Source organism: Chinchilla lanigera, unplaced genomic scaffold (assembly GCF_000276665.1).
Source record: "Chinchilla lanigera isolate Chin_1 unplaced genomic scaffold, ChiLan1.0 scaffold00031, whole genome shotgun sequence".
In the NCBI taxonomy this organism is placed as follows: Eukaryota; Metazoa; Chordata; class Mammalia; order Rodentia; family Chinchillidae; genus Chinchilla; species Chinchilla lanigera.
The window spans coordinates 1327546-1394158 of record NW_004955432.1 but is presented as its reverse complement, the minus strand read 5'-3'; the positions used below and the strand labels follow the sequence as shown (position 1 = coordinate 1394158).

At 44.4% G+C, this 66613-nt stretch overlaps 3 protein-coding genes and 1 long non-coding RNA gene across 10 annotated transcripts in view; 1 reads left to right on the top strand and 3 right to left on the bottom strand.

Annotated features, from left to right (window-relative positions):
- Positions 1-8040: 8040 nt before the first annotated feature.
- LOC102024494 (chromosome unknown open reading frame, human C9orf153) lies at positions 8041-31932 on the bottom strand. Of its 4 annotated transcripts, none has more exons than XM_005387920.1 (7): positions 31847-31932; positions 30509-30653; positions 24574-24678; positions 18041-18188; positions 15176-15285; positions 13186-13666; positions 8041-9165 (listed from the first exon to the last, which is right to left on the bottom strand). In XM_005387920.1, exons 5-7 carry the CDS (start codon positions 15257-15259, stop codon positions 8927-8929), a joined length of 804 nt encoding a protein of 267 aa, XP_005387977.1. In that variant the 5' UTR covers positions 15260-15285; positions 18041-18188; positions 24574-24678; positions 30509-30653; positions 31847-31932; the 3' UTR covers positions 8041-8926. The 4 variants fall into 4 exon arrangements, with proteins under 4 accessions (XP_005387977.1, XP_005387975.1, XP_013371403.1 ...); XM_005387918.1 differs by lacking the exon at positions 24574-24678 and adding an exon at positions 17327-17463; XM_013515949.1 differs by lacking the exon at positions 24574-24678 and adding an exon at positions 17327-17399.
- A 12374-nt stretch (positions 31933-44306) lies between these two features.
- Positions 44307-58678, bottom strand: Isca1 (iron-sulfur cluster assembly 1). The gene is made up of 4 exons (XM_005387916.2): positions 58502-58678; positions 50952-51005; positions 47521-47626; positions 44307-46053 (listed from the first exon to the last, which is right to left on the bottom strand). The coding sequence occupies exons 1-4, from the start codon at positions 58580-58582 to the stop codon at positions 45905-45907; spliced, it is 390 nt and encodes a 129-aa protein (XP_005387973.1). The 5' UTR covers positions 58583-58678; the 3' UTR covers positions 44307-45904.
- Positions 58679-63773: 5095 nt separating this feature from the next.
- The window catches only part of Zcchc6 (zinc finger, CCHC domain containing 6), a 62169-nt gene continuing 59329 nt past the window's right edge, over positions 63774-66613 (bottom strand). For all 4 annotated transcript variants that reach the window (XM_005387913.2, XM_005387915.2, XM_005387914.2 and 1 more), the window contains one exon: positions 63774-64790. In XM_005387913.2, the coding sequence (XP_005387970.1) occupies positions 64723-64790 (68 nt within the window). In that variant the 3' untranslated portion in view covers positions 63774-64722. The remainder of the gene's footprint in view (positions 64791-66613) is intronic.
- LOC102023063 overlaps positions 66025-66613 on the top strand; it is a 3841-nt gene continuing 3252 nt past the window's right edge. The window contains exon 1 of the long non-coding RNA XR_261499.1: positions 66025-66487. This is a non-coding gene — a long non-coding RNA (uncharacterized LOC102023063). The remainder of the gene's footprint in view (positions 66488-66613) is intronic.

Below are 66613 nucleotides of genomic sequence, written 5' to 3'. Positions count from 1 at the left end.
TGAGGGTCTTCAGCAGAAGGTGGCCTCCCTCACCAGGCTCCAGGTGGCTGGCAAGCACATGGCACCCTGCAATGGCTCTGTCCCTGTCAGGCTACTAATCATTCAGGCGTTCATGGGTGGGAACACTGAGTGTAGACATAGCCTTGATTCTCTCTGCCGCCTAGTGACGCAGATGTGACACAGCAGCCACACCTGCAACGCCTTGAGGGGCAGTACATAAAGTCTTACTATGTACTATGCACCAAAGAATATTCTTGAACAGGAGATTCAATGACAAAAAGAACAAGTAGGTTCCTACTGGGAAGGACAGACTAATAGATTTTAAATAGTGAGCAAGAAAAAATGATATCCCATTTGTATAATCACATAAGGTACTTGTACAGTTATAGGGCCATGTAAGTATGAAACAGAATGGGAACAAGATGATGCATTCAGGGTGATTGGGAAGTACCCTGAGGACAGCTGGCCAGATAGTCCTGAGATGTGAAGAAACCTGAAATGTGAAGGGTAAGAAGCAGCAGTCACATTAGATTTGGGGGACCTAGTCTCTGCAGAGGAGAGCTCAGTGCACAAGTCTTAGTCAATCGATAGAAAGTGGGTGTGGTGGGATAGTATTGGCTGAGGGGCTCTGGGTCTACAATGAAGTCAGTGGGTGTGGAGGCATTAGAAAACTAGGGCTCTGTGAACTTTTACCTACACCCCACATTGTTGAATTTGAGGAAGCCTTAAATATACTCCTGCATGGTAGACTGTGCCAGGTGCCTGCTCTGTAACCATCCTTCCCCATTGCTTCCTTCATCACAGTAGGTCAACTTTGTTTGGGGCTGCATTATGCCAGCTAAAAACCCTTACTGAAGAGTCTGTTGTGGCTAAAGGTGGTCATACTGTAGAGTTCTGGTTAATTATATAAATCTAGAATGACGATGATAAGAGCTTTATCTTTCAAGACAAAAAAGGAAACTTCTAGAAATTGATAGTTATGGTTTAGATCTAGAATGTCTTCCAAAGCCTCCTGTGTTCAGAGGTGGGCTTGCAGAAAATGATTGGATCATGGGGGTGCTATACTCATCAGTGGATTAGTTCACTGATGAGTGCATAGCTGAATGTTCTGGTAGGAGGCAAAACCTGGTCAGAAGAGGCAGATCACCAGGACATGGCCAAAAAGGTATATCTCTCTCCTGGGCTCCTCCCTTTTCTCTCTGACTTCTAGCCACTATCATGTGAGCAATTTTTCTCTGCCAGAGCATTCCACCATGCCATTTCTGCCTTGGAGACAACCAACTATGTATTGAAATTGTGAGAATAACCTCTCCTCCTTTATGTTGTGGGTGTTGAGCACTTGACCAAGACAGATTTTGCTACTGAGAAGTTGGGTCATTGCTGAGACTGTACCTAACAGTGCAGTTTAGAAGCCTTAGGAGTTGGTTTGCAGGAGAAGTTTGGAAAAGTTTGGAGATGCTGGCTAAAGAAGCCCTAGAATGCTGTAAGCACAACTTGATAGGTGATACTGATCAGAGCTGAGAAGATAAGAATGCTGATAGAAATACAGTGAGTAAGGCAAGGCTCAGCATGTTTCAGTTGGGAACAAGAACTCCATTAGTAGTTCTACTAGACACCATGTATGTTATGCTGTGGCAGAAAATTTGTCTTCATTTTGCTCACATCCTGAGACTTTGTGAGAAACTGAGATTAAGGACAGTGGACTAATCTGGTAGAGATCATTTCAAGGCAGCCCAATATTTAGGCTGTGGCATGCATACTGATAGATGCTTTTGCCCAGATCTACAGTGAAAATCAGGAACAAAAAGCAAATGTGAAAAGTTTGCAATTTTCTCAGCAAGGAAGTGCCTGCAAGTTGGAGCCATGGAGAACATAGTTGCTAAAAAGATTAGAATTAAAAAGAAGTGGGCCAGGGAGCTAGCTTAGTGGCATAAGCACCTTCCTGGCAAGCACAAGGTCTTGAGTTCAATTTCCAGCACCAAAACAAAACAAAACAAAAAAAAGAAAAAAAGTACTTTGCATTAGGAAAAATGGCTTGAGGTAAGCACCTTAGCATCAAAGGTGCAAAACTGAAAAGTTTTCATTTGAGGAAAGAACCTCCGGGCCTCCTGCTCTAGAAGGGCCACATAGGACATTGGTTCCCGGGGGTTTGTTTCATAATACCCAGGCATCCAGGCACACAGAGGCCTCAGTAGCCATGGCTCAAATTGGGTTGGCTACTGCTCAGTCTGGTAGCAGAAACTGAAACCATCAATATAGTCTTGGTTTTATAGGCATAGGGAATGTAAGAGTTATGAGGTCAGGAAAGCTTCCACCCAGATTTCATAGGAAGGCTTGTGAGACCAGGCAGTGTGTCCCTAAAGGGTCAGTGTGAGTGAAACCGTGAGTGAAGCTGAAAGTGGAGATACCAGAAAGTTAAAAGATGCTAGGAATGTGGAACATCTGCTAAGGAAAGCTGCAAAGGCGAGTGGAGCCAGTCAGAGAGAGAGGCCAGGTGGTTTGCAATTGGCAAGGTCATAGAATGGGGCTGCCCAACTCCTGTGGAGCTCACATCTTGCCACAACTTGCCCTATGTTTTGGACACAGAACTATAGGACTGTCTGGCCTGCTGGATTTCAGATTGCTTTGATCCAATTTCAATTCCCCATTCTTCCCTTTTAGAAAGGAAATGTTTACCCAATGCCATAGTATATTGGAAATATTTACCCTTCTTTTTGGCTTTTATAGGGGTTCACAGTTAACAGTTTGTTTTGAGTTTTAGAGGAGACTTGAGACTTGGATTTTACAGGAGTCCTGGAACTGTTAAAACTTTGTTGACTCTTAGAAATCAACTGAACGCATTTTGCTGGTACATATCCATAATCTCAGCACTCAGGAAGCTGAGGCAGGAATATTGCCATGAGTTTAAGGCCAGCTTGGGCTACAGAGTGAATTCAAGGCCAGCCTGAACTACATAGCAAGAACCTGTCTCAAAAAATTGCATTTGCCAAGCAGACTACAGAACATTTAACATTTATAAAGTAAGTTTTTTGGTATGTATTTGGTTTTTAGAGACAAGGTCTTGTCATATAGTCCAGGCTGGCCACATACTTGTAGTGGTCCTCCTGCCTCAGCTTCCCAAATTCTGGGATTACAGGCATGTGCATCATGCCTGGTTTATAATTTCATCCTTAGAATAATTCTTATAATTATTATCTGTATTCACAGATGAAGATATTTCAATAAAGAGAGTGTAAATGGCTTGTCTAAGGTCAAAGAGTCAGAATTTCAACTCAGGTTATCTGACTGTAGGGCCTGAAGTGAGAATTAAATTTCTCTAAATTCTCATGTCTGTTGTATTATCTTGTATCTTTGGTAAAGAGGCTGATAAAATCCTATTTTAAAAAATTGGGTTGCTCATATTCTCAATATTGAGTATGTACTGAGTAGTTAAAATAATAATACCAATGGTTGAATACCAAAAAGAAAATGGAAGGAAGTAGCAGAGTGGCATCTTGAGAAAAGCTAGGTATGGTGGCACTTGATTGTAATCCCAGCTATGGGGGGAGGCCAAGACAGGAGGATTACAAGTTTGAGGCCAGCTGAGTGACTCAGCAATTATGGAGGCCTTGTCTCAAGGAGGGAAACGCTGAGAGTGCAGCTCAGGGTGAAGACCCTGAATTCAATTCCTAGTACCAAAAAAAAGTGAAATGTAGACATTTTGGACAAGCAAAAATTTCACTGCCAAATAATCACTCTGAAGGAAATGTTAAAGATTTTCCTTCAGACAGAAGGAAAATTGAGCCAGAGAGAAACTTGGGGATGCACAAAGAAATGAAAAGAACAGAAAAAGTGAATATGTAGATATATCTAAATGAGTATTAACTATATAAATAGTAATGTAAAGACTGTCTTGTGGGGACATATATCATACATATATGTACATGTAGTCACTATTATCCCTTGTGGAAATAACAGCAGTGTATGTTAGGTAATATATAGTACATACAGTCACTATGCAGGAGTCACCCACACCTGCATTCTCCATGCTGGCCACGTATCATCTGTTTTCTACCTGACAGGGAAGGAATCCATCGGTCCAAGGAGACTCACCCTTACCTGGTCTTCTGCTGTATTCTATCATTCTTCTGCGATGAACTGTGAGCTCATAAGTGTGTTAATTTGGGGCCCTATGAATCTCCTCTAGTAATCAAACCCTGTTTAAATGCCCCTGTTACTGCAATAATATTACTTGTAATAACTTCAACTGAAAATATCCCAAATGTTTGTCAACAACAGAAAGGATAGGTAAATCAAGTTATATTCATGCAGTTGAATACCACATAGCAATGAAAATAAATGTTACACACACAAAACATGGATCTTACAGATGTGTTAAGACTGATATGAAATAATTTATACTGTATGATTACATTTCTATAAAGTAGTATAAAACCAGGCAAAACTGACCTATAGCAGTTATTGGCTACCCTTGGAGAAAAGGGATGGAATCATGATTTGGGAGAGGGTAAGAGAAGGGCATCCTGGGAATGTTCTTTCTCATCACTTGGGCAGTGATTTCTTGGGGGTGGTGTTCAGTTTGTTACAATTCATCATGCCTATGATTTTCTGTGGAATACTGTATTAGTCATGTTTCCACTGCTGGGAAAAAGTAAGAGTGCCCACAAATTACAGGAGTGGTTTATCTGGCTAACAGTTTCAGAGGGTTCAGACCATGGTCTGCAGGAACAACATGATGGAAAGGTATGGTGGAGGAAAGCTGCTCAGCCCATAGCAGCCAGGAAGCACAGACAGGAGACAGGAGCCTGGACAAGAATGTACTCTTCCAGATCATGTCCCCAGTGACCCATGTCTACCCAAGTCCCATCTCCTAAAAGCACATTCAGTATGAACTCATCAGTAGACTAACCCACTGATGAGTAGAGCATCCCCGTGATCCATCACCTTCCAAAAACACCCCCCACAACACTTGAGACTTCTGTGGCACATTTTAGATTTAAACCAGAACATTCTACCACTGGTCCCAAGAAGGCCTGTGTCCATCTCGTTAAGCAAAATGCTATCAGGCCACCTTCAGAAGTTGCCAGAGTCTCAACAGTTCTAGCACTGTCAGAGGTCCAAGTCCAAGGTATTTGAGACTCCAGGCAAATGCAGCTGTGAACCCTTGTAAAAATTTTAAAACAAAGTTAAAATACTTCTGACATGCAATGGCACAAGGTAAACACTCCCATTGAAGAAGGGAGGAATACACAGATAGGAAGGAATTGGGTGAAAGCAAGACCAAACTTCAGCAAAGCTAACATCAAATCCTGCACCTCCATAGCTGGGCATGGTGGCACATAGCTGTGATCCCAGAATTCTGAGAGGAAGGAGGACTGCAGGCCTATCCTGGGACACTCAGATACTTAGTGAGATACTGTCTCAAAATCAAAACAAAACAAAACAATACACAAAAAAAGGCTGGAGATGTAGCTCGGTGTAAAGGCCCTGGGTTCTATTACCAATACCACAAAAACAAACAACCCAAAAACCCAAACACAAAACAAAATGCACAGACACAGCAAAAGAAACTGATGAAATACACAGGGTGAGTCTTAGTAACTGTTGAAGTTAGATGGTGGGTATCTGCAGGTTCATTATACACTTGTCTTTATTTTTGTCAGTGTTTGAGTATTTTTATAATAAAAACAGCAAGAAAAGACATGACTGGGTGCTTGTAGTGCTGAGTTCTAGCTACATTTCAAAGAATAAGCATTTCTGATTTAAATACTTGTGGCCTTACAAAGATGAAAACTTCTCCCATTCTATGAAGCTAGCATACCTTAAACACTTTTGGAAACCTTTTTGCAGAGCAGCAGCATGCATGAAGACAAGCCTAGTTCCAAGCGCAGCGCTGGGGGAAGTTCGCGCAGGAACACAGCTGTGCGCGCAAATACCCAGCGCCTGGTGAGCACCCGCACCCTCCGTGCACACTTCAGACAGTGTCTTTTGCTGAAGCAAGCATAACTGCCGTCGTGGGGCAGGGACCAACTCCTCCTGCGGACCGAGCGGCTCCCGGGTCCCTGCGGCGGTAGACGGGACGCGCGGGCGGGGAGACGGTGGACGCGCGGGCGGGGAGACGGCGGCCCCGCGGGTGGGGTCGGGGAGCCGGTCCCCGAGGCCGAGGGAGCTGGAGCAGAGGACTCCATCGGGCCTTCCTGAGGCGGCCCTCGATGGACCCTTCGCTGACCGCGGCGGAGGTCGCAGGGAGCGGAGCTGTCGGAGGTCCGTGCGCGGCCCTCGGGACCCCTAGGACTTCTCCAGGTGACACTGCTGAGGCTGCGCCAACCCCAGCCAGAAGTGCGGGTGCTCCCCGGGGGCTGCGCTGCACAGCAGCCAGGTGTCGAACCGAGTGGCAGGGGCACTGGCTCCCCATCCCGTCCCACCCCTCCTCTCCCCCTCCCGGTCCCACGCCCTTCCCTTCCTCATCCGCTCCGGTACTCTCCCGTCCCTGCAGCCGCAACTGCTCCGCACAGGGTGCGGCCGGGCTCCAGGGTGGCCGCAACCCTTCAACGGGTCTGGTCGGTCTGGGCGACACGGCAGACCCTAGCTCCAAGGAACCTAGGGAGCTAGGTCCTTCGCAAATGGAAAAGGGTCCAAGAGATGGAGGGAGGGAGGGAGGGGAGGAGAAAGGGACAGGAAAAGCAGGAAGAGGTTGTGTGCATGCATGGACCAGCTCCCACGATGAATACAGCCCTCACGTGCTGCAATGAGGTACTCATAATAAATGAAAAATACAGGGGGCTGGAGATTTAGCTCAGCGGCACCGCGCCTGCCTGGCAAGCGCGAGGTGGTGAGTTCGATTCCCGGTACCAGGAAAAAAAAAAAAAATACAAATCCTAGATCCGACAGCAAGGTCTGTTCGGTATAGATATTGATATTCAGGTCTCATTTAGGGTTGATTTCCTAATAAAATTACTTTGAAAGTCTTGCTTTTAGCTAATGTCTTGGCTGGTTAATGCAAGCCCCCAAAACTTGTTTGGCGCTCTTGTGTTTAAAAGACGAAGCTTTAAGTGAAAGTTAGAAGGTGGTGTTTAAGAAAATGCTTAGCTCAGCATTTTTCAGTTTAGCCACAGACAAAGCACCTGGCTCAATGAGAGTCGCATGTATGCTGTTTAAATTTTGGGGCCAGCGACGCTACCAATACATATAAATGACCTGATGAAAATGAGAGGCCTATTTAAAAGACAGTATCAGATTAGCTCTTTCTGAAATGATAATTGTGCAGTTAAAATAATAAAAGATACCTATCTACTAAAAGTTTAGAAAAAGCCCCCTGTCATGGCTTAGATCTAGATGTTCCCCCCAAAGCCTCACGTGGTCATAGTAGGGAGTTTCAGAGGTGGCTGGATTAGGGCATGTAGATGGGGATTATGGGTATGATACTGGGATTAAGGAGGTGGACTGTGGAAGCTCCCCCCTGGGTAGGGGTGGCACCAATCTATAGCTTTACAGCCTGCATGGATATAAAGAGACAGAAGGCAGGCTTGCTGCTGCTGCTGCCTGCTGCTTCCTGCCTGCCACCTTGGACTATGGACTTTGTTTCTCAGGACCCTGGTCGTTTTCACCGGCTTTTGCCCCTGATGTGCACTCCCCTTCCTGCACCTCCCCCCAAATCTGTGAAAACCTAGTAAACAGGGGTGATCGGGAAAACTTGTGGCCTGTACTCTCCGAGAATTCTGACCTTCCTGAATTCCCCAAAACCATACTTGTCTCTTTTTAATGTAGGCCTTTGCTGTAACTTGTTTTAGGAAATTGGGGGCTAGGCCAAGTCCCCGATACTTATATACTATATTTTTTAATGCATTTATTTTATCAGCTCTATTTAGAGAGTTTCGCTGGTTAGAAAACTCTGGGTGACTGTTTTCCCTCAGCATTTTGTGCTGACACCATCACCTTCTGACATCTGTTGCTAATGCAAGTTCCCTTGTTAGTTTGTTGTTTCTTTGCCTGTAGCCTGTCTCCATTAGATTATACTTTCCTTTAATGCTTAATGCTCTATAGTTTTTCCATAGAGTTTCCAGGCATAGATTTATTTTTCATTTCTTGCTTATCAGTGAGATTTTTCAATTCAAGTCTTGCTTCTTCATTTCCAAAGAGTTAGTCATTTACTTTAATTCATATACAACAGGTATGTTCAGATTTAATACAGTTAAACAGCACCTCTTTTCTAGTGTCCCTTTTTCTAGTACAACTCCCATTTGATGTGAACTTCTCATTGCATCTTCCATTACCATAGCCTCCTGTGCTATGATTTGGAAGCTTTTCATTGCTCTCTTCCAAATCATCAGTCCCTTCCTTTCAGATGTGTCTATTATAATAGTCAGATACTTTACTGAGGGTTATTATTATTGTAATGCCTTTCTTTTCACTTCTGAGATTTTCAATTTGTTCCTTTTTCACATCTTTCAGTCCTTGCTTCATGAATGCTACTTCCTTAATGCCTTAAGCAGTTAACATTAAAATTCTCGGACCGACCTCTACATCCATAGGTGTCAATTCTTCCATCTGCTAAATTTATCAGCTGCTTTTATGGTGATGGGCTTCCTTATGTGCTTATATTTTTGTAGGGAGGAGGGCTGCTGTGGATGGATCTTAGGGCCTTGTGCAGGCCAAGTAAAAGAGCTATTCTTGCTTGGGAGCTCTCCCTGTGCAGCCTTTATTTTCATAGGATCAACATCTACCTCAGCCTCAGCCCAAATGGGCTACATGGGTCAAAACCAAATGTTATACTAGCCGATTAGCCTGAGTGTTTTAATCTATATTGACAGCTTTTTTATTTTGTGGCTTTACCTGAATATTGTTCAGATGTTACATTGGGTGCCTCTTCTTCACTTTTTCGGTGCTCTCAATAGCAAAAATCCACATCCAAGATATTTTCAGTAAACTAAATATTCCATTTAAGATCACAAGTTCCTTCCTTCCGGTATTCAATCTCAGGATAAATGACCGAAGACTTACGTACTAGAGGGGGGGAAACAGCACGAGGCATGTTCCAGCTCTCTACAAATCTCTTCTCACTGTTGTATTTTATCTCCATGATTGAAACCACAGTCATGTGCTTCCACTTTGCAAGCCCCTTAAAATATCTCCATTCCAGGTCTCTTAGATCCATGAATTGCTTTTCTGAAAAGAATCATATTTTCAGAGACTCAGTGACGATGTTATTCAACCTTCAGTTACCCAGAGAATAAGCCTTCAGTGAGCTTGAGTCTCCTTACCCTCTGGCACAAAGGTGTTTTTAACTCTCATAAACTAAGTGGGAGCCTGTAGTGTTCACCTCCTCTGAAGGCTGCCCCCCAGTGGGAAAAGGGCGAGTCCAGCTGACTGGAATGGAGGGGAACCCACAGGAGCTTGGCAGGCAGCAGACAGGTCTCTTTGGTGCACGGACACTAGCAGGAGGTGTAAATGGGGAGACCTGCAGGGCTGAGACGATGAGGGAGAAAAGGACCCTCAGGAAACAAGGAGAAGACTGAGTACGGAGAAGAAGTATGGAGCTTAGCTGGTACCAGCAGTCAGCATCCCGTTAGTAAGAGCGTTCATTAGTGTCATTTCTTCCATGATGCTGATGTGGGTCTGGGTATAAAAAGGCCAGTACCTTGTTAGAATTTGGCTGTTATCTCTACTCTTCCAGGATCTACCAGCTTGAAGTCTTACGAGTCAATGCAGTCTTTCCAAGGTGCCAAGAAGGCAAGGAAACCCCCACTAAGACACACTGCATATCTCTTACTCAGCAGTCATTTCATGTCATTTCATCTCTTACTCAGCAGTCATTTCCCCTTCAGCTCCTTTCATGGTGAAATACACTGTAAGCTAAAAAGCAAAATGAGGACAAAACCAGCAAGGGTGGAGGCAAAGGCTTGATTATAAAACTGGGGGCCAAAGAGCCAGGCAGCTGAGTATGAGGAGCCTGAGAAGATGATAGGTATGGCAGCCAACCCTGTTTCTTGAAAGTGACTTTTGAGCAGGTGTCCTTGGCCCAAGGATTAAGCAGACCCTGCTCCCACCTACAGCAGTTGTGGGCTTCTGCACCAGCAATGGCCTCACCTACCCGTCTGCCTGGGCAGCCTTTGTGTATGTTCTGTACATGCAGATGACAGGTTGCAGGAGCTCCTCCTGGGGCTCACTGCAGCTGCCATGCTGTCCAACTATCTGTCCCTAGGCCAAGCCACCAGCTTTCAGGGAGCCAGCAAGATCTTCACCGACCTGGCATAGCAAGAAGTGGCAGGAGGGGCCAGGGAAGGGCTATGTGGCAAGACAATGCCCTGGAGTTGGCGACTGATTACTAAATGCTATATGTCATAGTCTCTGGGAGATAGGACATGCCAGCTTCTTCCACAGCCACCCTCTTCTGCCTCCCTGTACTTTCAGGGTGGAGCTAAGCAGCCTTCGTAAGCCTTCTTTGTAGGAAAGGGTGACTGCTGGGTAGAGTTCTGGCCAAAAAGCTGGAGGGAAGACCTCCAAGGAGGAATGTTTTGGGGAAAATTGACTCTTTATTATTAAAAGAGGACAGAGGGGTAGAGCACTTGGCTAGCAGGTGGGAGGCCCTGGACTCAGTCCCCAACCCCCAGCACCACTCATACCAAAAAAGGACAGAAATGCAAATGCGGCCCTTCATCCCCGCCCACCGCTTCCTGCCTAGAATATGGTCACAGCACAGAGGTGAAGGAGATGTCTTTTGGGCATAAAGACAAAAGCCACATATGAAATGACGGCAGAGCCATCACTGGAAACATCCAAAGACAGGGCTCCAGCCTTCTGCCTCTGGGCTTCTAGTTACATAAGAAAAATAATCCCCATTTGGCTTCTGTGTTATTTTTGTTCAAATTTCTAACCTCCCCTATTCCACAGGACTTGGCCTGAGCAAGACCGGCACACACAGAGAACAGCAAGCTGAGGGCGTCCTCCACTGCAGCCTGTGCCAGTAGAACCAATGCTGTCGTAATCCGTGGCCCACCAGGAGCCACGGAGTTCTTTGGAATGGAGTAGAAAAGTGGAAGGTGACTTGTGGCAATAGCAACTGGACCTAAGGAATTTCTGTCAGCCCCTCTTAGGACACCCACCTGGCTTCCTGCCTGGCCCTTGAACAGATAGGATGTCCTCTACAGGGTCTCAGGAAATGGAGTAATGGGAGCAAAGGACTACTCAGCCCTGACGGTGATGGAAGTCACATATCCAGAGCCCTTCGTCAGTGGACCTGGCTGTTTCCTCCCACGTGTCAGGCCTCTCATGTGCCACTCTCTCTTCTAAGAGGTGACTCTACTTTTGGGGGTGGCCTAGAGCTAGAGCGTTACAGTCATCTCTGCTGTAGGATGGCACTCTCAGACTAAGACCCGAGTCAGGCTCCTTCGGATGCCAGGGTAGCAAGTTACAGCAGAGGCTCTTTTAGTTGTTTGGACCAAGTAAGCTCAGTAGCTCATTTCCCTGTACTAGTGTGTATCAAATGTGTTCCCTCTGTCCTTCCCACTGCTTTAAATAAAGCAGTGGTGGTGTCTGAATATTCACTGTGCAAATGGTCTTATCTAGAACCTACTTACCTTATCAAAAACCTACTTCAGAGGGTCTCAAATATTGATATAATCTTTTTTTCTTTTCTTTTGGTGGTGCAGAGGATCAAACCTAGGGCTTCATGCACTCTAGGCTAGCTCTACCACTGGGCCACACCTTCAGGCCAATTTAATCTATTTTACGTATTTTTTTTTTTTTTTTGAGACAGAGTTTCTCTATGAAGTTCATGCTAGACTTGAGCTCACTTTGTGGCCCAGGCTGGCCTCGAACTCACAATGGTCCTTCTGCATCAGCCTCCCCAAGTGCGGGGATTACAGACGTGCACCACCATGTGCAATTTAATCTATTTTAATAGCTATACAAAATGATAAATTAGCTGGGCGTGGTGGCACATGCCTGTAATCCCAGCACTCGGGAGGCTGAGGCAGGAGGATTGTTTCGAGTTCGAGACCAGCCTGGGCTACAAAGTGAGTCCAAGGCCAGTCTGAACTGCACAGCAAGACCCTGTGTCAAAAAGACAAAACAAAAACAAAAACAAAAAAGCCCAAAATGATAAATTATTACATGTAGTTTTTTGGGGGTGCTAAGGATCAAACTTGGGGCTTTGTGCCTGCTAGGAGGGAGTTCTCCACTGCGCTACGTCCCTAGCTCTCCTCGTATGATAACTTAAGGAAAGTGGAGACCTGAAGTATAACACACTTCTTGTTCATTCAGACTAAACATCCTACATTTTATACATTTTTAATGTTGTCTGTGTGGTCCTTGGCTTTTTATGGGTTGTATAAAAAAGAGTCCCCAAAGACTCCTCTGTTCAGAGGTGGGGCTCTGGAAGGGCGATTAGATCATGGAGTGCCAACCATCACTGATGAGCCGTCAGCTGAAGGTGCTGTTAGAGAGTGGGTCTGCTTACAGGAAGAGGTAACTGGGGGCATAACCTGGAAGGAATGTCTCGTCCTCCCTCTGCTTCCAGGTTGTCCTGAGGTGAGCAGCTTTCCTCTCCCATGATGCACTGCCTTACCTTAGCCCCAGAATAGCTGACTATGGACTGAAACCTTTGACTCCGTGAACCAAAATACATCTTTCCTCTTGTAAGCTATCTCAGATACCTTGTCGCAGAAATGCAAAGCTAACGCTGTCTATTAAAAAGTCAGATACGTTGTTTATGGCCTCTGTTGAAAGTCTTGACAGAGATGTAAAGACCCATGAAAAATACTGCCGCAGAAACCCCGAAGTGGCAGCACAGCTAAGATAGTTTAAAAACAGCACTTCACTGACTTCCTGTAACAAGAATAGTCACAGTCTGCTGTGGCACAGTTTGTAAGGGAGCACTGACACGGTCTGCCTGAAGAACACAATTTTTAGGGTCCAGCTGGGACTTGGCTCTGGTTTTGTTTTGCTTTGTTTTTGTTTGTTTGTTTGTGGTACCGGAGTTGCACTCAGGGCACTCAGGTGCTTGTCAGGCAGGTGCTATGCTACTGAGCTACATCCCCAGCCCTGCTTTGGGGTTCTTGATTCCCTAGTTTGCAGTTCATTGCCCCTGGAGGCAGGGAAAGCTGCAGCCAGGAACCTGGGAACACGCAGTTCTGCAGTGAGATTCCCACCCATCCCCTCCCGCAGGGCCTCCTCTGTGCAGGTTACCTGGGTCCACAAAGAAGTATCTGGGAACTGTGTCTTCGAAGAACAGCTTCAGTAGGCGTGGACTGTCTAACACCTGGGGGATCTGAGTCTTCTCAGTGGTAATCTGTGCCAGAGCTTCCAAGCCTTCCTGGATAACGCTGTAAGGAAAAGAGTGCGCGGGAGGAGAGATCCCTTCCTCAATCAGTCTCTTCTGGGACCTGGGGAGCCCTGCCCCTGGGGAGAGCATGCCCTCTAGCAAGCTGCGGTACAGGCGCACAGCCATGGGCGGCGGCTTCTCGAGTTCCCTTTTAACCACGCTGCACGGCAACACTGGCTGCGGATCTTCTCTTCTCAGGCCGGTTCTGCTGATGAACGCCATGGTGCTTAGGCTTTTAGCAAGTAGTTTCTGTCCTTCTGTAGGTGAAATGCTACGAGTTTTTAGGAGACTTGATTTTTTACTGTCCTTATTAAAATTTTCAACCAATGCATATAATTCTGGCAGCTGTGGGAGAAAAAAATGCAGGGGAGTCATGAGATGAATGCAAATATAATCTGACAGACCCAGGGCTCCAGAAAAATAGGAGAACAAATAGCCAAGAAAATGAAGCACTTATTATTGGAAGATATTTTTGCCTAACTAAACCATGTCAATAGTGGCAATATGGAATAGCTGACAGAAGGCTAAATCTGAGATTCATTCCCCAAGAGATGAATTATTTAGACACACTTTTAACCTCTCCATTAGAAAATAATCCAGTTATATTTGGATTTGAGAGTCTTTGAGATCTTTCCCACTCTAAAATTCTATGAGTGAGTCTGGCCAGAGATAGCCGCAGGGAGCCGGGCAGGGGGAGTGTGCTCTCAGCTTGCTTTGAATCCTGACACATTTCTTCTAAGGATGGAAGGGTAGCTGGCCATCCAGATAGCAAAGCTGTCATGGTTTGTGTCTGGATGTCCCCTCAAAGCCTCATGCAGTTATGGGGTGGGCTTCATAAGATTGGTCCATGGTCAGTGCTGGGATTATGGGTGTGAGAGCTACACCTGCCCTTGGGTTGGTAGTTTGCATACAGTAAAAGGGAGGGAAAGAGGCTGCTTGCTGCTCCTCCCTTTTGCTCTTGTTGCTTTTGCTGTTTTTCTGCCACGTGACCTGTTTCCCTGTGCCATGTGCCACTCTGCCTTGGAGCCAGCTGAGTATGGACTGAAACCTCCGGAACTGTGGGCTAAATAAACCCTTCCTTCCTTAATTTTGGGTGTTGGGTATTTTGTCTCAGCAGTGAGAGAAAAGTGACCAAGACAGCTTCCTCCTCGTTTCAGGAGCTCAGAATGTTCAGCAGTGGAGGGTAAAGAATGCTGGCACAGTTGTGATTTGCGGGAATATTTTACCAAAACAAATGGTTACACCCATGGAGTAGCTGAGAATAGTTATTGGCAAACAATTTTTTTAAGTTGTTATTTCTCAGAACACCCTTCTCCACCTAAAATCCTATGTGAAGAACAGAGTCTTCTCTTTCTCAGAGCATCCTGCCCACCTAGCCCACCCTCCCAAGTGGCTTCTTGGGCTGTTCAGTTGGCAGCCAAAGGGGCCACACTCCAGGCTGGGTCAGCGGGCTGGGGATGTGGGTCGGCAGTGGTGCCTTTGCCCAGCACCCCCAAGACCTGGGCCTGATCTCCAGCACTGCAAAAAATAAAGTGGGGGTAACTGGGTCACTTGACTAAATGCAGCACTTCCTTTTAATTCCAGCCAGTTCTATTGCAAGAGCGGTAGATAGAAAATAAACTAAAATTAGCAAATGAGTCTTTAAAACTGGCTACCATCATCAGGGAACCAGCAGCACACATGCTCTATCGCCCTGGAAAAGCTTCTTCCTTTTGTTTGGACAAAAAAGTCACTGAGAGAAATTGTGGTGTCCCCTTGGCTAGCTGATATATCACTGCATATTTGGTATTTGAAATTTTCTTATTTTTTAATGTAGAGTTTCCCCACACAATACCATAGAGCTGAAGTACACACCGAACACCATGGGGAAGACTTTGTCTTTAGCTGGGTTGGCACCTGACTGTCTTTACCCGGACTGGCGCTTCTCAAGCGGGACATTGTGCTGGGATTTTATTTTCTATCTCCTAAAAAAGATAAAAATCAAAGATCAGATAAAATACAATGAGCAGTGTAATGCTTTTAAAATCTTCTGAACTTTGAAAAATTTATACAATTTTAATTATTTTGTCTTCTTCTTAGTCCAGGCTTGCCAAATTAATCACATTTCAACCAGACTTTTTCTCTGAAACAGACAAGCTCCTATTTGATGTGTATGGCCAGGTTTAATACTGGCTCAAAGAATCCTGTATGTCTTGCTTTATTTATGTATATTTGTCTTACATATTTGGATCAACTCTTAGTTCATCTAAATAAAAAAAAATTACTTACCTCCTTACCCCCCAAAATAACTTACCTCCTTACCCAAAAACTGTTTTTCAGTCAGAAGAAAAAGATAATGTTAAGAAGAACAATGAACATTTTGAAAGTTTGGTTATGTCACATATATTGGGAGGCATTTTCTAGCTGGAGTTTAATTTAAACTCTTTGTTTAAACTCATGTCATCAATAAGTGGCAGTGAAGTCCACCCCCACTTTTGTCTCTGGCTTTATGTTCGGCTTTGACCAAAAGCAGGTAACATTGTCCTAAGAGTGCCACTGTGTGAATGCCAGGGTCTAGGGCTTACGAAGCTCCACAGCTGCATCTGACATTCTCGGAAGCCTGGAGGTGCCATGGAAAGGGAGCAGCGGCCTCCTAGGGAGACCAGGTGGGCCCAGCAACCAGTGCCACTCACTGGGCTCAAAGTGAGACCACCTGTTCACTCAGCCTGGGCTGTACCTCCAAGAGCCACAACAGTACAAGCAACTGCAGTCGGTCCCCGTGGAGAAGAACCACCACCCTCTGAGCTGGCCAACTCTAAAATGATGACAATGAGCTGCAGTTGCTGCAAGCCACTAGCTTTGGGGTGGGCTGTTTTATAGTGATGCCTATGATCAACTCCACAGCACTGGACATTCTCGGTCTAATCTACCCCAGCGAGTCCTCTTGCAGGATGTGAGTAAACGGGAAGCTGTGTTCCCTGACCAGTAGCTGCAGTCACAGGATGAAGTCTGATCTGAACCAAGGGTGTGTTTGATGAAACAGTTTTGTTCTTTCCCCTTCCCAGGCAAGGCAGAAAACGCTACATATATTTTCAGGGTGGTTTCACTCAACGTGCACTGCTTTGCCCCATTGTAAAGGAGAACTATCATTATGCAGAGACCATTTATGTACACACAGCTAGATCTCTTGACATCTTGCTGCTACTTCTGAGACCTCTATATCAACATATAGGACAGGAAAGCAACGCCACGCCACATGCTCAGCCTCTTTCTGAATTTCAAGCAGTGGTCTCACAGACCCCTCTGCTCCTGACAATTTAAGACTGGACTGTCTTCCTTCTATGGCTCCTGCAAAGGAAAATAACTTGCTCTAACTTGCTTCAATGAAAACCTCTCAGTGTCTTGGAGTCATCCAGGACACTGTCTTTCAGTACTGTTGCCCACCATGTGAAGGTGCCTTCTTCCATTGCAACACAAGTTCCAAGACAATGTGTGTTCCCTTCTTTTCCCCTCAGAAGAGAGAAAATGAACTTTTGAAATCAGTGATCCTCCCAAGAACTTGATTTCTGACGTTGCAGCTCTATATAGATACAGTTGAAGGTTAAAAAACAGAAGCTCATTTTATTACAGTGGGATGGAGGAGGGGAGCCCTCACTGTATCCCCTTCTCACTCAGGCATCAGGATTCTGAACGCTGACGTGATCATTGGTCAGAGTTGCTTTTATTTGCTCCTGTTAGTCATGACTTCACTAACCTCAGGACCTTGGCTTGACCAACATCCGACAGTCAACATCAAAGCCAGATCAGCCTGTTCCAGCCTCTCCTGACAAGTGTCCCGGGAGAGGTCACGGAAACACAGCCATCTGTGCCCAAGAGCGAGTGGCACAACCTGTCTGGGGCTCTGGCAGGGGCTCTTCAGCACTCTGCTGTTCGTCATTTGTTGCCGCCAGAAATTCCCACTTTTGCTTTCCGACTGTCACGAGAAGAGCAAGGGCGCGTCACAGGGACACCTGCGGCGGGGCTCACCCAGTCCTTCAAGTTCTTCTTTAGCTCTTCCTGCTCTTTTCACACGCTCGTTGCCTAATCTTCAGTCTCTGTGCTGCTGAAGCAACAGAAGTCACCTTATCTCAGTATGACGTTTAGCTTCCATGCCAGCTGATGAACTAAACTTGGAATTTGAAGGGGATAATGACTTCTTAGCCGTTAGTTTAAAGGTAGTTTTTACTGTATTCATTTTCCTCCACCTCAGCTATTAAGTGCTTCCTCATTTTGAAACAATTTTTAAAAATAACTTCCTATTGTTTCTAAACTCATTGTTGCAATGACTCTAATAACAAGCCTGACTGTTTTCGGCTTTGGACTGCTATATTCCAGTTTCTTTGCTTGTGTTATTACAGTTTTTTGTACTCTATCACAGATCTCCTCTTTAGCCACTCACCAGCTTATCTTTCAAACTTGGCTACTTATTATTTCAAGGACATGATACAAATCTTTTAACTAGACTTCTAAAGACTACTCACAGTCTACTTCTAATACTACATCATCATTTAAAAATCACATTTCAAGCCAGGTGTGTAGTGTATGCCTGTAATCCCAGCTACTTGGGAAGCCAAGGTGGGAGGATCATTTGAACCCAAGAGTTTAAAACATAGGAAGACCCTGTCTCAGAACAAATGAAAATAGCAAACAACAAAAGATATTAAAATTAAAATAAACTTTAAAAACAAGTCTCAACGTTACCACAGTGTTGTGTTATTTCCACTTCAGCAGCTGAGTCGACTCATTTTCCAGAGCGAGCTTCGGTGTTTCTGTGCATTCTTCCTTTGAGCTGGAACACAGGGAGTCCTCTTTTAACCAGCCAGAATGTCCTCCTCTCTTCTATGCTAACCTAAAAAAAAACATAACAGAAATGAACATGAAATTGAAAGAAGCACAGTGTTAAGCAGCTTTTTGTCACAATAGGAAGTGCAAGTGAAGAAAAAGTTTTAAATTATTTAGAGAGAATCCACTTATGGCCAACTGGTTTTCTAACAAGGTAGCAAGACAATTCAATGGCATAAAATAAAAAGTGCCAGAAAATTGGATAGAGACATATGAAAGAGTGAGACTGGACTTCTACCTCGATCCGTCTGAAAAGATTAATTTAAAATGAATTATAAGCTAAACATAAGATCTAAAACCACAGAGCTCCTACAATAAGACACAAGAGTAAATCGCTGTGCCCTTGGGTTAAGCAATGATTTATTGACTATAACTCCAAAGCAAAAGAACAGAGAAAGAAAGATAAACTGGACCTCAGCAAAATTAAAAACTTTTGTGCTATAGTGGGAAAAAACCCCACAGAAGGGAGTGCATGTTTACAAATCATATATCTGACAAGGTATTTATATCCCAGAGTTTATAAGAACTACTTACAAATCAACAATAAAAAGACAACCCAATTAAAATATGAGCAAAGGGGGGCTTTGGCCTGGTTTCGGGTCTGGCACACAAGCTCTGAGGTCGCCACTCTGTCCGAACAGTAGTAAAAAGCTGAACAGCAACAGTCCCCACATCTGGGGGTGAAGTGAGGTCACAAGGTGAGCTGCTGCTCCTAAAACTGGGAGAACAGGTGGGCACATGGTCACAGGTAGTTGGGGTGGAAGCCTGCCTGAAAACCACAGCAGAACCACCTTGCATTCAATTTAAAATGACAAGGTCTGCAAAAGGGTGAGCGTGCACACACGCATGCATGCACACACATGTAGGCGCACATGTACACACACATGCGCACGCATGCACGTGCGCGCGCACACACACACACACACACACACACACACAGTCTGAAGACAGAGTAAAACCAGAAGTAGGCATAGACACATCAGGGGTGTTGAAATGATTGGACTATGATTTTAAAGTGGGTGTGGATCTAGGAGGGCAGCTCAGTGGTGGCATTCAGCTTGTGTGTGCAAGGCCCTGGGCTCTGTACCCCGCAGCACAGATAATAAAAGCAAAGCAATGAAACATCTGCAATTAACCCTCTAAGGGCTCTGACGCTAACACAGCACACACACAGGAACAGACGAGGAATGTGAGCAGAGATTCTGATGAACGAATGCATGGGAAATGCTCCAAACACCGCTGTTACAGAAATGAAGAATGCTTTTGGTAGGCTCATTAGTAGACTGGACATGGAGGAGGAAAGACTCTCTGAGCTCCTGGACCTGAAAAGCAAAGAGAAAAAAACACTAAAAAAAATAGAACAGAATGTCCACAATATGCAGGTCGATTCTACAGGGGTAGCTTATGCGTCTGAGGGTTTCAGAAGAAGAGATGCAGGAACAGAAACAACACTTGAAGAATGACGGCTCAAGACTCCCCTGCTGACAATGCGTGCGTGCCAATTGAAGATGCTCAGAGAACACCAAGTAGGATAATGTAAAACACAAACCAAAACTATAGCCGGGTGCGGTGCACAACTATAGTCCCAGCACCTTGGAAGGCCGAGGCAGGAGCATCACAAGTTTGAGCCTAGCCTGGACAACTTAGTGACAAGTAAGACATGAAAAGGGCTGCTGTAGCTCAGTATATAGGCTGGGCTCAGTCCCCAGTGCTAAACAAACACCTGCATACAGGCACATATTCAAATTGCTAGAAAGCAGAGAAAAAAAGCTTAGAAGCAGCCGGTGGAAAAGACACCTTACCTGTAAGGAACAAAGATAAGAATCACGCCTAAGGTGTCCTTAGAAACCAGGCAAGCAAGATGGAAGAAGAGTGAGATATTTAGAATTGAGAAGAAAAAAAAACCCCATGATTTAGAATGCTGTGCTCTATGAAATTATACTTCAAAAATCAAGGAAAAAGAAGGACCTTCCCATGTAAGGGCACACTCACAGAACAGCAGACTTGTAGGCATAGTATAGCAAAAGTTAGAAATCAATTCATCGCCTGTGACCGTGCGCTCATGCCGCCTGTCACGTAGCTAGCTTGCTAAATTCGGTCAGCCTTGACTATTTGCTTCTCTTTGATAATGTGCTGAGCCAACCTGACTGTGCCCAGTTTGTTTTCCTTGGTTAGAAAAATATATCTTGTTTCCAGCTTGATTCAAGGCTTCATGCCGGGGACAGACTCGCACAGTCAAGGACCCATTTAACTCTACTTGAGCAGAACATTCCTAGAACGTTAAGCAATTCCTTTTAAGTAAACCTTCTTGACAACGTATGAGTTAATTCACGTAATCTATGTATCCAATCATGCACTAAGTTGCTGTCAGCTTTGTATTTCCCACTTACAAACTGTATTCAAGCTGAACTCAAACCTGACTCTGGGCTGCTGATTTGAACCTCTGGGTTCCCCAGCCCGCTAGCGTAATAAGAGTTGCCTTCTAACTCCTCGGTGCAAAGAGCCTTCCATTTTGTTTGATATTGGTTTTCTGCAACACTCAGACAAACACTGAGGGATCTGTTGTTACTAATCCTGTCTTGTAAGAAATACTAAAGGTCTTCAGAGAGAAGAAAAATTATATAAATCAGAAACTCAGACCTACATAAGGAGAGGAAAAGCATTTCAGAAGAAATAAATGAAGGCAAAATGAAATTATTTATACTTCTTATCATTAATTAACAGATAACAGTTTGTTCAAAATAGTAAAAATGTATTCAATGATTATAGTTCATGTATAAGTGAAATCAATGACAGCAATGATATAGGGATGAAAGAGAGGAGCTGGGAATATTTTGTTTTTATCAGATGCTTTTACTTGAAAGTGAACTTAGATTATTTGTAGATATGTATAGCAAATTCTAGCACAACCACTAAAAAATATAAAACAAGAAGTATAACTGCTAACCCAAGAACAGAGAAAAATGGAATCATATAAAATGCTCAGTTAAAACTGCAGAAGGTGAAAATGGATGTCAAAAAGAAGAAAAAAGAACAAGAGTAACAAATAGAAAACAGTAAAAAATATGGTAGATATTAATCCAACTCCATCAAGTTATGTTTAATGTCAGTGGTCTAAAGTCATCAATTATAGAGCCAGGGATACAGCTCAGCAGCAAAAGCACCTGCCTGGGAAGTGCAAGGCCCTGAGTTCAATTCCCAGTATAAAAAAGATCACCAGTTAAATGCAGAGACTGTCAGAATAAATAAAAAAAGACCAAATTATACATTGCCTACAAAAACACATTTTAAATATAAAGACACATGAATCAAGAATAAGGGATGGAGAGAGATATACTATGCTAACACTAATTAAGAAAAACCAGGAAAAGCGATGTTAACCTCAGACAGAGCAAGCAGAATTATAGGGATAAAGAGGGGCTTTCACTAATGACAAAGGGGTCAGTTTTCCAAGGAGACGTAAGATCGCTTTAATGTGTAAGTGCCTACAATGGAGTGTCGAAATATGTGGGGGAAAAACTGATAGAACTGTGAGAAGAAAAAGACAACTCCACTATTACATTTGTAGACTTTAACATCTCTCTATTGAAATGAACAGATCCAGTGGACAGAAAATCAGTAAGGACATAACGGAACTCAATGACACCATCAATCAACTGGACATAAATAACATCTATGGAGTGCTTCATCAAAAAATAGCATAATGTATATTCTTCTCCAGCCACATGGAACATTCACTCCAGACCACAAAACATACCTGAACAAATTTAAGGGAATAGAAATGATAGAATGTCTGTTCTCAAACCACAACACAATTAAGGTACACGTTAGTGACAGAAAAATAGCTGGAAAGTCCCAAAATAATTGGAGTACAAATTTTTTTTTTATAGAGAAGCTTATACATTCTTTTTCAAATCTGGAAGAATATATCCAAACAGTTTTGGGTTACAGTGGCAATCTCACTTTCTTCACATTTAAAAAATATTTTATGAATTATTGTAATGAAAAAGGTACTCCCAGTTGAGTGAGAGAGGTGGTGCAATACTGTAATACATGTTGGAAATGTCTGTGGAAATATATCTCTAAAAATGTTTGAAAAGTTTCATTTATAATAGAAAAATGAGAACAATATTCAATGATGAACTTGTAAGGGAACAAATTTGGGAAAATAATGAAATTTAATCCAGGCACACACCTGTCATCCCACCACTTGGGAGGCTGAGGCAGGAGGATTGCCACAAGTTCCAGGCCAGTTCCAGCTACATAGTGAGTTCAAGGCCATCAAGGCCAGCCTGAACTACATAGTGAGACCCTGTCTCAAAACCAAAAGCCAAACAAATTAAAAATCATGAAATCTGACAGATATTTTCAGTGACAGGAAAATTTTAAAATGCTATTTGTACTAAACAAAGATTCTAAGACCTCAGTCCTCCTGCCCCAGCCTCCCAGAGTGCTGGGGTTACAGGCATGTACCACCATGGACAGCTCTCTTTCTTTGGAGATATGATTTGTTTCCTCACGCAATATGAGATGAGAGAAACAAAACGAGACAAAAAACACTTTACAACTTCTGTAAGGTCAGTTATTGCTGCTGTCATTAACTCCTGTGGACCAAGCTTTCCCAGAAAGCCAACAGTCACGGGGACGCCTGTCACTGCCTGATCGCTCCTGAGTAGCTCCCTGAGGACAGGCTTCTTGGAGCTCACACAGCACAGGGCAGCGCCACCTCACAGCAAGTGCTGTCAGCGGCTATCATCAGCACAGCCTCACAGCATGGCGTTTCCTTCCACCAGGGAAGCCCTTCTTTCCTGCCCGGGGCTCCGGACTACCATCTTGCCACCAGACACTTCCTAGAATTTTGCCACAACAACTTCCTTTCTCTCCTTCCTTCCTGAATTTTGGCTGCACAGTGTAAAGGACAGCATTAATTCAGCACGTTCTGGATCTTCTTGGTATGTCAGATACTGGATTTGGTCTTAGGAATACAAAGTGATTCCACAAACAAGACGGAAAGATTTCAACAGCATTTTACAAATATTTACCACATAACTGTTATGATCCAGACACTCTTAGGTCCCTGGGCTACACTGATAAGCAAAACAAAGATTTCTGTTCTTGAGGCCATTCTAGCAAGGGAGGCAGGAGAGCAAGAGCCATAGATATAATGAACAGTTGCCATTACCCCGGCAGGTGGGGGAGCTCGGCTTGGCCAGGAAGGGCTTGGGGAGAGGGGCCGGCCAGTGCAGGTGATGCGACGGGCAGGTTGGAGGGAGAAGGGGTGCAGGCAGGAGGGGAGGACACCCCAGGAGGGCCCGCCTCTGGCCATCCTAGAGGGGAACTGGGCGGGCTCACAGCCCTGTGAGAGCTTCCGACTTCCAGGAGTGCCTTTACTGAGAAAGTCTCTTGAATATACCTCAGTGCATGGACAAGGCCACATGTGGAAAACAAAAGCGCATGTGTACGGTATGTGGGAGAAAACAAGGCTACCAAGTGACCAGCTGTGTCTCGCTGTGGACGCAGAGCAAGGAAGGTGGAGGGACAGCAACAGATCTCCCAGAATGGGGTGGGCTCCAGGAAGGCTGAAGGGAGACAGCCCTGTGGTAGGGCTGGGAGGCCTCAGCCACGCCCCCTGGCCTGTCCTTCCCTTCCTGTGGGTGCTGAGCTTCCGTGACACAGTATGCTTTCACATCAATGGGCACATGCCCGTGTCTCCCTGGGTTCTGTGAGCTGCACTGGAATATTACCCGGCTCCAGGAGGGAAGCGCTGTGGGAACCTCGATTTGCAGCTGATCGGTAGCAAGTCTAGGACAAACACCAGCCAGCGGGGAGGGGGCCTTGGGGCCGAGCCTTCGCCTGTGCGATCTGGGCTCTGTCTGGATGGACAGCACGGAATTTGATTTTCGGTGCCCGGTTGGTGTCCGCTGAAGCCTCCGGTGCACTGGAAACCCTGTCTCCCTCATTTGGTCAGAGGTGGGCTGAGTGTGAAAGAACAGTAACTGTGTCGCTCAGCAGTGGTAACTACAGTTGTGCACAGCTTCACACCAGGGCTGTGACGGAGAAATGCACCGTTAGGTGACTCCACAGCGTGGAGAATGCCGTGCTGCATTTACCCAGTGAAGACGACGGTGGTGTCCTGCGGGGACGCTCTCGCGGGACCTCACTGCGTCCAGCATGCTGCTACACGAGGCTGGAGTGTATCTGTGCCTCTTGGGGCTGCCACTCGCCAGAGCTCTTTCTTCCTGTAAAACTGACACCCAGAGCTCATCCAGTAGGTGCCCAGCCACCCTTCCCCTCACACTCTGGCAGCCCCCAGGACCCCAGACATGCAGTTTTAGGAGGGCCATTCAGTATCTGTCGTCTGTGCCTGGCTTGCTGCACTTAGTGCCTGTCACCTCTTGTCACGTGCGCCTCCTCTCAGGTTGGTGGCACCGGGCTTTCCTTCACTCGCCTCCATGCACATGGCTCTAAGCGACCCTCCAGGGCCTCAGCGTGGGATCCTAAGCCAGCAAAAGGGAAAGGTGCATCGCTACTCTCAAGATAAAGTGTGGTTTCAAGGTCAGTGTCAGTTCCCACATCCAGCCAGCTTCTTTTACTCGTATTTGCATTAAATTAGGATCTCTCAGCGCAGCTGCAGCTCTATGGGATAGGGGCTGGTGTTTGGTGGTCTCACCCCACCAACAGGCTCAGGACCTTGGTGCAGACACCACAGCTGACGTGGCTCTGAAGTTTCCCTCTGCAGTCCTGGCCACTCGCTGTGGGACTCGCTGTGTCCTCTGAGGATGGCTGGGAGAGATGAGGCTACAGGCTGCTGGATTTGCCTTTGGTAAATATGCATGCGGCTCTCCTGAGCATCTGATGCCTCAAAGGGTGAAGGTGCTGCCAAGGGGGAAAGCCAGGGAGCTGGGCTTCTCCGCAGCCAGACTCTGCACCTCCATGGGGCAGGGGGTGCTGCACCACCCGCCGAGGGCACCTAAGCCCCGGTGTGTGCCTGAAGCCACTGCGGCACTGTGCACCCAGGCCTATGGTGAAGTTTAACACAAATTAGACAGTGAGAGAGAAAACTGCAACACTTAGTTACAAAGTAGAACGTTGTCACAATATGCTGTAAAGTTATTCACTAAATCAACACTACTAGTTATTGATTTCTCGATCTTCCATTGTGACCACAGTGATGAGCAAAGCATGGCCAGTAAGCTGCCATCGAAATAGTGAAGACGCTGCAGGCAGCACACCGGCAGCAGCAGCTTCTTCCCATGTTATCAATGCAGGAAGTTTTTGAGAATCCAATTCCTATTTTAAAAAGTTTTAACAGACACTCCTCTCAACATGTCATACCTCGAGTGCTGAAATGGATATGCTATTTCTGTGTTTCATTTCAACAGTGGAAATTAGTTTTCCTTGTGAGATGAAACCCAATGTGCAGTAGCCTGCCCGGTGGCCCTGGGGGCTCCCACCTTCAGCTTCCCTGCAAGTTCACAGGGTGTCTTTGAGGAACTCAAAGGACCACATTTTGATTCCTGGACAACAAAGAGTTCCTCACTCCTGCAGCACCCTGAAGGACTACTGGATGGCCCCCAGATGGCAGTCAGGCAAAAATATGGCCAGGGCTGGTTATGGCACATACCTATATCCCAGCACTCGGGAGGCTGAGTCAGGAGGACTGCTGTGAGTTTGAGGCCAGCCTGGGCTACATAGTGAGACCATGTCTCAAAAGACAGACAGACAGACAGACAGACAGACAGAAAGAAGAAAGAAAGAAAGAAAAGAAAAGAAAAGAAAAGAAAAATAGAAAAAGGGCTGGGTTGTAGCTCCAGAAGGCTTTGGTTTCGTTCAATCTCCAGTACTGAGAATAAAAATAAAAACAAAAATAAAAATAAAAAGTGCTGCTATTTTTGGCATTTCCTGTGATTTCTGCTTACTGTGGCCAAGCTTTAGTTCTCGGAGGCAGTAAAAGCAGAGCCTTCTGGTGCAGGGCACCCTCTGTGGTCTTCGCACTCTGGTTTTCACCTGGTGTCTTTTCATCTACTCTTTTTTCAGTTCATTCCTCTACTTTATTTTGTAAGCCTTGTGTTTTTATGCATTTAGTTTATAAGAGCTGTTTTTATTGAATTTTCTTTTTTTGCTCCTCGGGGTAGAAGCTGGGCCCTCATGTGCTCTACCTGAGCTCCACCCCAGCCCCTGAGTGAGCTTTCTCACGTCACGCATCCTTTTTTCTCCTATGATATGCTAAAATAATCATTGTTTATTTAACTAGAGTTATAAAGTGACATCAAAAGAACTTAAAACACATAAGCCACCCAACTCTGCTAAAACTCAAGTCACCCAGGAAACCAAAGCCTAGCAGCAGAAAACACAAGCCATAAACTCTTTTTTCTTCTCAGTCCATATTCGGAAAATGAAGTCCTTTGTATCCACACGTGTTTGCAGTGCAATGTGCTCACACCCAGCGGGGATCCGACGCACACACAGGTGGCCTCCTGAGCACCTTTGCACCCGCCCTCCTCTACCTCCTTCCCTGGCCCCTTCCCGTCTCTATCCCAACTGCCTTCCTGTTTCTCAAGCTGGCTCTTAACTTGCTCTGTAAATTGTGTCTATTCAGGTCCCACATTACAGCAAGCAGGCAATAGTCAGCCTATTGTGGCTGAGTGACTGCAGGTGCGTCATGGTCTCAGGTGCGCCTGTTTTCCTACAAATGACTCCCATTCGTCCTGTCCTCACAGGGCACACAAACCACAGCTTCTTCATCCATTGGCTGCTGCTCTGATTTAGCTGTGGTGAGCTGTGCTGGTACAAACATGACCATGGATGCGTCACTGTAGTAGGATGACTTCCCCTCTTCTGGGAAGATACCCAGGAAAAGTGTAGCTGGGCCAAATGGAACTCTTAGTTTTAGTTTTTTTAGAAATCTCTGTACTGATTTCCAAATTGGTTGTACCTGTTCCTTTTCCCCGCAAGCTTGCCAGCATGTTTCTGAGCCCTTGATAATGGTCATTCTTCCTGGAGTAAGGTGGAATCTCAGTGTTGTTTCATTTGCATTTTTCTAGTGGTTAGAGATGTTGAGCATTTTTTCATGTCTTCATTGTTCACTTGTGTTTCTTCTGTGAAGTGTCCATTTATTTCACTTGACCATTTTTTGATTGGGTCTTTTGTTTTTGGCAGTCTAATTTTTTGAGTCCTTAAATATCCTAGATATTAATCCTCTGAAGAGTAGCTGGTAAAAGTTTTTCCTACTCTGTAGGTTGTCTCTTCATTCTGTTGGTTGTTTTCTTTGCTGTGTAAAAGCCTTTTCATTTAATATATTCCCATTTGTTGATTCTTGGTATTATTTCTTATACAATTGGGGCTCTATTAGGAAGTCTTTGTCTATGCCTATGTCTTCATGAGTTTTACCCATTTTGTCTTCCAGCAGATTAAGTTTGTGTTTTAGCATTTAGGTCTGTGGTCCAAGTTTATTTAATTTCAGTGCAGGATGAGAGAGAGATGGATTAACATTCATTCTTCTGCATGCAGGTAGTCAGTTTTCTCAGTACCATTTGTTATGAGGCTATCTTTTCTCCAGTGTATTATTGGTCCTTTTGTCAAAACTCAGCTGGCCAAAGGTGCCTGGGGTTGTTTCTGCATCCTTTATTCTATTGCTTGGTCGCTGTGCCTGTTTTTGTGCCAGTACTGTGCTGCTTTTACTTCTGTGGCTTTGCATGATAACTTGAAGCCCAGGCTTGTGGTTCCTCCTGCCTTGCTCTTCTTGCTCAGGATTGCTGTGGCTATCCTGAGTCTCTTCAGAGTCCATATAGATTATGGAATTTTTTTTAGTACCGTGAAAAAAAAGCTGATGGTATTTTGATGGAGATTTATGAAATCTATACATTATTTTTGGTAATACAACAATTTGATAATGTTAGCTCTGCCTATTCCAGGAACAAGGGATATCTTTCCATTTTCTAATGTCCTCTTCAATCTCTCTTTTTAGAGCAATGTAATTTTTGTTATAAAGAAAGACCCTGTTGCTAGTATGGAGATCTCTTTAGTTAGTGTCTGCTTCCCAGTGATGTGACCTTGGCTTTGGTTGTGTTTAGGTATTATGAGCCTCTTCATTCTACTCAGCTTAATAGGATCAGATGCAGTCGCTACGCTGCAAGGACAGAATCCATGCTATGTTGTTGTATCAACATTGATCCACCCAGCCATATGTTAATCATGTACATTAGAGCATGTTTTAACAATTTCACCCTTTTCTCTATAACCCATAAAGGGTAATATAGGACAATTGACAAGCAGGCTGGAATGTGATGCATGAGGAAAGAAAAAAGGAAGAGAAGAGAGAATGGGGTGGATCAGAAGGAAGAGAAGGAGAAAAGAGAAATAGCAACAAATTAGAGGGAGAGGAGGCTGCCCTCTGTGGGTGTTACTGTGACTGAGGGCAGGGCCGGCGAGGGAGCCCGTGGTGTTTGTGGAGCAGCGGAAAGATGCAGAGACAGGAAGTGCAGGTGGAGCCTTGACGAAGGCCGGAGCCTATCATTCTGCTGATGGGGGCTTGGATTGAATCACCTGAGCAGCCCATGAGAGGTACTGCTTAGGTGAGGACACTGGCTAATGCTTGTTCTCCTCTCACACCTACAGATGCCTTCTGTACCTGTGCTGGATGGAAGGGAAGCAGGGATGATAAAGGAACGAGAAAGGTAGAAAAAAAGCAACAACCAAAAAAAAAAAAAAAAATCCATGCAGTTGCAAGAACACAAAATGAAGGCATCCTCACCATCCTACTTGTGTTACAGTCAGAGCTTACCCGGCGAGTGCTTCCCCAACAAGCCCTGGGGTGGGATGTGCCCTGCAGGGGTCTTCACAGGTCTCTGGGCCTGGTCTTGCCTGCACCTCTGCCCTGCACTGACCGTCTCAGCAGCCCCACCCTTCTCAGTCTGCACCCTGCTCCTCCTGTCTCCAAGCTGCTCCCCCAGGGCTCGTTAGATGCCTGTCTTATGCTCAGGCTGGGTTGCACCCCTGTAGGTGGTTCGGGAGGCCTCTGCCTTGTTCTGACGGCCAGACCCTTGGGGAAGCAGAGGTGTGGAGGATGCAGCGCGGTGGGCTGCTCACGGGTCTCCAGGGCCCTTTCTACCTCCAGTCCCTGCTCCTTTCTCTGCACACAAACCCAGCAGCTGCTCCTATGTGCTCCCTACACGGGGCTGCACAGAAGAGCACCACTGCCTGCCCTCTGGCTCAGCTGGCATCTCCGGCTCACTGCCCATGACCGTTTCCTCGTTGCTGTCCAGTGTCCCCTTGAACTCGGTGGTGCAGTGCTCTGTAGCCCCGAATGGGGTGGGGAGAGTTCCTACGCAGTGCCGAATGGTGGTGGTCAGCGTCCCAGTGTTTGGGGGAGGAACACGCCTGTGCCTATCTTTGGACTGTTCTAATTGCTTTTCTCCCCAGGGTGTCCCTGCTCACCCCTGGCTGAGGGCGCTGAGGCGTTCTTGTTCTCAGCACTTGGACCTGGGTCCCTAATCAGGACCATGCATTTGTTTTTAGCTTTCCCAATGGCCTGATGGTGCTCGCAGACACTGCTCATTGGCTTCAGTGTCGCTGGCATTTTGGTCCCCAAATATCTCATTTGCTGGGTTTGTTTTCCTGGTGAGGACAGTGGCCTGGCCACCCCTGAGATTTTGGCGGTCCTCCCTCAGGACGGCACACATTCCTCCACACACATGCCCTTTACACCATGTGCTATGCTTGTGTCTGGATGTCCCCCCACAGCCTCATGCAATCATAGGGCTTTTCAGGGTGGATCTGGATCTAGGGTGTATGACACTGGGAGTAAGGGTGTGATGCTGGGATCAAGGGTGTCTGATTACTGAATCAGTCCACTGGTTTGACATAGTTCTTAGGGTGGATAATGGGAAGAAAGGAATATTCTTGTAAATGGCAGCTGTCTAGTTCCCCTCTGAAACTCATGCCACTGGAGTGAAGTCAGGCAGTGGGGCTTTCAGAGGTGGTCAGTTGTGAAGAGGATTGATGCCTTCCTCACCTGAGAGTGGGCTGTTAGGAGGCAAGTCCAGCTCCTCTTGGTGTCTCTCCCATGTGCACTGGATTGCCCATCTGCTTTCCCACCCTGTCTTGATGCAGCACGAGGCCTTCATCACAGGCAGCTGCCTGATTTTAGACTTTCTAACTTCGAGGATTGAGAACCAAGTAAACCTCCTTTCTTCAGAAAGTACCATCTCAGACATTTCATTATAGCAACAGAAGACAGACTAATACAGACACATTGGAGCCAGCTGAGCGCCTCAGGAAAGGGATGGGAGGATGCCTATCTTTACGGAAGTGGAGAAGGATTGGTACCTGAAGTAGGTTCCAAGGAGTTGTACTTCTCTTGTTTTGCTTTGTTGAGGCAGCAGTGCTTGGCCTACAGGACAGAATCCTGAAATAGAGCCAGGTTCTCAGAAACAGAAAGCTGGAGAAGTGGGATGCTCTTCTGCTCTGCAATCTGAAAGAGAATGGACAGATTTCCTTCAACTCTGTTTCCTGTAACTTTGACTGTGCCATCCATCTCTGTATCTATACTCTTTCCACACTTCGAGTCCAAAGAAAAGCCATGCAGCTACAAGTGCACGTGCAAGTCACTCCCTCACCATTGCCCAGGGAATCAGTATGTGGATTGAATGGGGTTCTAGACTTAGCCTCTTGTGGCATCCACAGCACCATCATGTGCCTAGGCTGCTCCTGTAGCCTAAGATGGAAGGTGGTACACAGAGAGACAGAAGGTAGAAAACGTGCTGGGTGGATGGCAGAGGGGTGAGAGAGCATGGGCGGACCAGAAATGGTAAAACTCTATCCAATGGAATTGCCTGGGGCTGGGGATATGTCTCAGTGGTAGAGCACTTCTTTAGCAGGCACAAGGCCCTGGGTTTTGAGCCCTAATACTGCAAAACAAAACACAACAAAACCCATAAAATAATTGTATGGAAAGCTCCCTGGGCTAACGTTGGAGTCCCACGCTTTGCAGACAGTCTCCAGGAAGCCGTCCATTCCACAGCTGTCCGGTGGATCATGGTCTCAGTGGTGGTCTTAATGACTGACAGGCCTGTTGTGGCAGGGAGAGCAGGTCACCCTGGCAACTCTGGATGGGATCCAGTTTGGCCAGTTTGTTAATTTTCACCACTCAGTTTGGGTCCAGGATGGATAATCTGCCCCCGTGTCCTTGTTCTGGAAAAGGGGAGAGGAAGCTCTCTACCATTTTTCTATTTCCTCCCTTTCAGATTCTCTCTACCAAGGCCTCACACACTTCAGCCTGGTTGCTTGGAGAGCAAGGAGATGGGACAGTAGACCAGTGGGACCAAGTGTCCATGGGAACACGGTGAGGGAAGGCAGGAGGCACAGAAAGCTATGAGAGAGGGCAAGGCTGTTAGTGGTGATGATGAGAGAGATCGCATGGGCTTGGTGGCGTCATGACCCGCTGGCTTCCAGCACCCTGACCAGTCCTGAAGAGATGACAGTGCCGCCCCATCCTTATCAGTAGAAAAGAGCCCAATGCTATGCTGCCTCTCAGCTCTGACCTTTCCATCTCCCTCCCTGCCACCCACCTCACCTCAGCCCCCTTTGCCTAGCCTGAACTCACTTAATTTCACCCTTTTCCTGTGTTCTCATAATGCTGGCAACTCTACCTATTACTTCACTTACCACTTGTTTTACTGTTAGGTGTTTACATGGAGCAGTGGCTGGTCCCATTCAGTCCATCCCCTGTCCTGGCATATGCCAGAGCTCACTGATGGTGCATGAGCAACTGTCCATTGTGACACCTGGACATCACCAGGGTCTCACAAACAGCTGTGTGGTGCTGAGAGGCAGGGACTGTCTTCCTACATGGGTCACAGGTGAGCAGAGGGTAGAGGGTGGGTGAGGACTAAGTAACGCAGCTGTGACTGTCATTCTACTCAGCCACACTTTCCAACTGTGGGCACGGGCAAAGTGCAAGGGGAAACTGAAGCAGTTACACAGCTAAAGGCCTGTGCTCCCAGTACCTGCCCAGACATGGAGAGAAGCAGGGTAGAGCTCTGGCACGCAGGTTCCCTACCCAAGCCATGCAGGTGAGCTCTGCACCTGGGCTCCATCTTTGGGAGATTCTTGCAGCAATTACTGACAATTCCATACAAGTTTGAATGTACCCCTCAAATTCATGTGTTGGAAATTTAGTTCCCAAATTAGTATGTTGATATTTGGAGGTGACATTTTTGGGAGGAAATTATGGTTAGATAAGACCTGGAGGGTGGGGTCCCAGGGAGTGGACCTGTGGGCTCAGGAGAGAATGACACACCTGTGTTCACAGGTTCCCTGAGCTGCCTGCTATTGCTAAAATGCAGCCAAGTGGACTTGCGAGACAGGGCTTTTTGGTCTCAGACTTCACAGCCTCCAGAACCCCAAAAAACACATTTATTTTCCCTGTTAATTACCCAGTGTCAGGTTAGTCTGTTTTTGTAGCAATGCAAAATGGACTAAGGCACGACCATTTTCCCAGAATGGAATCTATTGCACAATTGAGTAGTTTCATTAATTAAAGAGTCAGCAACTGTAAAAAAAATTGTAGTGCCAGGCATAGTGGCACATGCCTGTAATCCCAGCACTCAGGAGGCTGAGGCAGGAGGATTGTTGAGAGTTCAAGACCAGCCTGGGCTACAAAGTGAGCTCAAGGCCAGCCTGAACTGCATAGCGAGACCCTGTCTCAAAAAGAAAAAAGAAAAAAAGTAGTAATCTGAGCCTGAGGCAAGAGAACTGTTGAGTTCAAGGCCAGCCTGGGCTATGTATGTATCCATGCATAAATAAACAATAACTACACGTAACATGAAATTGACCATTTAGAATATTTTTACGTATATAATTCAGTGGCATTAACTACATCCACATTGATTGCAACCATCACTAACACCCATTTCCAGAACTCTCTTCACTTGGGACTCAGGGCCCATGAGATAGCAGCTCCCTGCTCCTCCCACCATTCCCTAGCAATCAACCATGCTCCCTGTGCCTATACACTCTGCTCTTCCAGATGTCTCACAGAGGACACCTGTACACTTGTCCTCGAGGTTTCTCCACAATATAGTGGTGTGGTGGACCTACTAGCTTCCTTTTTAGGTGGAATAATACTCCACTGCAATTGTATAGGGAGTGGCTGAAGCTGGAAATACTTCAGTCCTGAAAAAACATCTTGCCTGAGACAATTCCAGTCATTAGTTCCTTGCCAACCCTCTGTGCATGATATTAACTTTGTCAGAAGTATAAATAAACACCCCTGCTATTGTTGTTCCATTCCTCTTCTCCCATCCTGAAAGAGGGCTCCACCTGACCTCAGCTTTCAGCTCTTGTCTATATTTTCTAAATACCCTCGCCATTTTCCCCTAGGACCATTGAGAGCTGTGCAGGTCATGGCACAATTGGTTCATCCATTCTTACTTTTCAATCAAAACTCCCTCTAAAATCTTCCTGGTACAGATAAGGAACTCCACAGGAATACAGCCTTGAGCTTTCTCACCAGGTCCTGTACTTTCCTCACTGGTAAGGGTGGAGATGGGAGGAAAAGTGTGGAAACCCACTCCATTAAGAACAATGCTGGGCCAGGGATGTAGCTCAGCAGCATAAGCGCCTGCCTGGCAAGTGCAAGGTCCTGAGTTTGATTCCTGGTACCAAAAAAAAAAAAAAAAAAGAATGCTAAGGAATTTTGAGAAAAGGTACACTGGGGAATATGGAATAAAGTTAACCCCCACAGGATGAGAACTCTATGAAATTGACTGGTCATCTTTCAATGTAGGGGCCTACTGCAGGGGCAGCAGATAGGGGGATGATTGGAAGGGCATATTGGAGGTAACTGAAACAGAGGGCAAGCCCAAGGGGACATCAGGTACAGAAGCTAAAGGCCTGTGTGGGCATGAATGCCACTCAGCTCTTGGAAGTAGTCACTAAAGTGTATGTTACTTATGATCAAGAAGCCAAGTGGGAGGTTGAATGACATCTTAAAAAAAAGGAAAGATCTGCTAGTGACAGCACTCATGAGGGGGGTGGAGATAGAGGTCACCAAGGGATGGGACAGCAGGATTTTGTCATATCTGAACCCCAAATTTTGAGCTTCAGCCTTAGGACTGCCAGACATAACTAAACCCATCTTCCTATGTGTCCATAAATGAAAGAAAATGGCCATAAAAGTCTTCACCCAGGTCACAGGATCCTGGCATCATCTGATGGCATACTTGTCAAAATGGCTGGACTCTGTGGCCTTAGGATGGTCACCATGCTTTTGGGCACTTGCTGCCACTGCTCTACTGATGTAGGAAGCTGACAAGTTGACTTTGAGACAACAACTGACTATTTGCTACCACATTCAGTTACAACCTTAATGGACCAGAGGGGGCACCTTGCCTGAGACAATTCTAGTCATTGCCATCCAAGCAGAGGATGGCTCACGACCTGGTATCAGGGGCCCCTATGCAAAAATCCTTGTATAGCCCTAAAGACAGTAAACACTCTTCACTCATGCTCCCAGTAGAACTGGAAGCCCCCTTCATGACTGTGAAAATTGTGGAAGAGCAGTTCTCAAGCCATGGAGATCTCTGAGATCCCCCTCTGGGAGACCCAGATGTTCAGTATTTTAGAAGGAGAAGTTTGGTATTGGACAAGGACCAATGAGCAGACTATGCACTGTGATGTTGGACTCTGTAGGAGAAGCCCAGCCTCTGCCTACCAGAGCCTCTGCTCAGATGGCTGAGCTAACAGCCCCAACAAGGGCCCTGTTGCTAGGTGATGACAAAAAAGCTAACATCTATACTGATCCTACATGTGCCTTTGCCACACTACTTGTTTATGGAGCTATATACAGGGAGAGAAAGGAGGAAAGGAGATAAAATATAAAGAAGCAATTCTGCAGGTCCTCGATGCTGTATGGGCACTAAGGAAAGTGGCTGCTGTACACTGCAGGGGGCATCAATGGACTGGTATGACAGATGCCAGAGGAAACCAAAAAGCTATGGCAGCTTCACAACCCCAAAGAGGGGTCCCAGCCCTGCCCCTCATTCCCAAACCCCCAATTCTGGAGACTTCAAAGTATACTTCAATTAAAAAGACCTGGTTAACCTGGGATTGATCTCAAGGGAGAATGGTGGACAGTCTCTGATGGGAGACTGGCTCTCCATGAAATGATAGCTCCTAGGTTAGTGAGGCAGTTCCACCAAGGGTCTCACATGGGAAAAACAGCACTAGAGATGTTATAAGTTGTCACCTCTATGTGCCATGGCTCACTGCCATCACTCAAGCTGTTTGCAAACAGTGCCTAACCTATGTACAGAACAACCCAAAATAAGAGCCCACCAGGTCCCCAGACATCCAAGATGCAGGTGCTACCCTGTGTGAAAACTTGCTTGTGGACTTCATTGAGCTGCCCTGAGCAGAAGGATATCATTATATGCTGGCACCAGTCTGCACCTTCTTTGGGTAGGTACAGCCTTCCTTACTCAGACAGAGAAAGCACTGAAAGTAACAAAAGTATTGTTAAAGGACATCATCCCAATTGGACTGCCCCTAACTTTGGGATCAGACAATGGGGCAGCATTTGTGGCTGTGATAGTTCAAGAGGTCTCACAGATGTTAACAATGAAATAAAAATTATATTCAGCCTACTGGCCTCAAATCTCTAAAAAGGCAGAGCATATAAACCAGACACTCAAACAACTGCTAGAAACATACTGTCAAAAAGCATACTTAAGATGGGATCAAGTCCTGCCTATGACCCTTCTCCATGTACCCTCCAAAACAAACAGGGTATTCCCCTTATAAAATCTTGTTCAGCTAGGCAGCCCCAATTATAAGGCAAATTAAAGGTAATCTCTGCAAACTAAAAAAATTACCTCTAAAGAGACAAACATAGGCTTTAAAAATAGCCAAAGTATCCACGCAGGGGTACAACAGAAAAATGCCTATAAGTTTAACAGACCCAATTCACCTCTTTAAACCCAGAGACTATTTGGGTTAAAAGGTAGACTCCTACCCCCCTAGGGCCCATGTGGGATGAGCCCCACACTGAGATCCTGTCTACCCCCACTGCTGTTAAAGTTGCAGGAGCTGTGCCATGGACCCACCACAGCTAGCTAAAGCCAGCAGCCCAAGGCAAGTGGACTGGCCAACAGCATCCAGACCAACCAAATCACTATCCTGTAGGGCAACTGAGCTGTCACCAATGATGACAGCCCTGCTCTGGTCAACTCCAGTCAACACAGGGTGAAGCTTGAGGATCATCATGGAGTTATAACAACCACATAAGACTCTTTTCCTTTCTGTTATAATTTTCTTTTTGCTTTAGTCTAAGGAAAAAAATCCTTACAAGAATGCTCCCACTACATTTACACCATGCAGTCAAAAAACATTAAAACAAGAACCCTGCTATATCATACCTATTGAGTGTGCAAGAACACACAGAGAAACTTACACTCACAATCAGATGACCTCCTCAGTCTGTGACCCTGGGGATAAACAGTCCTATGTCTGTTATGACCCCAAGTTACCCCCTCTTATGAAACCTGGTTTAAAGTCTATGCTAGAAAAAGAGACAGAAAAAGGTGACTTTTAAACAAAACTGAAGTCCCTCCAAACCATACAGGATGCTATGTGGGGATACCAGAGCTCCATCTACAAGCTCAACTGCATTATCAGGTTACAAGTGGTACTACAGCTCGTCACCAATGACACTGCAAAGGCCTTAAATCTACTGGCGCAACAGGCTTGGAAAATGAGAACTGCCATTTACCAAAGCAGACTAGCCTCAGACTACCTCCTAGCTGCCTCTGCAAAGAATATATAAAAAGTTCAATCTAACCAACTGTCGAAAAATTAATGACAATGCTAAGATAATTAAAGACATCACTGCCAGGATCCAACACCTGGCTCATGTCCTGGTCCAAAAGTGGCAGGGACAATCTCCAGACACTTTGTGGGGAGGCTGGTTCTCAACATGTAAATGGTTCAAAAACCCTGGTGCAGACAGTCCTAGCAATCTTAGGAATCTGTCTCATCCTTACCTGCCTCCTATCAACACTTGTCAAAAACATCCAAACAGCTACAGAAACTCTAGTGGACAGATACACCACCACCCAGGTGATGGCCCTAACTAGATACCAACTCTTGCCTGATGGAGAACTGCTTCTTCAAGATGAAGATGTGAAGAGTGACGCTATTAATAGTTTGCTTATAGAGAGCATCAAAGAGGAGAATAAAGCAGAAGTTGGAGAGAAACTTAGCCTTCTTCTCCCTCTAAAATCTTCCCAGCTCTGGCAAGCAATTCCTGGGCAGCTCCTCCCTCAGGAATGCAGCCTCAAGCTTTCTCACTGGGTCCTGTGCTTTCCTCATTAAGGGAGACACTTCAGGCAGTTTTCTCCTGGGAATCCTCTCCTTAAAGAGACAACACTGGGTACCAACACCAATAAAACAAATGGGGTTACAAACAAGCTACACAGAATCCTAACATCCTAAGATAAATAAGATTAACTGCTAAGGTGACTGACTGCCTTTGTTTTGCTTTTATATCTCTACTTGTTTGATGGTACAAATTGTATAAAAAAAGACCTCTCTGGTTCAGGGCCCAGCCTAGTTTTAAACATTTCTAATAGCTGGGACAGTACACCACTGAAGTCTTAAAAATCCCTCCTGGTCTCTCCAGTTTCTTAAAAATTCCACAACACTTTTTTTTTTTTTTATGGAAAAAAGGTAAAACAAAACTTCATAACAAAATACTAGAATAACAGTAGTTAATACATTACATATTGTTATCTTTAAAGTAGTTGCTCAGGGTACAAGATATGGGCACAAAAATTTATCCCATCAATATTAGCACAAAACTTCCTTTTTAATGAACTAAGAGACACTAATAGTATGACTTGCATTTTTTGCCTTTTCCCTACTATCCTTTCCCCTTTCACCCATCCTAGTTCTTTTTTCCTTTTGAACAATTTCTTCCCATTTCACAATATCTACTGTACATTTTGGAACTTAATTACTCTTTCAGTTTCTCACACCAGGGAGACCATACAATGTTTATACATGAGTCTGATTTATTTCACTTATAAGTATAATCTCAAGTTGCATCCATTTACCTATAAAAATCTCAAGTTTGTCCTTCTTTATGGCTAATACTCCATTTGTGAAGTAATGTAATTATACAACTTGTGTATAAAAATACCACACCTTTTTTATCCATTCATCAGTTGAAGGGCATCTGGGCTATTTCCAAGATTTAGCTATTACAAATTGCACTGCTATAAACAAGGGTGCACATATATCTTCAAGATTTCCAGTAATTTAGTGTTTTAAATCTTTAATCCATTTTGACTTTAAAAATTCTACAAGAGGGGCCAGGGACATAGCGCAGTGGCACAAGTGCCTGCCTGGCAAGCACAAGGTCCTGAGTTTGATTCCCGGTATTAAAAAAAAAAATCCACAACACTTTGATGGACATTTGGATTGCTTTGACCTTTTGGCTATTGTGAATAGTGCTTCTACAAATATGAGTAAACCAATAAATAAAACTTTTTTTAATTTTAAAGAGTAAAAGAAGGATAACATAGTAATGGGGGGGCTTACCAAATTACAGACAAAGTGGTAGGAAATTATCAAAGGTTGCTGTTTTACATATTGTTATCTACAAGATAGTTTCTCAGGAAAACAGACAAATAATAGAGAGTTACAGACAAAAGTGGTAGGAGATTATCAATAGTTGTTGTACTATACTTTGGTATCTTCAAAGTGGCTTCTAAAGAAAATATATAGAGCTATACATGAGTGACCTGTTGAATAATCATTGACTATTCTCAATGATTATTGTAGGAAACACATAGTAATAAACATACAGACATTTATGAAATAGCATAGGAACAATACAAACATTACAGAATTATGGACAGATTAGTAGGAAAATATCAATGGCTGCTGTAATACATGGTGGAATCTTCAAAGTTTCTCAGGAAGACAGAGATATGCAAGAAAGATCTAACAAGTAGTTACAGCCTAAGGGTTGTCAAAAGTAGCGTATTACCTCCTCACCAGTGACTCCTTTCACTGAGGTATGATGGCTGGAAGGCCAGGATTGAAAAGGACTGAGAGACTTGCACCTGTGTCTAGCAACAGGATGTTTTCTTTTTCCTCTATAGTCATGATTACCCGGGGCTCCTCCATGGAGATGACAGTCTGGCCAGAGGGAGAAGGCAGAATATGCCCCAAGTCCCCTCATTCCTGTTGGACTAACTGGTAGGATGGGTCTGAGCTCTGGGGCCTCCGCTTCAGAGGGCAGACCGATCTCCAGTGGTCTCCTTTGCATTCAGGGCATGGCCCAGGGGGCTTCTTAGGGCAGTTCCTCTTGGCCTGGCTTTTAACAGTGGTAGCAGATGAATGTAGTTGTTGAGTTCTTCTTGGGTCCCTGAGAATTAGACTTAGGGTCTGTTTCTCTTAGTGCTACAGCAAAAGCAGCTGCTTTTTCTTGGTCTCTGTGTTTTCTCTCTTTGGCCTCCTCCTCGTCATGGCTATAGAATACTGAGGAGGCAATTATTACTAACACCTCAAGTGAGCCATCTGGGGCAAAAGCCATTTTTTGTAGCTTTTTCTCTCCAGCCTCCCATCCCATTGGGACCCCACAACCCCTTAGTGTCCTCTCCCCGACCGTCAGCACAGGCAGCAGGAATCTCAGTGCAGACCTCTCTGGAGCTCCACGTGCTCCTCCACTGCAGCCTGTACTGTCAGGGGAAGAATGGCTTCCAGGGGGTCTCCCCAGGTATTGTGCAAGGTTCTCCAGGTTTCCAGCTTCCAAATGGCTCTTGTGACCCTGGTCAACTAGACCTCTGAGTTTTCAGGCATAGTCGGTATTCTCATGTTCTCGGAGTCCTTGTTCAGCAGCTGCTCCTCCACTGACTCTGGACCTTTCTGGTTCTCAATGGTAGGGGCAAGAGTGACCTATTGTGTAGCATGTATTCCCAGGGGTTTCTCCGTGTTGGAATGATTCACGTACGTCCATGGGTGGGCCTCTGCAGATGGCGCATGGCGGGCCAATTGTGTCATTGCTTCTCTGTGCCATGACAGTTCTCAACCTTGTGGCTTCCTGGGCGCCAGGGGCCCGCCTCCCGGCCGCCTGCGCAGCTCAATAAAACTTTTTAAACAGTTCAGTAATATAGAAAACCTTAGATATGTCTTTAGACTGATGTAATATATGATGAGTCACCATATAATTTATCAGCTAAACATGGCCCCTTCTGAGAGTGAAGGCAAGCACTGCTAATAATTCTGTGGGGACAAGGACATGCACACGGACTCTCTGGGGCAGGCCAGGCTGAGGCTCACTTTCTCCTTGGGAGCACTGGGGCATTTCAGTGGTGATAATAAGGAATGCAAGTGACTGTAGATGTGTGTAGTGAAACAGGAGCAGCTTTCAGAGTGATGTTTTGCTTCTTTAACTGCAAGTTTATTTATTTACTTTAAAAATACAGATCTGACATTGTTTTACTGTTTTCGATAACTGTGGTGTGAATTTATACTATTTCTTGGTTTTAGACACAGAAAAGGTTGCCTTGCTGAGAGTAAAGAAGCATAAATATCTAAAATAACTTGGGCTTTCCCCTATGTAAAATGACAATGCTGTTACTTTAAACGTTACCCTTCTCTGCTCTGAAAAACTTGCCTTAGAAAATGAAGTCCCAAAGAATGGCATCTCTTCCAGCTGGCAGGCACTGTGAGATGTGTGCCCCTGCCTTGAGCTCCGTGAATCTCTCTGGAGATGCTGATGCGATCACCCAGGCTCCATTAGGGGCCTGGGGTTTGGCACCCACCAGGCAGGACTGCTGCATCTGCATTGTTATGCCACCTCCGCCTGAAATCTTCCACACATTTTACTCATTTTTAGCAAATTATATGTATAAAACCAGGAGCCTCTGAGGTTTTGCCAACTCTGGAATCCCCTGGGCCTTGGAAAGTTCTATAATTGTTGCTCTGCACAGAGTAAGTTTTTACTCATAGATGTGAGGAGTGAATAATGGATTGAATATTGGTTTTTCGGTTTTTCTCCGGTACCAGGAACTGAACTCACGACCTTGCGCTTGCCAGGCAGGCGCTTTTGCCGCTGAGCTAAATCCCCAGCCCCTAATGGATTGAATATTGGGAAAAAAAAAACAAGAGAAGGTCTGCTACGGTGTCAATGGTCAGGGGACTTAATTTTCTGACAGGAGTGAGGGGAGCTTCCCAGATGCAACTTATTTCACTCTATTTGATAATGGGGCTGGCTCAGTCCTCAGGAAGCCCTTCAGCAAGGCCAGCGCATGTGCAGCCCACTAATGCTTCCCTTAGAAACGCACTCACCCCAGCCACCTACGTCATCGAGGGGGTTTCCCAGCTGAGTAATTCAGGACTCTAGCAGCAAGGTGTAAAGAACAGCAGCCATCATGGGACAATACACAGGCCACAGCTTGTGCTGACAAACAGAAGATTAGTAATATAATCTCCTAACTTCACACAACAGGACAAACATGGTAATATTCCACTTCTGTGAGGAGTATGGAACAGTCCTAGAGACAGGAAGTAGGATGGGGTTGCCGGGGCTGGAGAGAGCAGAGGGTTAATGTCGAATAGGATGAGAGATTTCTAGAGTTCAGGAAGATGGAAGTCTTAGTAGTGCATGGTACAGCGATAGTTGCATGACAGAGTGAACGTACTTAATGAACTATAAAATAAAAAGGATAAAATGGTAAATTTTGTGTTTTTCAAATCACAACTACAATTTAAAAAGGAAAGAAAAGAAACAACCTATCTCCTGAGAAAGGCAAGATTGTGTGCTGCCTTTATTAAGCACTAACGGGAGACCCTAACTTCTGTCTTCCCGAGAGGTCAAAGGGTGTCTTTTTATATGGGGAGACTGTACAAAAACCTTAAGCTAAACCTTAGGCTTTTATGAAAGCTGGCTACAAAGGAAAGAAAAAAAGGCCCTGAGATATTTTCAGTATTTCAAATACCCACAGGAAATCATATGAAAGTTGAATACCTGTAATCTAAAATTCAGAAATCCAAAATGCTAAAAAATCCAAAGCTTCTGGAGTGCTAACATGATACCACAAGGGGAAACCCTATACTTCTTGTAATAGGCTGCAGTCAATGCAGTGCTCTAAAAATATTTTATCAAACGCACTGCAAGGTACGGGCACCAGGAGGCAGCAGATCATGGACAGATTTCGTGTTCAGGACCAGGTCCCATCCACACACAGCTCATTAGCTGGGCCCAGTGGCACACACCTGTAATCCCTACTACCCAGACAGCTGGGCAGGAGGATCCTAAGCTGAAGGTGAACCTGGGCAACTTATCAAGACCTTATCTCAAAATCAAAAGGGTTGGGCACGTAGCTCAGTGGTAGAGTCCTGGCCTAGCACACGAGGCCCTGGGTTTAGTCCCAAGTACTACAAGCAAAAAGGCAACTAGCTATGACACATCTGTAATACTCCAAAAGTATGAACAATCTGAAGCACTTCTGGTTCTCAGCACTGAGACAAGGGATGTTCTACGTAGACAGCACTTACAAGAGCAAATCAGACTGTCCTGCCCTGGAGTTATGTCATCTCATAGTGGCAACAAAGGCATCTGTCTCATGTGATCAGAAAGCCTGAATACGCCAGGCCTGGTGGCACACACCTGTAATCCTAGCACTCTGGGAGGCAGAGGCAAAAGGGCCACAAGTTCAAGCCCAGTCTGGGCAACTTAGCAACTTAGTGAGATCCTGTCTCTCTAAAAAAAGAGATCAGATGATGCAGCTCAGTGTGAAGGCTCTGAGTTCAATTTTCAGTACCATAAACAAAAAAAGAAGAAAACAAAACACCCTGGCCATCATGGTGAGTCTTAGTAAAAACAAATATGGGTACAAATGATCATTTACTACAACCAGGTTCTTCTGGAGAGAAAATATTTTAAAACCCTGCTATGCAAAGGCAGTCTGTGGAGCAACAGTGGTAGTTTCACTTGGGCCTTTGCTAACCCAGAATCTTGGGTCCCACCCAGACTCTGGCTATCAGAATCTGCTTTTAAGCAGGATCTCCAAGATTGAGTTATACCTTAGAGTTTGGGAACAACTTTAAAATCTGGAATCCGGCTAGGAACACTGCACTCAGCATGCCCTGAGGTCATGGGGTCAATCTCCAGCAGACAGGGAATCCTGGAGAACAATATCTAAGAACTTTCTAATGAAAAGTTTGGAATTCCTAGGGAGGGAAGAAAAGACATCCACCTGGGCTATCGAAGAATAGGCCCTCCTCTCTCCAGCCCACTCCGTGCTGCCAGCTCGACACTGGTGAACTGCCTCTGATGTAAACACCCACAGAGCAACGCAGACCTGGGGCTCCCCAGCTTTCTCTCCCACTCCCTCCTCACCGGCTGCCTGTTCGTGTGCCTTGTTCTTCTGTGTTTAGCTTAGTTTCGTTCATTCTCTTCCCTTCCCCACAAATTTCACCTTTCAAGCCCTGTTCATGGGTCATGACCTCTAGAATATGGCACTACAGGTGCACCAACTCCCCATTTGTATCTCAAGGTAAAAGTGGAACCCCAAAGGCAGGGTATTTATGCAGACCTGGCTGCTTACAATGTGACTTAGGTCAAGTATTTCACTCATGTGCTTTAGAATTTCACATGAAAAAGACAGTAGTCAGACCTGCCTGCTAGCTGTCCTGGGGATCATGTTGAACAGTTCCTGACACGCACTACACTTACCACTTGGAGTCATCTCAGGCGTCAACTCTCAGATCTCAAGGTTGGGGCAGGCTTTGATTATCTGCAACCCTCAGAAAGAGTGGAGACCTGGCGCTCACTGCTATGTCTGAAGCAAGCTAAGAACTTCTGCTGGGGAAGTGAACAGGAAGCATCCTGGTGGGGTCCTGTTCTCTCCAGGGGATAAGAAAGCAATGTCAGGGTAGGGGAGGGGGCAGGAAGAAGCACCCCAGAAGGGTGTTAGGATGAGAGGGGAGGAAGTACACCCAGGGAGGTGAGAGCAGCCTCAGATAAGTCTCAACAGGTTGTGTGGAAACCGAGCAGAAAAAGCAGCAATTATTCATCAGCAAAGTTAGTGGCTACTCCCCCAAACAAGAAGAGGCATTTTTAGGACCACAAAGAGGCCGAAGTTTTTAATTGATAACTCAATCTTCATATACATTATTGCACAAAGTATGAGTGGATCAACAATTATATTACCGATAACAAACTCATGAACATTTACATGAAAGTACTGCTCCAGGTTTTGGTGCATTTTGTGCAGGTACTTTAGTAAACAGGAGGAACGAACTCACTACGGTAACTCATGACAATCAGCTTTCAAAAAAAGCATGTATGTCATCTCAGAGTACTTACTATGTCAAACCCAGCAAAACCCATAAAGTAAGTGACACCAAGGGGCTTTTAAAAGAAAAGCTGGTTATAAAGAGTATTAGGTTAAAATGTTGTTCACAACATTGGACTTAGAAACCAGAAGTTTACACATACTGGGAATTAAAAGAGCCCCTTTTTGGCTTCACAATTATTATACACTCTGAAGAAGGCATTCTCAGCTGATACCACACTTTCTCTGTTAATATCAACCACTGCTTCAAAGCGCCTGAAGAAATATGAAGGAAATTCATATAAAAGGTTTTTGAAATAAGATTTTCCCTCTCAAGATAAAACTGTATGATCTTCATTAAATTACACAGAAACTATCCAAATGCTGACCAGGTGAAGAAGCCAGACCACATTTAGCTTTGTTGGCTGGATGGACATAGGTGTCGCCTGTGTGGATGGGGGACCTGGGCACAGAGCCAACTCTCCTCTGGTGAGCATGGTGTAGACACAAGCCTTAGGTTTCCCTGGAGTTGTGTCTTATGCACATGGAGCTGAGGTGGGTGGTGGGCTACACAGATTTAAGAAACCCTCCAGCTAACAGGAAGGTCTCTGAGTCAGCCTGAGGTTCTATCTTTGAGGAAGCAAAAGAAATAGGTTAAAAATAAAGCGAGGAAGTCTTTCTCATCTTGATGCCACCTCTCAGAACTGCTCTGCAGTTCAGTGCAAAGGAATGCAAATGAGGCATTTGACAATGACATTTTGAAAAAAATATACAAAGCCCATGGCAAAGCAGGTATAGTGGTGCACACCTGTAATTGATCCGTGATGCAGGAGGCTGAGGCAGGAGTGCAAGGCCAGCCTATCTCAAGAAAGAGGAAGAGGCTATGCCAAGTTTGGGCAGAAAAACAACATGCCACCAAGTTACCATCAGCAGGCAGGACTTGTAGCTTCCGAATTTTAGAAGCCATCAGTCTGGTTGGAAAATGCTGAGGGAGATGCCAGGCGAGCCAACAGCGAGCTAATCAGCAGACACCAATTTACCCACTTCAACTCCTCCCAGGAAGGCAATTTTCATGAAACTCGTTCTAAGCAAGTATGCAAGAGTTAATTGCAAGGCAGACTTTGTCTTCTTTACAGAATAGTGAGGGATCCAAAGAGGATAATGGCTTCTCATTTTCTGCCCCCGCATGGAATATACAAGCATCATTTCTCCTGGAATCTAACACACTGGCTTCATTTTCAAAATGCATCACTTTATTTCCCCACCTGGTGGCCACACACTGTAAGCCTTAAGCACTGACAGTCACATGATTTCTTCAGCAAGCTCCAAGGCTCCTGGAAGCTTCCCTGGATTCCACAGCCAGAAGAGTCCTGAGATTTCAAATATTAAAGCTTTCTCCACAGCCACAAGTTCCTTTGATATTTGGGTTATTGAAGACAAACTCACTGGACAATTTGTCTTCAACATAGTCCATTTCTGTTCCTAGAAGTGTCAGCTGTGCTTTCTTTTCGATGAATACTCTGACTCCTTGAGGAAAGAAAACACGTGTCATACAAAGCCTGCAGCCCATGGAACCTGCTGATTCACAGCACAAGGGAACCTTAAATAGCACCCACCCAACAGGAAGCTTCTCAAGGGGTTTCACGATCCCCTCGCAAGGGGTAAGCACTGTTTCCCCACTCTCTGTTGAAACTAATTAGGTCAGACTGTTTTATACAAGTGAACTTCATGACAACTCTGTGCAAAATTACAATTTGCCTTTGGTTGTACTCATTTATTTTTTTCAATTTGTAACATGAACAAATATGTGTATTTTCAGTGATAGTACTGTCTGTCTTTGTGGCGCTGGGGATCAAACCCAGGGCCTCATGCATGCTAGAAAAGCACTCTTCTCCTGAACTCCAGCCCCATACAAAGTTTTGTGAAGACGGAGTCAGTAATACTCATGGAAACCTTGCAATGCTATCTTATCTACTATACACTCCATCAACACATTGCCAACCCTAAAAATATGCAAAGGATTGTCTTAATAAGACTATTTTAATAGTATCATAGTTCTGTTCTGGTTATGGGTTGAAAAAAGAATAATATTCCCTAATTATGTAGGTAGAAGTTGACATCTTGGCACATATAATCAGGTTAAAAAAGCTGTCCGCCTTATAAGCAATTGAGTCATTACACAACATGAATTACACATAATTACAGGTCTTCTGTAAGATGAAAATATTAAGGTTTATGACATTTTGAGTTGATCTTAAAAACATTTTTAAAAAAAATCTAAAAAGCATGGTCTTTATTGGCTAGTGACTCTGGTTTAGTAAGATGAAAGCAGGCTTCTGATTCCATGCCTTACTCTCCCACACAGGCATGGCTGCAACCTGGCTAGGGATGCTCCAGGCATGCAACTATCACCACACACCCACGAACACGTGGGCTCTCCATGTTATAGTACTATTTATCTTGTTTTAAACAGGTTTCCATCACACCATTGGGTTGGAACAGGGTTGCTGTCAAATATAATCATGAAAAAGCTGAAAATTTTAATAAAAATCCAGATGGAGAAATTCTTCAAAACCATGAACTGACATTATTTGACATACACACAAAAATGGCTGGTTGGTTCACTTTGAAGTTGTAAGATCCTAAAATCCTTCTGGACACAGTGATGAGCTTTCAGAGTTAAAACAAACAAAATTTTACCCAGCAATCTCTTACTTAGTTACTAAGAGCACAGCCTCAGGACAGAACTGATTGGCTTTAAATTTCACTAGGCCACAGACTGTGTGCCTTGGTCTCTTCATCCGGAAGAGGGGTGACAGGTCTCGTCTCCACTCGCTGCTGTGTGCTGATCAGAAGGCATCTGGGGTCTGTCAGGCTGTACCTCTCACCTGGCACATTTCCCGTGATTCCTGCTGTGAATCTTACTCACCACACCACGCAGGCTAAAGATTTTAAGAAAAAAAAAAGGTCCAGGAAAATGTGTCAAACACTCACCGTCCTGAACAACTTCTTCATCAGAATCTCCTTTTGTCTTTGTGTATTCTAGTGTGTAGGAAAGGCCATTACAGCCCCTGGTTCGGACCCCAACTTTCAAACCTACCTAAAAAATTGAAAATACAAACTTAGCTTAATGTAGAATGAAATAAACAATTATACTAACTAAAAACTTGGCTATTACTGTTCATTTTCTCCTAAACTAAAATGCAAATATTGGACTTCTGGTTACAAAATGGCCCTGTAAGTAATTTAAATGGAATAGGTAACATTTTAAAAATTTACCTACTGGATAATCATAACACTAGCAAGGATCCAAAAACCAACTGAACAAATAACTCCCAGCTACATACAAACAATACAAAGAACCCTACAATCAAAACAGTTGTTTTTCCCTAGTTTCTTCCAGTTCTAGTTAAACATATAACAAGAACACAGCTTTTATTATACCTAGACATAAAAACTTTACTCTTGATTTTGTTTATGCACCCAACATTATATTCCCATGGAATTAACTTTCTTAATTACCATTTGTAAGTAATACCCACATAATATCCCACTGTACCAGTGCACAATAATTACTTCTGTGTTTGTGCTGTGCTGGGGACTGAACTGGGGACTCACTCGAGCCAGGCAAATTGCTTCACTACCAAGCTACACTCCCCTGAAGTTAATTACTTAACCCTTACTATTAAACACCTAGGCTGGAAATATTTTTTAAGAAGGGAAGAGTTTTAGTAAAATCACTTTTTAAAAAAAGAAACCTGGTAATAGAGATGCCTTCTTCAAAACTGCACTTTCTAAGAAATGTTTCTAGTTCAGTTCATTTTAAGGTGTTCTCTTGCTGTTTCCTTGGTTAGGGTTCCCCAAAGGTCAGGTGCTACCCTCTAGCAAGAACATCTCTCTATACGGGAGCCTTCATTCTAAAGCAGACCCCCAAACATTCTTAAATATGTGAACAAAAAGCCTGCAGCCAACAGAATGTGAGAAGTTTACAGAGTCAGTTCTAGGTGCAGCTCAGTGGTAGTGAATAGCATGCTCAATGACCTGGACTTAATCCCCAGCACCACCAAAAAATGATGATAAGTTTAAAAAGTGGTCAGTACCTAGCTGGGCACAGTAGTGCTTTCCTGTAGTCCTCATACTATGGGAGGCTGAAGCCAGAGGATTTCAAGTTTGAGCCTCGCTTGAGCAACTTAGCAAAACCATGTCTCAAAATAAAAAATTAAAAAAGGGCTAGTGACATAGCTCAATGTAAAGTCCTGGGTTCCTACCCCTGTACTGCTAAAAAACTGCAGAGAACAAAACAACCCAAAACAAACCTCCTCCAAAATCAGTGTCTACCTTAATGAAATCTTCTAACAATATCTACTGGAGCTTACTTCTCCACTTAAGTATGCAGTCAAAGTATTACAATCTTACCCATGACTTCACCAACAGACACCGATTCTCTGAAAAGCAGCAATGTGTGAACAAGCAATCATGAAGTGGCCAATTTTATTCACCTTCAGAGTACCAACTTCAGGACATGTGAGAGAATTTCACATGCTCAGAATGGTAAATTGCTTGGACAAATTCCTGGACCACATGTCATAAGTACTTGTTTCATTTAGTTTTTATCTTTGTAAACAGGAAGAAGACTCAAAGCAAGCAGAAGGCCAAATATTAAGAATGGAATATAGACATTTAAAAAGTACCTGAGCTGGGCATGATGGGGCATGCCTGTAGACCCAGCACTCTGGGAAGCTGAGGCAGGAAGACTACAAATTCAAGCACAGCCTGAGCAACTTAGTGAGTCCCTGTCTCAAAATGAAAAAGGGCTGGAGATGTAGTTAAGTGCAAAGGCTGTGGGTTCAATCCCCAGTACTGCAGGGAAAAATAAAAATACAGTTTTAGGTAACTGGAATTTGGAAGAGATTGCTCATGCTATAAATCACACTTTTTTACATCAGTATGGACAAACATCCTTCAAATCTACAAAGTCACTTCCTGTTTCATTTGGTCACTTTACACTCTATGTCATCAGCCCGTCTGACTTGCGTTGGAATACTGACATCTATTATGTTTTGTAATTTTTTAGGAAGGCGGTCTGAGTCCTCCCATTATGTTGTCACGGTGATTGTACAAGTGGAACACAGGAAACACTGTGGTCTTTTTGTTGTTGTTATTCTTTCTATAGTCTAATTATTAGCTTTTTTTCCTTTTTTGGAAATAAGGTCTCACTATATAGTCCAAGCTGGCCTTGAACTTGCTATGTAGCCCAGGCTGGCTGATAACTCATGATCCTCCTGCCATAGACTCCTGAGTGCTGAGATTACAGGTGTGTACCACCACACCCAACTTAATTATTGACAAGTCACTATTCGAAATGATTTACAGTACTCTATCAAGTATTAACAATGTACTATGATTAAGATGATGCACATAGCCTAACTCAACAATTCTACATCCAGGAACACATTTTACACAGGTATATTAAGTCATGCTTTTATGTCCAGAACAGTGATGGTGAACCTTTTGGAGACTGAGTGCCCAAACTGCAACCCCAAACCCACTTATTTATCACAAAGTGCTAACATTGCAACTAAACCTGAATACTGAGGTTTTAGTTTAGGAAAAAACTCATATACTTGGCTTGAGTGCCAATATAGGGTTCTGTGTGCCTGCAGCGGCATGTGTGCCATAGATCGCCACCCAAGGACCTGGCACACTACACCAAGAGCCGCTGAATGCTTATGGAAGCAATGAAAGGAAACAACTCCAATGGCCTTTACCACGAGAGGCTGTTTAAGACTCAAACCTATTCAATGGTATGTGCTACACATGCAGCAATGGAGGAGGAGGCCAAAAGATCTTCAGGCTGATCAAGGCAAGAAGTACAGTGTAACCAGAGCGTGTACAGTACACGCTTATCTATACAGGAAGAGACAAACACACAAAGAGAAACAAGCACCATCTAAGCAGGTGTTCCCTTCGGGGAGATTTTGCTTGTCACCGCTTCTAAAGAGAGAGGATGCCCTTTGCACCTGGGAGTAGAGGGCCGAGGTGCTGCCAAGCATCTTCGGATCCATACTAAAACCACAGCAATGTGGAGGCTGAGAAATCTCAGTCTCACCACGGGGCATGCACAGACTTATCTCTGGAAAGACACTTAAAAGTTGCTTCTTGAAACACACATGAAAAGGAGGAGCCTGGACTGACAGTAACTTCTTTTTCATTGAACACTCCAATCCCTTTTTATTATTTGAATTTTAAGAATTATGAGAGGGGTTGCAGGTATATCTCAATGGTGAAGCGCTGGCCTGTAGCCCTGGTTTGACCCTCGAGCACCTCAAAAGCAAAAAAAAAAATAAATCCCTAATTAATTAAAACATACTGTTTATCACAACACAACCTTTTTTTTTACTGAATATTTGAGAGGCTTTACTTACATGCTCAGGCTTATCTTTAAGAAGTTGTTTTATCTTGTTTACAGCAGAAGGTGTCTGAAAAAAGAAAATGCTATTGTTTTTACAGGAACACAATTTGAACTTAAAGCCACAAGTTTACCAGTCTGTAAGAGTATTCACTCTGTCTTTAGCAAATTTATGTGTCAAACTTATGTTCTGTTCATACCAGGACACCTTGGTGCATTTTGTTCACAAATAACGTGAACTCAACTAAAAGCACTCTTTGTCACAATATTTGCTAGCAAACATTCTCTGAGTCTTGCTCCACAGTGAGGGCAGTTCTCTGTCAATCTACTTACGTCATGTGGTGGCTAACTGTCAACTCGAGTGGGAAAGGCCAGCTGAATGGAGTCAACCTGGTTTCAGGCATGGAAGACCTGTTTTGAGGAGAACTGTTGTGGCAACGGCGTAATATCAAAAGGAGAATGGGAGGGAAGGATTTCAGTGTGTTTTCTTCGGAGGAGCTCTGCTCTTTTCCTTTGCTTTGGATGGTATCTCTGCTTCTTCAGCTCACAGCACCAGACTTGCCCCCTGCTGGCACAGACTCTTGAGCTAGATCCTTCCACTTCTTGGCGCAGACCCTCGGGCTTCCATCAAGGATCTGGATGAAGCCTGGCCTTCAGCAGCCACACACACTTTCTGCACTCTTCTACATTTGATTATAGGCAGCCACTGTGAGCCCAATCTTGTACTTTCTCTGTCCTACATTAACTCTGACTCAGAGCATGTGGAGTCTTCTGAGGAGCCTTGCCCTAGCCCTGTAAGCTCTTGTAAGCACTGACTAATATGCATCACAAATGTAACTTCTGGGGGTAGTATCTGTTTTGTGCACCTGCTACACGGCCAGCAACAAGCACATTCCCAGACACCCAGAGACCTCCAAACAGCCAACCAATGAAGCGAGCATGTCACCAGAAAAGCCAACCTTTTGGTGTTTTTCCTGCTGATATTATTCCCATTATTTTTCTCCCTTCCTCATAATCTATTTCAAATTCATCAAAATGCACACATAAAACCACCCAGGGTGTGCTTCTCATACCAGTCTCACCAAAGGCTCATACCGATGTTCAGTGTGGACTGAACGAACAGCTCAAGCGCTCAAGACAGAAGTAAACAATTCAGTGAGAAATAAGAAATGTGGTCTAACCTAGTCCAGCATGTGCAGGTCATGTTACCAAATGCATCTTCTTGGGAAGGGGAGTACTTTGAACAGTGTGTCTGGGGGGGCCTTTCTAGTCCACTTCCTAGGTGGGCCCCCCACAATCTAGTCAAGCAGCTTATCTGACTTCCAGTCCCTTACTGTGAAGTGCGGATTAAAGCACCCCCTCCTCCTTGGGATTCTTGTGAGGGCAAGACACTGAAATTCATGAGAGGGGTTCTGTTCCTTTTGTCAGGAACAAGGAGCTCAAAAGAGCAGTTCTCATTACTATGGTGAGTGTACTGTAGTGAAGAGAAGAAGGTCTTCCTACTTCCTGTTTTATTAGCTCCTCCAGCTGCCAACAGTGGGACGGCCCTCCAGTTTTTGTGCCGACACTTCACTGGCTTGTGAAATCTCAGAGTCTGGGTATCCTGACCTATGCCACAATAGTGAACTGCATCCAGAAATCAGGTCTGTGCTGAGGAAGCAGCACAGGGGACAACCTCAGAGGATGCTCAGTCAGATGGTGACAATACTGGACTTATATTAAAAGGGTTGGGGCTGGGGGTTTAGCTCAGCAGCACAGGGCCTGCCTGGCAAGCACAAGGTCGTGAGTTCGATTCCTGGCACCGGAGAAGAACAAAAAAAAAAAAAGGAAAAAAAAAAATTAGAAGGGTATGAAACCATGGAAGGCTGAGATCAGTGTTTTTAAAAAATGTAAGAACTGGTTGGGTACATGTTGTAATCACAGCTACTCAGGAGGCTGAGACAGGAGAACTGCAAGTTTGAGGCCAGCCTGGGGAATTTCATGATAGCCTGTCTCAAAATCATACGCAGGCAATGGATTCACTCCCCAGTAGTGAAAAGGGCGGGGGAGGGGGGAGAAAAGTGAAAAAAGAAAACAATGCACTGCACTTAATAAAAATGGATGTTATTTAGTGAAACTTGTTTAGTTATTAATATATGGTACCTTTGTAAATATGTTTCTTATTATGTCGATGTTAAAAAAAAAAAAAAAGAAAACTCCACCACTGCCAAGTGGTCTCTGAAGGCCTTTTCCCACAGCTCTATCAGATGAGATGAGCTGCAGGAAAACATGGAACAGTATGCAGGAGGCAGAGGAAGGAAATGCAGGAGCAAAATTATGTGTTTTGTTTTGAGATCACAGAGTCTCAACCTAAAATAGTTACTGAAATGTTTCTCAGTGCTTACTTACACTTCTAAATGATTGCTACCAAAGGCTAGCTCTCTTCCATCTGTACATTTTCATGGGCACATTTCCTATATGGATGCTAAATAAATTAATCTACTATCAAACAAAAATTTTCAATAAATTTAAAAAAGGGGCATGGCAAAATATGGGGAATTGAAATTAGTTGCACAACCCTGGCTGAAGGTAGCAAGTCAGAAGTGCAGAAGGTAGGGGCTGGGGATTTAGCTCAGCGGCACAGCGCCTGCCTGGCAAGCGCAAGGTCATGAGTTCGATTCCCGGTACTGGAAAAAAAAAAACAAAACCAAACAAACAAAAAGAAGTGCAGAAGGTGCCTGTGAGAGCTAATGGGAACAGATGCGGGGGTGGGGTGGGGGCGTGCACACCTGTGCAGTTGGTAGGGCGCATCAGGGTGCAGGTGATTGTGGCGCTGGGGACTGAACACAGGGCCTTTGCGCTAAGCTAAGTCCCTGCCGTTTCTGTTTCATTTTGAGGTGTTGTCTCACTACACTGCCCAGGCTGGGCTCAGACCAGCAAATCCTCCTGTTAGCCCCCAAGTGCTGAGTTCCAGGTGGGTGCCAGCATGCAGCCCCAAATGTCTTTACTTCCACGTGGCAAAGTTACAATTTGGTTTTACAAAACAGTATATGAAGTATGATCTAGAAATATAGTGAATGTTTAAGTTAGTCCTGGAGAATGGTCCACTTATTACAATGTTGCTGATGTTCACATTTTATGCTGAACAGCACAGGAAGGAAAAGTAACATTAAATAAGAATCAGTGCAAAAGTGTTATAACAGGAACAAAAATTGCATCTTAAAATTTTCCTGTGTCACATGCAAACCAACTACACTGGAGGACAGCTACTAAGGATGGATAATCCAACTGAGTATTCAACCAAGGGAAAGTCACAGTTCTGATAATTTGTGATATGACTAATCTGATCTTCAAGACTGGTGAAAATGGCTGAACAAGGAACATCTGAGATTTTTTTCTTAAAACTCTAGATATAAAAGGAACTTTTTGCATGTCAGGACCAGGCAGAAACTAAGGACTCTACTTGGCTCTATCTAGGCCTATATGTATAATCTGGAAACTTTTTGCTTAGGTAAAATTAATCTGGAAACAGCATAAAATCTTGCAATGAACAAGCTACAGTGCCTGGCAGCCTTCTAAAAGGGAAGACAAATGGGAAGCCCACCCAACAAACTGATACACAACTAAGGACTGTAATTCTTGTTTTGTTTTTTTGAGACAAGGCCTCACTATGGGGTCCAGACTGGCCCTTGAACTCACTACTGTAGCCCAGGCTGGTCTCACACTTGCCACAATCTTCCTGCCTATGTCCCTAGAGTGCTGACATTACAGGTGTGTGCCACCACACCTCGCCTTTGCCTCTATAATTCATGGTGATTTGGCCTATGAATTAAAATTGAAGAAATTCTTGAAATCCACTGAGATTTAATGATGGCTTTTAACCTATTCTATCTAAATCCACTTAAAAATATTATCTCCAGGCTGCTTTCATCTCAGAATTGTAGGAAAAGGCACTCTAGATAAACATAACCAGTTCCTAGCAACATATTTTTACTTTTCCAAATGTTTCTGTTTGAGAACCTTTATCCTCAGTATTGTATTTCCTTAAGTTATTTCCCAGACAATTTTCATTTTGAAACAAAACTCAAAGTTGATTTTATGATTTCATGCCAACAACTACATATACATCTGATGTTCCAATGTTTAAAAGATGGTGAACAGGGCTGGGGATATAGCTCAGTGGCATAAGCACCTGCCTGGCAAGCACAAGGTCCTGAGTTTGACTCCTGACCAAAAAAAAAAAAAAAAATGGGTAAAGGACAATGCACAAGCTACAGTAACCTCACTGTCAATAGCACTGGCTGCCACTATGGTGTTCTCCTTGGATCTCTTCCTGTGCCTGTGTAAATACGCATACATAATGTCTGTAACTCTGGTAGTAAGAATTCTGTAGCCCCCATGAAAAAATTAACGTTTTCTCATTTGACACATGGTAATAGACCTACATGCACCACAGAATACCTTCTAGGTGTTTGACGTTTCTGTGTCCTTTTTTTTATTCTTACCAGGCTGTGATTTAGATATTAAAGATTATACAATTTGCATAACTAGAAAATTTTTCAAAACTTACGAGTATATACCATTTTACCAACATCTACTCTAGCATGTTTGGCCATTCTCTTGTTATACAGACCACATACACTGTTTTCTTTTTCCTTTTTGTGGTGGGATTGAACCTCGTGTGTACTAAGCACTTACCCTACTTCTGCACTTCCCCCCTGTTCGTAGTCCCAGTGTCTCTCATAATGGAGAACAGTAGCTCCTAAGTGCCTTCATGTACAAATGTTAGTTCTTGGTTACTGTTCCAGTAACTTCTGGTCCTAGCCCAATGAATTAACGGTTTCCTATTAAACATCAAGCCTTTCTCACCAGGTTCCACTAAACAGTTAAGCCCTAAGGCACCATCTGTCCCTAGGAAATCAACTGTTCTCCATATGTCAAAAATACACTGACTGTGCACATCATTGTCTCACAGAACTTTGGACACAGAGTGAGACATCTCTAACCCTAAGTTAGAGTTGAACTAATTCTGTTTTCTACAACAGTGACAAGGAAGGAAAGGTATCTGCTACCTGGGTAGTGTTTGAGTTTTTCTTTAAGCATATCTTACTCTGGCTCCTACCAACTGGATTCCATCTGTCAGGTCCTGGGTGGTGGTGAGGGGGATCCATCCTCCCAGGATGCTTCTGTGGGTGCCCAAGGTTATTCATGCTGACATACTCATTGTAAGTTTTGAAAAAATTTCTAGTTATGCAAATTATATAATCTTTAATATCTAAATCACAGCCTGGTAAGGATGAAAAAAAAAAGACACAGAAACATTAATTATCCAATCAAGGAACCAGCCCTGTTTCACAGGCAGCCTCTGCCAGCTTGAACCTTTCCCTCCCTCCAACAATCCACCAATCCCTTCAGGACTAACACTGGTTAATGCAAATGACCTGGTGCTGATGACATCCAATCATGTTTTCATGTCCTTCATTAATTTTCCTGGCCTCCTGCTGACCTCTAGTCCATTCCACAAGTACACCACTTTTCAAATACTGCAACATGGCAAATTCCTGATGTCAAAGATTTATATAGCCAAGTAACAGCCTTTCCTCCTGGTTTTACTGAATTATCTTTACCTTTGTTAGCTGTTGTCTGTCTCCACTCATTAAGCTTTTGATCAAATCACTACTTTTAAACCGGGTATGTTGTCGCACACCTGTAATCCCAGCACTCGGGAGGCTGAGGCAGGAGGATTGTTGCCAGTTCCAGACCACCCTGGGCTACAAAGTGAACTCAAGGCCACCCTGAACTGCATAGCAAGACCCTGTCGCAAAAAAAAAAAAAAAAAAAACAAAAAAAAAAAAAAATTCACTGCTTTTGTGCTCCATATTATCATGTTGGGATTAAAACTGTGAAATATTTGAAAAGTAAGCACAAACAGCAATACATGCCATACAAGTGTCTTGAGGTGAGGATACCGATGCTAGGATAAACTGCTAGTGCACTAACACAGACCATGTGGAAAAGTAGCAGTAACATGCCTTTTTTTTTTTTTAACCAGCTCCTAAGAAACTCCAAGAGCTTCTAAAGTCACCCTTAACACTAAGCACAATGAGTTACTTCTATGACAGCGCCAGGCGCAGGAGCCCTCATGACTGACAATTACTAGAGAATATGCAAGCAAGCAGAGGAGACAAGCCTAGGGGAGGTCAGGCCTAGGGTGTGAGATGTGTGTATTATTATTCCTCTTCAGAACGACATAGGCTTTCTCTAGAGCCGTGCCCTCGGAGGGAGGGAAGTGTGTAACTCACTGATTTCTTGTCCTGAAATACGGGAAGTCTGGATAAATGCTGCTCAACTAGCAGGCACGGGGAGGAAAGGAGTGACGCAAAAGTTCTGAAAGAACAGCGAACAAGCCAAACGATGAAGGAAAAAGAAAGGGCAAAAAAAATGTTGCTGTGTCCTCTAGCTTTCCTGGCTCTTTCATTACCGACGGAAGAACTCTGAATTCGGAATAATTTTTTCTCAGACTGAAATGAAACACATTCTAGATTCCATAGAGTACGAAAACAGGCATTCCACTACAGGAAAAATACAGCAAAAAGTAGGATGTATAATTAGAATAACCTCAAGGGCCTAAAAACATTCATCTACTCTAAAAACACACTTGCCCTCTCCGGATTTTCCTTTTTGCTTCAACTAATTTTCTGGCAATCGGCCTTACTATAGCATTAGAGGAAACGGACTCTGGGGTTCAACTTAAATCGTCTGATTTCCCAGTGCCTACGTGACGGCCTGCACCAAGGCTGGGTGTGTGAGAGAATACCAAATCGATACTAACCAACGTTGCTTATTTGGGTAAAAATGTGTTGGAACTACAGAGATAACAATTGCACGTTATGAATCTTCTAAATGGCACTGAATTGTACCCTTAAAATGGTTAATTTTACATTATGCGGATTTTCTCTCGTCTAAAAAAACACTGCACAAGCTGAAGCAGGAGAGTTCGAGCTCAGCCAGCATCAACTTAGTAATTTAAAGACCGCGTTTAAAAAAAAGAGAGAGAAAAGAGAAAGGGGGCCGAGCACGCAGCTCAGCGCGAGGGGGGTTCGCTCTCCAGGGCTGCTCAGCACCAAAGGAATCGCGCAGGGAGCCCCTGCTCCGGCTGGGTGCCGGTGCCCTCTGCGCCTGACCTTGTCCCGGAAAGCACTGCGGCGCAGCGCGCATACGGCATCCTCGCCCCGGAGACTATGCGAGGCCGGAGGCCGTGGGCGGCAGAAGCCCGCGCCGCGGGGACCCCACAAGCAGCCGAGGAAGAGGCCCTGCGCGCCGCACCAGATCTGAGGGCGCCCCTCTCCCCCGGGATCGCCCCGCGCGCATGGCCTGCCGGGAGACGTAGTTCAGGGCGCCCACCCCAGCAGCCCCGCCCGGGGCTTGTTTACCACGTTTACGGGGGCCGTTAGGGCCCCTGCGGGAGCCGGCGGCTGCAGCCGCGCTAGGACGTGCCTGCGGCCTGCTCCAGTCGCCGTGACCTCCCCCCGCAGAGGGCGGACGTGGGCCAATGTCACGGCCCGGTCGTACGCCGCGTACACTCACCAGCGTGAGGGCGGCACGGGTGGGCTGCAGTTTCCTCTTGCTCACAGCCCGGACGGTGGCCCGGACTAAGGAAGCCGACATCTTCGCCGTCCCGGCGCCGGGGTCCCTCGGGCCGGACCTCAGACCCCTCAGCCTCTCTCCATGGACACAGCAGGCGCACTGACGCCACAAGCACTGGCGCACGCGCCCCAGGCCCCGCCCTGCGCCGCCATTGGGCGGGCTGCGTGAGTGACGGGCCGGGCAAGCCGCATGCGTGCATGTAGGGCGGGGCTTCTCCCGGCGCTGCGGACGCTCTGTGACTGTGAGCGTCTTGGCCGTCGTTGCTAAGGCGACGCGGGTGGGCGATGGAGTGCTAGGGTAGAGCTGCGCAAGGCGCGGGCGGAGAGCGCTGGAACCGGGTTCTCTTTCCTTTAGTCTCCTGCAGGCTCGCCGCGAAGAGAATAGTCCTTCGAGGCTTAGAGGTGCGGAAGAAAGTCCGCCCAGCTGGCGGGAGCGGCTGTTCGGGCAGGGAACGGGTCGGACGTGTACACCCGTTTCCCATCTTCCTTTGTGGTCCGGAGAAGCAGTTAAGGGCTCAGACCACCGAGGAGCGGTGGATACGTCATCCCCAGAGTGTCCGGCTGCCGGCAGGCTCGAGGACGGGACTGATTGGCTATGCTGCTGCTGCTGAACGTGAACCTGATTTCACTGTAAAAAATGATTAATCACATTTACAGAGAGCACCTACAAGCCAGTACACCTGTTGTGAGACCTCGTCCTTCTTGCTCAGGAGCATAATTCTGTGTGAGGAGTTATTCCTGAGTGCCACGCATTGTACCTGACCATTCGCAGGAAGCCAGCAACAGGGCCTGGGCTCAGACTTGGAATCCTTGAGCCGCAGCCTCCCAGAGTGCTGGCACGCGGCACCACACCGGCTCTTTTTCAGTGTTTTTGATATGGAAAGAACGAAAAATAGACATTTTTAGAGTCTGATTTATGTTCGATCCTCTAGAGCCCATAAAGTGTGAAAAGCTAGCTCAAAATAGACAAGTAGTTCTGTCTTCCTGATATGGAAATGTATTTGTATTAACAGGGCGTTTCCGCCTAAATTCCAGCTGCACACAGAAGAAACAGGGATTGAGAGATGGTGGGGTGGTGTGTTTTTTGGCCTCATCTTTGATTAGGCCAAGATGATTTGAGACAAAACATTTTACTTTCTAAAAGATCATGTATGGCTTTTCTTCTTTTTAATGTGGTATTTTACTTTGCTTCTGCCTATACTATGAAGATCAAATGAATTAACACATGAAAAACCCTTGAAGAAAGCATGGTACAAAGCAAACTCAAACACACTATTTGTTCATAGATACTAAAGATGACATGTGAAACTATGTGCGATACTCTAACGATGGGCAGATCTGTCATGCATTTCTGGGAGCCCATACAATGCTAAAAGCCTAGTGTAGCCTGTCGCCTGAGAGACGGAGATGTGTCTGTGAAGGTTTATGATGGGACACAGTGGTGCAGAATGGTAATGGGGGAGGTTGGGGGATGACAGGAAATATATGAAATTCTGACCTCTCCAGTTCTGCTATGAACCTAAAACTGTTCTAAAAGTAAAATTTATTAATAAAGGATGCCACGTATCATTTTTTTCAATTATTGGACTGCTTTGCAGTTGCAGGTTTGAAAGGAACTTTTTTGTGCATTACTGAGAATTGAACCCAGGGCCTTTGCATTGCTAAGCTCCGTCCATCTCCTTTTCAAATGTTTTGAGACAAGGTCTTGCTAGTTGTGGAGTTTCCCAGCCTGTTTCAACTGTGATCCTCCTGCCTTGGCCTTTCAGAGAACTAAAGTTACAGGCATGCACCACCATTCCCAAACTGGGATGTGGCAGGATTAGAAGTCTGAACCCAGCTTGGGTAACTGAACAAGATCCTGCCTCCAAAAGAAAAAAAAAAAAAAAAAAAAAGACGGGTGTGCTATTATTGATATTACTAAATCAATAATGGACTTACTAAACAAAATGACCAGTGAGCTTAAAAGACACAAAAAAAGCAGCTGAACTAACAAAAATGATACAAAATATGAATAACAATTTAGTGAAGAGTTGGAATCCAGCTAAGTACCAAATAGAAGCCAAGGCCATAAGAGATTCTATTGAAAGTATGGAAAGCTGAAATGACCAAGAGTCAGAACTAGAAGATAGGGCTGGTGACTGTGACCATACTGAGATATAATAAAAGCAACAGTGGAACAGAGGAAATGGTTGTAGCTCAGTGGGATGCAGCTCAGTGTAAAGGCTCTGGGTTCAATCCCCAGTACCACAAAACCGAAACAAAAATCTTTGAGCACACTATCTCCCTCCAGCCTCACAGCCATGAGCTGGGGACGGAAGAATATGACATGGCTTTTTTTTTGGTACTGGGAATTGAACCCAGGGTCTTGCGCTTGCCAGGCAGATGCTGTGCCACTGAGCTACATCCTTGACCCTTAGATGCTATGTTAAAAATATATCATTAAATTTCTTGATTCAGGATCCTGTGTATGTTTTAAAGCCTTTCCCCCTCTTTAACTGTTTAGATTTTCATTTGATTAGCTGTTTTGTCTATAAGCACTGTTACATAATTACTTGCCAGTGCATCACGTGTAGCTAATGTCACTGGAAACTGGCAGAGGCCCCTACAGTAACTTGGTATGTTAGAATTCTCATGATTAGCTAAGAAATACATATGTGAGCACCTTTATCTCAGAGAAGCACCTGTCCTATGGTATGAAGATGAAACGGGTATGGGAAGTGCTGAAGGAGTTTGCAGTTTGCAACCTGTAACCACTTTTAGGTTCCTGCTAATATGTTGAGTAGGGAGACACTCAATACTGTTCTTCAGGATTTAGTTTCAGTTTTAGACACAGAAGTGTTTCCCCACTAAGACCTCTCCGATCTTGAGAACTCTGGAAGGGCAGGTATGATTTCAGTTTTATAGGCTAGAACAATCTGCCCGAGGTTGCAGGGCTTGTTGTACAGCTGGAACACTGGCAGGGCTGGACCCTAACTCTAGAGTTCTGCTTGGTGAAAAGCATGCGACTGCTTTGACTGATGCCATCCAAACGTGCCTGGTTTGAAAGAAAAAGTTCTCAGCACTCCTTTAGTTTTAATGGTGGGTGTTTTACTTGAGGGGGGGAGGGCTATAATGCTGAAAACCCCACTGATTGATCTGCCTAGGATTTTTCCATTTGGAAAAGTTTTTTAAAGTATTTGTACAATGTGAAACACATTTCAAAAGGATAAAGTTATCTAAGAACACTTAAAATTGCTTCTTGGCCTTTTGACTTAAGATCATGTGTAGAACACTTTAAAAATATCTTTAAGCTTGCACCTTAGTGCTACTGTCCACACTGAGCAAAGGATTTTGATGGGGGGTTAGACTGAGGTCTCTCGATCATTGCAATAAAAAAGATTTTATAGCTCGATGTGGTACACACCTGTAATCCCAGGTACTTACAAGGCTCAAAATACAAAGCCTGGGGATACAGCTACATCCCTTTCTGTACCGCCAAAAGGAAAGGATTTCATGTTTTTGTTTCTGAGAAAAGGTGGCAAGGAGAATCTTGGTAGTGGGGCACTGGGGGTGCTTGTTAGGACAGATGGGCCAGCTGTACTTGGACGATAGGTTACACCCTGAGCGTTGGGCTTGGTAGGGCGCAGATGCCCCGCCTCCCAGCCTGCACACCGGGAAGGGGCTGTGATAAGCACCCATGGGAAGAAGCAAGAGCACCCATTCTTAGAACTGCTCTCAACTACTCCTCACTGCCCTGTAGACCTAGTGTGAGAAGTCAAGAAATTTAAAACCCAAACACACTGGCAGAATCTACTATAGGCATCAGACTACAATGTAGGAAGCTTTTACAAGAAAGGAGATAAAAAAACTTTCTAAGAAAAGAAGCCATGGGCCAGTGGCATCATGGATAACTCGTCTGACTATGGATCAGAAGATTCTAAGAAGCCGGGTGTGGTGGCGAACACCTGTAATCCCAACACTTGGGAGGCTGAGGCAGGAGAATTATTGTAAGTTTGAGACCAGCCTGGGCTACAAAGTGAGCTCAAGGCCAGCCTGAACTGCATAGTGAGGCCTTGTCTCAAAAAGACAAAAACGAACAAACCAACATATTCTAAGCCTGGGCTACAAAGTGAGCTCAAGGCCAGCCTGAACTGCATAGTGAGGCCTTGTCTCAAAAAGACAAAAACGAACAAACCAACATATTCTAAGAAAAGAAAATATAAGTTAGAGGAAAAGTGAGCAAGTTAAGCTCAAATTAATTGGAAGTAAATGACAAAAGTTTGTGAGGAAGAGCAGCACAGATTGCTCTAATCGTGTGGAGATTAAACTTAACTTTTAGCATGATGAAAAGATCACAGTGGGAGGCTGACAAAAGACAAGAGTTATCTACAAGCTAAGATACTTTCTAAAAAAAAAATCTCTGGACAGACATTTTTAGATTGAGGCAATTTTCTTAATTATAAGGATAAACAAAAACACAGAAGCACCTCAATAGAAAAACAAAATGTACAGGGGAATACAAATTAGGCGCGTCTCAACTTCTCTCCTGTGAGAACGCTGTAAGACAACAGAAGAGCACAACAGGTCTTTCAAAGTGTGACCAGAGTTGGGTGCAGTGACCCCTGTGCCACAAGGCAGAAGGAGGCAGCTCAGCAACCGAGGAAGGTCACACGGAGGGGTCATCCCAAGCCCCAGGATCGGGAGTGTTCAAACTGTGTAAGGAACAACCATTTTATTGTTTTGCCAAAACTTGCAAATTCTAAAGTTCTTAATTTTGATCTAATTCTAGTATGTTCTTTCATTTTTCCCCCCTTCTCTTGGTGTAGTGTTAGGGGTTGAACTCAGGTCCTCTGCAATGTCTCCAGTCTTTTGTACTTTGAGATATGGTCTCGCTAAGTCATCAAGTTGCCCAACACGGGATCGAATTCGATCCTTCTGCTTCAGCCTTCCAGAACTTTGGGATGACACATGTGCACCACACCTGGCTCGACCAGTTTTGTATGAGAAGGGCACCCCAGCATTATCTTCTGCATTAACCCTCTCTGCAGTCCTCAGTGCCAGCCTGTGGGGTGTGCATGCCCAGCGCCAGGCACAGGGTAGTACTAACACATACAGTGATGGGGCACAAGTGCAGGAGGACTCGGTGTGCAGCCCATGCAAGAGGAGCAGATCTGCACCGGCCCTCCTCGTGAATTTATTTTCCTAATGAAACTTAGGACTCTTTTACTCGAAAGTAATGTGAGTAAAATTACAGGTTGAAATTTTATTTCAAAATGATAAATAAAGCGAGGCATAGTTTTGACCACATAGTACTTTGGAAAAGCTTGTGAAATTAGAGAAACAGTTCCATTGAGGGCTCCAGTCAGACCCAGAAAGAGAGCAACCACACTCAGGATTGGCTCAGACAGGCTCTGATCTTAGGTGGGGGTGGTTTAAAAGTTCTCCTCCCTAATTTCTGAATATCATAAAAAGTAAAAAGTACTTTTATCATCTTTTCTTTTAAAATGTTTTTACTGGCAAACAGGGCCACTTGTTTTCCTGATTTCGTTTTGCTGAGCATAGTAGTTCTATGTTGATTTATTACAGTCAGCGGGAAACACCAGTGCCCTGGCAGCGGCACTGCACATCGCACCCTGAGGCTCCCATCAATAGGACTCACTTCATGTGTTCACTTCTACAGAGAGCAGTAAAATAATGTTTGGAAGTACTAAGTACAGCAGTAGCAGTTCACACGTATGATACCTTCCACATGAGGATCCAGTAAACAATAAATATAATTCCCCTCTTCAAAACAAAAAAGGGATTTACAGGAAAAAAGGTGTTAATGTACTTGGGCTTTATCAGCACATCACTTTTAGTGTGCTTAAAGAATTAAAAACCATGAAGCCATATTCACTGAATACTGGCCCACAGTTACATTTTTTTCTTTTAACCTGGCTTAAATACATACATCATGGCTTTCTGTTAAAATCCTTACATCTATGGGGATTGGTGGTAGATAAGACAATATTAAAATTGTTTCCTCATTAACAATTTCATTGTATTAAAAAAAAAAAAATCTGCCATTTCCCTAGAATGTGAAGTTGAAGCCTGATCTAAGCTGCTGTGTCCTGTGAAATGAACCTAATTTTCTGAGTGAATAAGGACGCCTGAGTGTCGTTTAGAGTGTTGCGTCTTCTTCCCTCATGATTCCTGTGGGCTCCTCTTCGTCGAGGCTTTTCCCTGAGTCATGTATTTACTGGAAAGGCTTCCTAGAGGAGGGGAGAAAACAAACACAACATAAATAAAACAAGCCTCACTTTGCAAAAGCTATAACATTACTTCTTATGGTTAGTTATTCACAGCTTTCACTCCTGATACGGACACTTGTGCTGAATTAAGTAATTAGTCTATATTAAAATAGTTTATAAAACATGACATATTAGCATATACTCAGTCAATTCTTTCTAAATGCAGACAAGCTGCTAAAGTGGTACTGTCTCTGTGCGTCCGCATGTGCACTGTTTTTATGTTGCTGCAGAGGGTCAGACAAACCTGGCCCTTCAAGGACTACTTTACACACACCAGTGACCTCATTTGCAATTAACAGGATGGACTGCAAAGAATTCTCTGGACAGAAACAAAGAATTCGCATCATTACTCTGCAGATATGAGGCTGTGGATGGTGACAATGCAGTAATAACTTACTGACATTAAAGAAAAAATGAGTGACATTTACAAGAATGAAGATTACTTATTAAACCACAGCATAAGGCAATTACTACATTTTGTCCTGAAGTCTGAATAAAAAAAGCAATGAAATAAAAGAGCTGAAATATTCTTAAGAAACTGTGTATAGCAAGGTATTAGAATATAATGAAGAGTGTACTTCAAACCAATGGAGGAAAATATAGATTATTCAATAACTGGCATTAGGTAAAATAGGTAGTGGCTGAAGGAGAGAAGGAAGTTGTCCTCCTTCCTCAAGGTATACCTGTTCTCACTCATTTTCAAGTGAAGTACAGAAGTAAATGTAAGGGGAAGCAAGTCAAAATAAAGAGTAGTGAATATAGAAATCACGGGCAGGGAAATGCCTTAAGCACATCAGAGTACCTAAATGATCTACAAGTCAATATAGAAAGATGAGTATCAACAGATAGTTAGGATTGTTACGGTTCGTACCTAAATGTTCCCCAAAGGCTCATGTAGTCATACATGGTGTGTTCTGGAGATTGCTGGACTTAGGGCGTGAAGGTGGGTTAAGGCTGTGATACTTGGAGTAGGGGTGTGGTAGGTGGCACCAATCAACAGGCTTGTAGCCTAGACTGAATATAAAGGGACAGAAAAAAGGGAGGTTTGCTCCTGCTGCTGCCTTCTGCCCACCAGGAATTGCTGCCCCTCTGCCATGCTGCCCTGTGTTGGAGCCAGGCAACTATGGACTGAAACCGCTACAAACTGAGCTAAATAAACCTTTTCTCTAACTTTGGGTGTTGGGTATTTTGTCTCAGCAAACAGAAAAGTAATTAAGACAACGATTTAAAAAAACCCCGATAACATATGAAAGAGAAAAAGAGAACAGCAGAAATACATGTAAAACCACACTTAGCATTACCAGTCAAAATACAGATACCACCAAAGCAGTTTTAATCCATCAGATTTGTCAAAAATTAAAATTCTGACAAAATCCAAGTGTTTATAAAGATATGAGGAAACAGCCCATACTATGACCTAACAATCTGACTTGTGAGGTGGATAAACCCTACATAATCTCTCATAGTGCCTCCCACAAGGATGTTCACTACAGTATTGTCTATAACAGCAAAGATACAATTTAAATCTTTATGTCTTGGGTAATGGAAATATAAAATATGCTGCATTTACACAATGGAATACTGTAAGAGAAAGCAAATCTGTGTTAGAGCAACATGTAAAAACATTTAAAATCAATTTGTGAACCAGACATGAAAAGGTAGGTTGTAGAACATTCTTACTAGATTTTATAATATGCAATTTAAATGTAAAAACTCACCCAGGACACATGTAAGAATTAAAAAAAATCAGAACATTTAAATTTATAGTAATGGGTATTTCTACG

Coding starts and splice junctions, on each gene's coding strand:
- LOC102024494 (XM_005387920.1), bottom strand. CDS start 15,259: ATGTCCCGCTTGAGAAGCGCCAGTCCGGGTAAAGACAGTCAGGTGCCA. Junction 13,667..15,175: donor AGTCTTCCCCATGGTGTTCG/GTGTGTACTTCA, acceptor TTTCTCCCACAG/CTGCCAGAATTATATGCATT. Junction 9,166..13,185: donor ATACTTCTTTGTGGACCCAG/GTAACCTGCACA, acceptor GATTCTTTTCAG/AAAAGCAATTCATGGATCTA.
- Isca1 (XM_005387916.2), bottom strand. CDS start 58,582: ATGTCGGCTTCCTTAGTCCGGGCCACCGTCCGGGCTGTGAGCAAGAGG. Junction 47,627..50,951: donor TTAAAGATAAGCCTGAGCAT/GTAAGTAAAGCC, acceptor TCAATTTTTTAG/GTAGGTTTGAAAGTTGGGGT. Junction 46,054..47,520: donor TGAAGAAGTTGTTCAGGACG/GTGAGTGTTTGA, acceptor TCTTTCCTCAAG/GAGTCAGAGTATTCATCGAA.